Source organism: Benincasa hispida, chromosome 10 (genome assembly GCF_027475165.1).
Source record: "Benincasa hispida cultivar pf3 chromosome 10, pf3_genome.v1.1, whole genome shotgun sequence".
NCBI classification, from domain to species: domain Eukaryota; kingdom Viridiplantae; phylum Streptophyta; class Magnoliopsida; order Cucurbitales; family Cucurbitaceae; genus Benincasa; species Benincasa hispida.
In genome coordinates, this window is record NC_143487.1 from 8,058,893 (window position 1) to 8,130,981 (window position 72,089).

A 72,089-nucleotide genomic window follows, 5' to 3' on the forward strand; every position below is an offset into this window, starting at 1 on the left:
GCATAGTCACTTGCTACTCGATTACTCGATATGTAATACTTGACGCTTACTCCTCGATCGTTTAGACGATCATGCTTCATCACATAGTTGTCGTCTACTCGATCGTTTAGGCATGCGCTATACTCGGTGCGCTGCACGATCAAATGGCCTTCATGCTTCATCGCATAGTCAAAGGCACTCGGTCCATGCTACACGATCGTGGTTACTCACTCAACGTTACTCGACGATCACAAGGAGTTGCTACATGATGACCTGAAGAGGCTTCGCTCGGGCGGTTCAAGACCCTGTTTGCCTGTTTTAACCGGTTGACTTGATGATCTATGTAATAGTTAGCTTTATTTATTTATTTTTTTGTTTTGAGGCATATTATCCCGGTTCATCAATTTTTCTTAATGTGCATGAGATGTATGTTAGTTTATATGCCATAACGTATGACATATAGTTTTAAAACCCACCATATGTTATGCATTTTATTTATGCATCTTCTTTACATTATAAGTGTTATAATATAGTAGATTGCATGATTAAATTACACTAAAGCATGCTCATGCATCATATAATATAAGAGTTATATTTATGCATGCATTAAGCATATTCATGCATCATATTTATATTATAAGTGTTATAGTATAAGAGTGTATGAGAGCATGTATGCTTGGTTCATTACTTAGTTATATAAGAGTTATATAAAGTAGTAATGAATGAACATTGCATGAAGCATGACACTTAGGTTTATTTATAAGAGTTATAAATCCCTTGTGGATGTTTTGCTTCGCATTGTGGTTGATTTTGATTGTTTCATTTTCTATAAGAGTTATAATTAATGAAATAAGAATTAAAATCAATAACCAAGAGTTGCATGCAAACTTAGGTAAAATCATGTTTTAAAATTTGATTGAGATAGACCTATGTTCATGGTTCTAATGAGATTAGAAACCTAAGTTTAATCTTTTAAATCAGTTTAATAGGATCAAATTGATGTGAATAAAAGATTAAATTTTTAATAAATCTATCTACAAGGGACCTTTTATCTAAGGCGGGTTCTGGCTAGACTAGAGTATTTAAGCTGACGAAAACGGAATACCCCTACCTGGGAACCTAGCTGTAAAGGTGAATTGGATAGATTTGCTACAAGCATGCAATAGTTGATTAAAGTTCGTTAAAGTGTTTAATGAATGATCAAAAGTTATTTAACTTTCCAAAGTAAGTGTTACTTTTGGATAAACCTAAATAGTTACTTAGTAAAAACAATTAGCATGTTTTTTAAAGTACTCAGTGGGAGGAAAAGATATATATGATATGTCAATTTCACTCACGTTTCTCCCTTAATTTCACAATGTGAAATTCATGTTTGGCCTCGTGGCGCCCTGGGAGCATCCCCCTTCGGATAGTGTTTGCATGGGTCAATATCAAGGTGAACGAAGAGAGTATTTATAGTAAGTGGGAGAAGAATGTGTGTCAATATATCCTGCAGTCTCCTTCATTGGTTTGCATCCTGAGACCTTCTTGCATGGCCTCGAGGCGCCCTAGGAGCATCCCCCTTCGGTTGGTTTGTGCAGTTGGTCAATATCAAGGCGAACTCCAGAAATGGATAGGGTCGCTTTAGGTTTTGCTCCAATCAGTTTTTTCCCTTTGGATTGGCTGCTTGGGGCAAAACTCTAGGATCTAAAATAAAGGGTCACACTTACGGAAAATTGTTAAGCAAGTTAATGTTTTCTTGAACAAATCGTTGATGACTAGTCGTTATAGGAACAAGAGTTGTTTTGGTGTAATGATTGGTTGAGAATGTCTCAATTCAGAGGAGAGATAAATTGACTACCCTTCGGTGGCTTTTGTCCTAAATCACTGAAGCGTCATTGCAAATAGATGTGTTACAGAGTTTATTTAGATTTTGCTAAACCTGATTGGATTTGTTTTGAAGAGTAATTTCTAAAATCTAATGTAAATCAATATCTTTGTTTTTCAGCAACATGTCAATGTTTGATTTTCCATTAGTTGCCTTTTCTAATTTGACCGATTTCATACGTTGGAAAGAATCTATTAAAACATATTTCGTGGTAAACGACCTCGATTTTGTCATATTTGAGGAGTGTCCTCAAGTCCTGACCCCTGATGCACCGTGAATCGTTCGTAATGCATATGAGGTGTGGATTAAGGCTAATTCGATGGCCCAACTTCACATTTTGGCTAGCATACCTGATGCATTGGCCAAAAGGGTTGAGAACATGGTCATTGCACGTGAGATCATGAACTCGTTGGAAGAATTATTTGAATGTAAGTTCTCATTTTTTGAGCAAAAATTGATTGATGACAATAAAACCAATGGTGTCAATTCCCAAGATAATCTTCAATCTTTCTTGAATGTCAAGGGACTAAATGAGAAAGTAATTGTTGCTGAACATGATGAGGTTCATCGACGAGAATTGTTCTCTAAAATGGAACTTGGAGCTTATATAAGTTCTGATACAGATCCCACTACTCTTTAGAAAAGGAAAAAGTCTAAAGACGGTAAATGTGATTTATTTGTCTTGGAGATGTGTTTGGTAGAGAATGACGATTTTTCCTGGATACTTGATTCAAATGCTACTAACCACGTATGCTGTTCCCATCAAGGATTTAGTTCTTGAAAAATGTTGGAAGCTGGAGAGTTGAATCTTAGAGTCAGAACTGGTGAGGTCGTTTCAACTGTTGCTATAGGCAGGCTTAAGTTATTTTTGGACAAGAAACGTTATCTGTTACTGGATAATGGTTATGTAGTTCCTCATATCAAGAGGAACTTAATTTCAGTTTCTTGTTTGATTGAACAAAATTATTCATCTTCTTTTATGAGAATAAAGTGTTTATTTTTTAAAAATTGTATGGTGGTTGGTTTTGGTTCAATGGAAAATAACTTGTATGTACTAAGGCCGTTAGGCATAAAAGCCTTGCTTAATACTGAAATGTTCAAAACAACAACAACTACAAAAAGACCAAGGGTTTCTCCTAAGGAAAATGCCCATCTTTGGCATCTAAGATTAGGTCACATCAATCTCAATAGGATTGAAAAATTGGTGAAATGTGGACTTCTAAAGGGTTTAGAAGAAAACTCTTTGCCGGTACGTGAATCTTGCCTTGAAGGCAAAATGACCAAACGACCTTTTACTGGAAAATTTTATAGAGCCAAGGAGACCTTGGAGCTTATATATTTAGACCTCTGTGGTCCAATGAGTGTAAGGGCATGAGGTGGGTATGAATATTTCACCTCTTTCATAGATGACTATTCAAGATATGGGTATCTATACCAAATGCAACATAAGTCTAACATTCTTAAAAAGTTCAAGGAGTATAAGACTGAAGTTAAAAACTTGTTAGGTAAAAAGATAAGAACACTATGATCTGATCATGGTGGAGAGTATATGGACTTAGAATTCCAAAACTATATGATAGAAAATGGAATCACATTCCATCTCTCAGCCCCAAGTACACCTCAGTAAAATGGTGTATCAGAAAGGAGAAACAAAACCCTGTTGGACATGGTTGGGTCTATGATGAGTTATCCTCATCTTCCAGACTCGTTTTTGGGATATGCAGTCGAGAATCTTGTTTACATTTTGAACAATGCTCCCTTAAAGAATGTTTCTGAAACGCCTTTTGAGTTATGGAGAGGCTGGAAAGGTAGTTTACGCCACTTCAAGATTTGGGGATGTCCAGCCCACGTGTTTGTTACTAACCCTAAAAAGTTGGAACCTCGTTCGAAAGTTTGCCTATTTGTAGGCTACCCCAAAGAAGCGAGGGGTGGATACTTCTATGATCCAAGTGAGAATAAAGTATTTGTATAGACTCTAATAACGTTATGATTTGATAACAAGATCGTGTATTCTTGATTTGCAGAGAGATAGATGAAGATTAGAAGAAGAAGATAAAGAGAAGAAGAAGAAACATGCAAAGTTACGTGGTCTGATCAATAAGCCTACGTCCATGGGAAGATACACTTTCATTCTCACTTGAAAATTGCTTACAGTAGTTGTTGTTTATAGAAAAATAGAAAGTACAATATTTCTCTCTCTATATATTTTTTTGTGTTTTGATCAGTGGTATTTATAACACATAGCATCTGGCCATTACAAGATAAAGTTAGTTATGTAAACTAAACTAGTTGAAGTGGTATTTGAGTCACAGTTTTTACATGATTTATTTGTGGTGTTTTGGAGAACAATTATTTGGTCGATTGTTTTGGAGGAGATCCTAGTGGGTTGTTGTTATAATGTTTTTGTCCTATCAACTAACACACCATTAGTGAACCATGTAAATTTGTGTATCAATTTTCTTTCTTGATTTTTTCTTGTTGATTGTTTCTATCATAACAATTTTAAAGTAGTGGGTTTAAGGTATTAAGCCAAGTCTAGAGATGATATCCTTATTTAATATTCATACATGTATTTTCATCTATGTGAGAGCTCTTTTTCAAGTTTCATCATGCTTTGGTTTGTATAATTTTTTTTATAAATCTATGGAAATCCTTTATTCTGAAGAAGTGTAAGTTTTCATTGGGTATACAGTTCCTAGGAGAAAGAAAAAGGCCATCTTCCATTAGAACTCCTCTTTCACTATCAAGAGGGAGATGAGGCGTGAAACCTGAATTTCAATTTCCTTACTTAAGTAGGAAATTGAGGGAACGAACTAATTGTTATGTTGAAGAGAAAGAAAATCTAAGTGTTTAAATAGATTTGTTAAGTAGCTTTGAGATAAGCCTTAACTAGTGAAAATTTGGTTAAGTAGGAAGCTAAGGAAGAAATGGCCAAGTATTTGACAAATGCGTTGGCCTTGTGCTAAGCATTGGTGTTGTGTCATGCGTTGTCCATGAACATTTGAAAGGTTATTTGGGCATTGAAAGAAGCTAAGGTATGGCCAAGAGAAGTTATGCGTAGGAAAGCATGCGGTAGCCAATGTCTTGAGAGGTTAGCAAAGTATGCGGCAGCCTCAAGTTGCGCAGACATGGGCGCTGGGCGCTGGAGGTGCATATGCTGAACGATCGTGTAGTAAATGAGCAGTGCTACACGATGAGGTAGACGATTGTGTAGCAAATGAGCGGTGCTACATGATGGGGTATGGGATCGTTTAGTAAGTGAGTGGCGCTACATGATGAGATAGGCGATCATGTAGGCGGGCGCTGGACGATCGTGGAGCTGAGCGATGCAATAGGCGATCGTGCGACCCGGTGCGGCGCTAGACGATACGGAGGGTCGTGCTAAACGATAGTGCTATGTGATGGGTGATAGTTAAGCAATGGGGCGTTGGCACTACAGAATCGACATTTGCGCTAGACAATGACGCTGGGCGATTGCGCTACTCGATGGGCGTGGGCGCTAGACGATGGGCATCAGTGCTACACGATGGGCATCAGTGTGCTGTGCATTGGTTGATGAGCGGGAGCATTACTGGACGATGAGTTAGGTGATGAGCAGAAAGAACTAGACGATGAGTTAGTCAATAGGACAACCCATGGTGGAGCATGGTGAAATGTTTTTGCGTTGCTAAGGCTGGCGGTATGTAAGGCTTGTGAGGTTAGTTTCCGTTGGTCTTGAGCAAGAGACTAAGGACGTTGGTAAGCAAAAAAGACATGCTAGCGTTAGTCATAAGAGATGCATTAGCAAGAGGCTAGGCAAGGGTAAGATATACCATGAGGCGTTGAGTTGAGACCTAGCTTTATTCAAGGGTTGTTAGGCGTTGAGTTGAGACCTAGCCAAGGACATTCGTAGGCATGTGGGCGCATAGGGCAAGGTATGAGTAAATAGCATGCATGCTTAACTGCGGAGTTCTGATGGGATCTGGTACATTAGTGCTGGTATGATTGCACCGGACCTGGAATGCGCACAAATTCCATTTAAGCCATGCGGGACACGTCACGTAGGCACGCTGAACCGATCAGAACGGCCATCGGGGCCCGCACGACACGAGCACGAACATACGAGCAGGGGCGGTTGCATGTCGTGGAGGCAGGAAGGGAAAAGGATAAAATGGAAAAATTGAAATGATTTTAGAAAAAAGAAGAAGAAGAAATAATGACAAAAAGGGGTGCAACATGAGGACTTCCCAAGTGGTCACCCAACTTAGTACTACTCTCGCCCAAGCACGCTTAACTGCGGAGTTCTGATGGAATTCGATGCATTAGTGCTGGTATGATCACAGCCGACATGGAATGCGCACAACTTCCATTTAAGCCATGTGAGACATGTCACGCAGGCACGCTGAACTGGTTGGAACGGCCATCAGGGCCCGCGCAGGCGCAAGCACGAGCATACGAACGAAAGAGTGTTGGTCATAATCCTATTTGAGCACATAAGCCAAAGGTGAGCCATGCGTGAGAGGGAGGATATGCGGCCAAGGATGCGATGTCTTGAGTTTAGTATAGCTCAAGTGATGCATTGATAAGGAAGCCATGGGCTGATGATGGTTAACCGAGAAAGGGTTAAGTTAAGATTAGTAGGAGGTGGACTTCATGCAAAAGAAGTGTGCTTGAGAAGGATAATTCAAAGTAGGAGGTGGATGCACGAAAGAGCTTACAAACCGATTAGGTTGCGCTGGTTGAAGGAGAAGCTAACACTCAAGCTGGATGTGGAGAGGAGCTGCGTTGGCAAAAGGAAGAAGGGACACTCGGACATGCAGCCAAGTAGAATGTGTCGTCCTTGGAGAGATTTTAGACGCTTATAAATAGAGCCAAGGACTTCTCTTGAGATCATAACTTGAATTCTCTTCAAAAGACATTTGCAAGAGTGTATGAGGGCCAGGTGGGAGGAAACTATGCGTTGATGAAGGAATGCATGCGTTGGTCAAGAGGTTCCTAGAGGAGGAGATATTGTCGGACAGGAAGATCTGGAAGTAGCATCAACTTGGGACGAGAAGTTCTCTCAAACTACTCGTGCGTTTGGAGTGATTCCAAATTCACCTGAAATCTATGAGAGTCTAGTTTTCATGGTAGAGATGCCAGAGAAGAAGCTTCAAGGAATCGGGCTGAGAGTAAGGAAAAGATAGAATGGTCGAGCTGTCGGGTAAGCTTGGGCCAGTCTTGATGATTTGAGGATTCCGGCAAAACCAAAAAAAGTTTTTAGCTAAGATTTTAGAGTAAGCTGTCTGAGACAATTTAGAACATTTCTACAGAAGGAAGTATCTTTAAATAAGGTCTGGAACTATAAGTAATCTAAGCTGATAATTGAATCTTGAATTTAGGGTTCAAAAGGGAAACCAAGGAAACCTAAGGAACTTCAGAGAGGAAAGTTCCTAACCAACCAAGGTGAGTGGTTATATTGTTTTATTGATTGTATGTTGATTTCTATATATATAGGTAAATATATATATAGGTAATGTATGGAAATTGGCATGATCGAGAAATGTGTTTATTTGGATTTAATTGTTATTATGCGCTTTGAGATATTGCTTGTGTAATTGTGCTAGAAACTAAAATTGTACCTGGGATTTAGTTAGCATGCTTGAAAAGGTACTTGGCGGGATTAGTCAGTATAACTGGCGGGATTAGTTAGCTTCACCAGCAGGAAAATATAGCCAGGATACCTAAGCTAAAGTGAATGTCTGCCACAAGCCATAGCCACACTTCCGACCTTTAGAATTGTTGATATAAACTTTGTAGCTAATCTTAAGAGTTGTTTAAACGATGTGCTGTTGATAATCGCTGTGTTATCGATAATAAAATGAGTTAGTCAAATAATTGTTGATTACATCTTTGGCTTAAATTTTACTGAGTGTGGTAAAGAGGTTCAGATGGGCGGTAGGTTTCAAAAAAGGGTGGTATCTATAGTCCCTCATGTCTCTCCTCGGGCTCTGGAAGCGGGCTCGGAGCAGGGTGTGACATGAGGGGGGCACAAAATAATGGAGTATCCTCTATCACAAAAAAAATGACACCTTGGACCATCTCTCTCTACATTGTGAGATTTCAAAAGACATGTGGGATAAATTCTACAATTTGATGGGTGTTCCTCCCAACGTTTTGTTACTTATGTTGCTTCTCCTTTTGCAAAGACTTATAATTTGTGAATTTATCTTAAACAATAATTTTCAATACATTAATTACCATTTGTTGGTTACTATGGAATGAAAGGAATAACCACATATTCAAGAACACACCAAGTAGCAATATAGAGATAGGGAAGCTCATAGAAATCTTGTTGGTGTTTGGTATTTCATAGATCAAAGTTTTTTAGCTAATTATAGCCCTTCTACTATTCCACGAAACATATCTACCTTTTTGTAACTTTTTTTTACATGTTTCTTTCACATATTGGTTATTATTGAAGTATCCATTTTTCTAAAAAAAAAAAAAAAAAAAAGAAGTTTGATAAATGTGTCTATCATTGACAAATATAGTGTATAAATTAGTGATAAACATGCATGCATGTGTCTAAACATATTAGCAATACAATATTCATTGGAAATAAAACAAAACATCACTTACGTTCATCTTTTATTCGATTGATATATTATATCATTGATAAACCAGGTAGAAAATATGTAGCCACCCAAATTTTTAAGGACATTTTATTTAATTTTCTTGAATTATTTTTGTGAAGTTGAGACAAAATTGAGTCAGTGTATTTAAATGATTCAATTTTAAATTAGTATGATAAGGAACTAGGGGTTCATTTGAATTTTATTTGGATTTAATTCAATTAGCGGGTTTATATTTGGGATAGAAGTATTAGAGAAGATATGAAGACTTTGGATTAATTGATAAAAGGTTTATGAATTTAGGGGATTTGGAGGTTGGAATTTTATTTGAGATTTATTTTTGGCGGATTTAATTTGGTGAAAGAAAATTGTAATTTAAAATTTGAAAGTTAATTTTTTTAAGTTGGGTTTGGAAAGAGTTATGGAATATATATAAGTATCTATATTTGAAATTGGAATCCAAATAGATTTGGATATTAAGGAAAAGAAAAGGAATTTCTTTTTGTATATATTTGGTGTTTCGGAAATTAATAAAGAAAAGGGAAAGTTGTATATATATAACTTGTTTATTTTGAACAGTTTGCACGATTTCCATTTCATCATTTTCTAGGTCTTCAATTTCTGGAATGTCCTATATCTATTTATTTTGGACAATTTGCACGATTTTCCAGTTATAACAAAGTTTAGGGTCGTTAATGTAGAAAACTTGTTTACCATGAGTAGCAAAAATGTAGGGGTCATCTGTATACCAAAAATGGGATGTGTTGATTGACCTAAACCATAAATCCACTTGTAATTTATTCTTCTTAGCATCTGTGTCGAACCATTTACATTTGAAAAGAATCACACGTCTTCTTTTGGTATATTTCAAGCTTAGAACTTCATGAAATACACCATAGTAATTCAGTTCATCTCATTCAGTTTCTCCAAGCGACATGATTCTACACTTTTGAGTAACCCGACTATTATTCCACTCTACACAGTGAAAACGTATGCCATTGACAAAGCAACCACTATAAGTGCGAATTTGGTTATTAGGCCCTAGCGCTATCGAGTAAATATCATCAGGGTCTTCTCCTTTTTCACGTATTGAGTACATATGTCCTTTAAGCCAATAAGAAATTTGCGATTTGTGTCTTTCTTGTAAGATTGATGTGGTATCTCCTCTAGCAATTTTCAATCCGAAATGTTTCCTATTCAGTTGTAATAAAAACATAGGGAAAGAAAATTGGTCTTAGACTTATAAACTTTGAGATTGAGCAGAGAGAACGTGAAGTAAATTGATAATATTAAAAAAAAGTATCATACACTAAATTTGACTTTGATAGTCTGGGACATGAAAATTTTAGTGTTATATTAGGCACGGATTACTTGGTTCCAACCATGCCAATATAGACTATTCTTGTAAGGAGGTGATCTTTAACTCTCATTTGGGAGCTAGCTTTAAGTTTAAAGGGGTCAGGACCGTGGTCTTGCCCAAAGTGATATCAGCTATGAAAGACAACAAGTTGCTTAATCAAAGAACTTGAAGTATTTTAGCCAGTGTGGTTGACACCAGAGAATCTGAGGTCGCCTGAACTTCAGAGCCAGTGATAAGAGATTTCCTAGATGTCTTTCCAGAGGATTTCTCGGGTTTGCACCACATTAGGAGATAGAATTCCCTATTGAGTTGAAGCCAGGTACGACTCCCATCTCGAAGGCTACGTATAGAATGACCCCAACAGAGTTGAAGAAGCTCAAGATTCAGTTACAAGAATTGATCAATAAGGGTCTCATTCGACCAAGTATGTCACCTTGGGGAGCACCAACGTTGTTTGTGAGGAAGAAGGATGTGGCATTACGCTTATGCATTGATTATAGAGAGTTGAACAAGGTAATCATCTAGAACAAATACCCTCTCCCAGGATTCATGACTTGTTTGACCAGTTATAGGAGCTACAATTTTCTCCAAGATTAACATTCGTTCAGGCTATCATCAGTTGAGGATAAAAGATAACAATATTCCTAAGACAACATTCCGATCTAGATATGGACATTAAGTTCATCGTAATAACGTTTGGCTTGACCAATGCTCCTGTAGTATTCTTAGATTTTGATGAACAAAGTGTTCAAGGATTTTCTTGACACTTTTGTGATAGTTTTTATTGATGATATCTTGGTTTACTCTAAGATAGAGGCAGAGCATGAGAGGCATCTACGAAAAGTGTTGGATACTCTGAGGTCGAATAAATTGTATGTCAAATTCCCCAAGTGTGAATTCTGGCTATGCCAAGTGTCATTTCTAGGACATGTGGTGTCGAAGGGAGGAGTATCTCTTGACCCGAAAAAGATTGAGGCAGTTACGAGTTGGCCTTGTCCCACCACCGTCAGTGAGGTGCGTAGTTTTCTAGGTTTACCAGGTTACTATCATTGGTTTGTAAAGAATTTCTCTCGCATAGCCATTTTTTTTACTTAACTGACCAGGAAAAGAGTTTCTTTTTTTTTTAGAATAAGACTTGTAAAGACCGTTTTTAGGATTTTAAAAAGAAGTTGGTTTCTGTACTAGTTCTTGAAATACCATATGGATTAGGGAGTTTTTTTTTTTTTTTTTTTATTTATTTACAGTGATGCCTTCAAGAAAGGATTGGGGTGTATGTTGATGCAACAAGAAAAAATGGTCGCTTATGCCTCTCATTAGTTGAAGAATCATGAATGAAACTACTTTACACATGATTTCGAGTTGGCAGCAGTCGTTTTCATTTTAAAGATCTGGAGACACTATTTGTACAGAGAGAAGATACAGATTTTCATATACTGTAAGATGTCGAAATACTTCTTCACTCAGAAGGAGTTAAATATGAGACAACGCAGGTGAATGAAGCTAGTAAAAGATTATGAATGTGAAATTTTGTATCATCCAAATAGGATGAATGTTGTGGCAGATGCTCTAAGTAGAAAAATAGTCCATGAGTAGCTCTAATCACTAGAAAAACTCATTTATTCAAGGATTTTGAACAGGCTAAAATTACAGTAGTAGTGGGAGAAGTCACTTCACAGTTGGCATAACTAACAGTACCACCGACCTTGAGATGAAAAATTATTGATGCTCAATAGGGTGATCCTTACCTTGTTGGGAAATTTTGCCAAGTAGAGAAAGGATGAGACAGTAAGTTCTCAGTATCCCCAAGTAATGGTCTCCATTACTAGGCACGCTTATATGTACTTGCAGTCAGTGATCTTAAGAATGAAGTATTGATAGAAGCTCATAGTTCCCCATTCTCGAATGCATCCTGGCAGCACCAAGATATATCAGGACCTGAAACAATATTATTGGTGGTATGATATGAAAAAGAAGGTAACAAAGTTTGTTAGTAAATGTTTGGTGCGTTAGTAAGTGAGAGCCCCGAGGTAGAAACCAACAGGCTTGTTGCAACCCCAAAGTATGCTAGAATGGAAGTGGAAAAATGTGACAATGGATTTAATTCGGGCTTACCAAGAACAACAAAATGCTATACAATGATATCGTTTGTAGTGGACAAACTCACTAAGCTAGCGCACTTTATTCGAGGAAGGTCTACGTTTTTATTGAATAAGTGGGTACAGTTGTATATGAAAGATGTGGTGAGGTTGCATAAGTGCCAATGTCTATCGTATCTGATAGAGTCCCTTGTTTTGCATGTAACTTTTGAAAAAGCCTCCAAACAACATTGGGTACTTGATTAGATTTTAGCACGACTTTTCACCCTGAAACTAATGGTTAAATGGAGCGTATGAACCAAACATTGGAGGATATGTTGCGCGCCTGTGCATTGGAATTTTCAGGGAGTTGGGACTTTCACCTGCATTTGATGGAGTTATTTTATAATAATGGTTATCAGGTTACTGTTGGTGTGTTGCCATTTGAAGCCCTATATGGGAAGAGTTGCAGGTCTCCCGTTTGTTCGGGTGAGGTTAATGAACGAAAATTATTGAGACCGAAGCTAGTGCATACTACAAGTGAAGCAATACAGAAGATTAGAGCACAAATGTAGACAACTCAGAGTAGACAGAAAAGTTACGGTGATGATAGGCATAAAGACTTGGAGTTTGAAATGAGTGATAAGGTATTTCTGAAAGTCACACCTATAAAATGTGTTATAAGATTTGGTAGGAAGGGGAAACTTAGTCCATGTTTTATTGGGCCTTTTAAGGTTTTGGAGTGAATTGGCCCTGTGGCTTATCGATTATCATTGTCACAGTCTCTTTCTGCAGTTTAAAATATTTTTCATGTCTCAATGTTGGGTAAGTATGTGAAAGATCCATTCCATGTGGTAGATTTCGAGCTCTTACAGTTGAATGAGATAACACTGATACGAATCTTTGCAAGGGTAGCGAAAATTTTATACAACAGGGAGATAACACTGGTGAAAGTGTTATGGCAGAATCACCAGTTCAAAGAGGTAACATGGGAACGAGAGGATGAGAGGCGAGCATAATACTAAGAGCTCTTTCAAGATCAAAATTTTCAAGAAGAGTTCTTCAAAGGTATGTCTCTCATTCCTTTTGTATTTATTTTCTAAAGCATGTCGTAATTTGTTAAAAGATGGATAACTGGTTTGTATATTTGTGATTGCCTGTAATTCTGTCACAATGAACTTGGATCAATCGTGTTTCTGCTCATGGATTCTCTTTAATAAGAGTTCCTTCACTCACATCCCTAAGATTTCACACTGTGATATCCATGCTCGGTTTTGTGTCACTCTGAGCGCGCCCTCCATTCGATAAGTGTTTGCATAGGTTAATACCAAGGTGAATAGGGAAATTATTTATAGTAAGTGGGAAAAGGACATGTGTTAACATATCTTATTATCTCTTCCATTAGGTAGCACCCTGAGAGTCTTATAGTCCGCCTGCGTGTCATCCTGGAGTGGCCATCCCTTCGGAGGGCCTAATAATAGGATTTGGAACAATGCAAACTCCAATAATGGATAAGGTTTTCTTAGGTTAATCTTTAACAGTTGACTTTTCTTATGGTAGCCTGTTGAAGCATACTTCTGAGATCCGAAAATGGTAAGGTCACACTTACCGGATGAATTAAGATAGTTAATGAATTCTCGACCAAAAAACGGTAGGTAAGAACTATAGGAATATGAGTTATTTTGGTATAAGTAATTAGCTAAGCTTGTCTCAATTTAGTGGAGGGGTAGCTGATCACCCTTCGGTGGCTGTTGCTCTAAATCTCTGAAATCTTGTTGCAAAAACTAAATTAATAGTTTAATTAGGGTTATTTGATTACTTTTTTTTTTTTGCTAAATTTATTGGATACTTATTTTTGTAATGGGTTAAGACAAATATAACTAATACGGTCAATTATGTATTTCAGCATGTCTTCCTTAATAATTTCCTTGCTTAAGAACAAAAAACTAATCGGTGAAAACTACGCAACGATCAAATCTAACTTGAATACGATTCTAGTTATAGATGATCTACGGTTCGTCTTAATGGAGGAATTTCTTCCAATCCCTGCTCGTAGTGCATCCCAAGCATTAAAGGATGCTTATGACTGCTGGAGAAGGCCAATGACAAGGCCCAAGTCTATATCTTGTCAAGTTTGTCTGACATTCTTACCAAGAAACACGATGTCATGATCACTGCACATCAGATCATGGAGCCCCTCCATGAGATATTTAGACAATTGTCCATTCAGATCTGGCACGAGGCCCTCAAGTACGTTTATAACACATGCATGAAGGAAGGCCAATCAGTTAGAGAACATGTTCTCCATTTGATGGTTCACTTCATTGTTGCCAAGACGAACAACACGATCATGGATAGTCAAAGTTGGGTGTTCTTTATTTCAAAATCTCTTTCGAAGAGTTCTCTTCAATTTCGTAGAAATACAGTTATGAATAAAATAGGTTACACCATTACTACCCTCTTGAATGAGTTATAGACTTATCATTCTCTTATGAAAAGTAAGGGACTTATAGAAGGAAAGGCAAATGCTATCCATTCTAAGAAGTTCCACAAGGGTTCATCCTCTGGAACTAAGTCTGTTCCCTTATTTTCTGGTTCTAAGAAGATCTAGAAAAAAAAAAAAGGTAATGGGATGGCTCTTGCTGTTGGGAGGCCAACAAGGGCAAATGCGTTCACTACAATGTGGATGATCATTGGAAATACAATTTCCCCAAGTACCTCGTCGAGAAAAAGAAAGAGAATGAAAGTAAATATGATTTAATGGTCCTGGAAACTTATTTAGTGGAAAATGACCATAACGCATGGACACTTGATTCGGGAGCCACTAATCACGTTTGTTCATCTTTATAGGGAATTAGTTCCTTCTAACATCTTAGGGAGAGTGAAATAATGCTCAAGGTTGGAACGAGAGATGCCATTTTAGCTCGTGCAGTAGGAGATTAGAAGTTTGGGAATCTACGAAGATATGAATCATCCATCCCTTTTTTTCCCTTTGTAATGCATGTGAAGTATGAAGTTTATTGTATTCTGTTCTGTTTAAGCTTGCTATCTTTTGTTTCTTTAAAATAGAGAAACCGAATGCAAGGTGTACTCACGCTTTTGCTCGGGATTCAATTCCCTTCAACATATATATATATATATATATATAACTTTTCCTTTTCCTTGTTAATTTTCAAAACCCTAAATATATATATAAAAAGAAATTCCTTTTCTTTTCCTTAATATCAAAATCTATTTGGATTCCAATTTCAAACATATATACTTATATATATCCATAACTCTTTCTAAACCCAACTTAAAAAAATTAACTCCCAAATTTTAAATTGCAGTTATCTCTCAACAAATTAAATCCACCTACAATAAATCTCAAATAAAATTCCAACCTCCAAATCCCCTATATTCATATACCTTTTATCAATTAACCCAAAATCTTCAAATCTTCTCCAATATAAATCCGCCAATTGAATTAAATCCAAATAAAATTCAAATAAAATCCAACCTTTCAAAATCCTTCAATTAATTTAAAATAAACCCCCAAATCCTTGTCATACTGATTTAAAATTGAATCATTTAAACACATTTCACAATATAATTCAAGAAAATTGAACAAAAAATCCCTGAAAATGTTGGTTGTTACATTCTACCCTCCTTAAGGAACTTCCATGCTATATTAGATGAATGCATGTTTCATTAAGCATGTTCATGCATCATACAATGTTATAAATGTTACAATGTATGGTGATTGATGAATATGAATGTTTTATTTTCATGGATGATTAATATAAGTGTTATATTTTAAATGAAAATGAACTTTGCATTGAGCATGACATTACTTAGATTAATATAATTGTTATATTTAATCAATATCACATAATGAAACTTATAGATTTTACATTATTTTATAACGGTTATAAGTATAATGAAATTAGAATCAAAATCTATAATCAAGAGTTGCATGCAAACATAGGTCCAAATGAATTTAAAAATAGTTTAAAATTAGTTCACCTAGACTTATTTCAAACGCATTCCTATTGATATTAGAAATAGGTTAATCTTTTAATACCTTTTAATAGGATTAAAATGATTTCTACCAAAAAGATTAAATTTATAAAATAATTGCACATAGGAGACCTTTGTCTTAGGAACGTCTATCTAGGAGGGAGTATTTAAGCTGACAAAAACGAAACGCCTCCACCTGGGAACCGACCTGGAAAGTGAATTTGGCAAATATTTTATAAGCATACAATAAGTGATTAATTTCATTAAAGAGTTTAATGAATGAAATCACATATTGTTAAACTATTCAATATAAGCATTATCTTGAGAAAATTTAACAAGATGTATATGATATGTCAGATTTTACTAAGTTAATAAACCCATGTTTTGCAAAATACTCAGTGGGAGGAAAAAGATGTATATGATATGTCAACTTTCTACTCACGTTCTCCCTAAAAGTTCATGCTTGGCCTCGTGGTACCCTAGGAGCGTCCTTCTTCGAATGGTTTTTACATGGATCAATATCAAGGTTAATGGAGAGAGTATTTATAGTAAATGGGAAAGGGATGTATGTCAATATGTCCTACGATCTCCTTCATTAGTTTGCATCATGGGACCTTCTTGCAAGGCCTCATGGCGCCCTAGGAGCATCTTCCTTTGGATGATTTGTGCATTAGGTCAATATCAGGGCGAAGTCTAGAAATGGTTTCTGGATTGGATAGCTTTAGTGTTTGCCCCAATTGGCTTTTCCCTTCGGTTGGCTCATTGGGATGAAACTGTAGGGTGTAAAATGAAGGGTCGCACTTACAAGAAATTGTTAACCAAGTTAATGATTTCTTGACCAAACCAATGGTGACTAATCGTTATAACAATAAGAATTATTCCGGTGTGATAATTGGTTGAGAAGTGTCTCAATTTAATGGAGGGGCGACCACCCTTTGGTAACTTTTGTCTTAAACCACTGAAGCATCATTGCAAAATAGAATAATGATTGGGGTTCATTATTAAGGTTTTGCTAAAATTGATCGAATTAAAATGAATTTTTGCATAAGTGTCTAAAATGGGTAATTTTTTTTTTATATCAGCAACTATGTTCACCGCTTCAACGAACCTTCTTAAAATGAAAATGTTGACCGAATTTAACTACGCATCTTAGAAAGAATCAATTAAAACTGTATTCATGGTTAACGACCTTAACTTCGTCTTGGCTGAAGAATATCCTCCAGTTTCAACCCCTAATGCAACATGAAGTATTCATGATGCATACGAAAGGTGGATGAAGGCTAATCTTGAGGCACAAGTTCACATTTTGGCAAGCATACCTGATGTCTTGGCCAAAAGATTTAATAGCATGATCTCTACACTTTAGATAATGCAATCCATGTGAGAATTGTTTGAGTGATTGTCCTCATAATTAGAATAGGATGGGATTGATATAAATGAAACCAGTAATGTCAACTCTTTACTTGAACTCCAGTTCGTATTGAATACCAAAGGACTAATAGAGGAGACAAAAAAGTTGCTAATTCTAGCAAAGAATACCGAGTGGGGAGCTAGGAATATAATGATACAAGATGAAATTCACTCCTTCTCGTGAGGGGCTTATGTTTATTGGTTGGGCCATAAACAGATTGTTCATTAGAGAAGCACTGATACTTAAGGATTCAAAAGTAATCCACAAGTAAAACGGTAATTTGACAAGTTGGTATTATGAACACTTGTGAATAATTAACTTGTTGGTATTGGTCTATATTCGTGGACACAGAAATATATCTATAATGAGAATAGTGCAGTTGTGGGTATTTAGTAGAGTATACCCACGAGTCCCCTTGTTAGCTCACTAGAGGATACTTAAAAGGGTTCATTTGAATTGTTCAAATTAATTTGAGGAAACTTTATATTAATGTGATGAAAGTAATATTTGAATAAGATTTAAATTAATTAATTCAAGTGAATTAGATTCACAAAGAATAAATTAATGAGAGTTATTGCATATATACATGTGATGTATATAACAATTAAATATATACATTAAATTGGGTTTAATGAATAGATAGTTATTTAATTATTGTGCAAATAAAATTAAATAAGTGTTATTTAATTATGCTAATTAATTAAATAAGTGTTATTTTATTAATTACAGAAAAGAAAAATATACATTAGGAAAAAGAAAATATATTAGAGAAAGGCCTTGGCCCTTCCCTATATAAATACCTCCCTATGACCCTTTGCAAAACATACAATGCAGTCTCATTGTAGAGGAACTCTGACAATACACAACCCCCTAGTGTTATTATGCAGAATTTTCTCTGAGCCTCTCTACTCTCGCTATAGTTGGATATCACCAATCCTCTATTGGAATCCTAAGAAAATAAGGAGGTTTCTCTTGTGGTAGTATTCGGGATCGTATAAGGAGTTGTTCGGGATCAAGACTGTTTTGGAGATTTGTTTATCGGAACTATGGATGGACTTATTCATGGCATTAGGGAATCTACAAAGGTAAGAATCGTTCTAATCTTTTCCCTAATGCATGCTAATTTACATGTTTATATTATGTCTAGAATAAAACGATTTTGTAATTGTAAAAAAAATCGAATTATCGGATGCAAGGCGATCTTCTGTCGAGATGCTTCCACTGCACGGGGATCCGATCTTCCCTTCATAACCTATGGTGGCATTTTCTTTATATGACATACATTATGACATATATTATAAAATAAACCATAAAACCAATGCATAATTTAAAAATAAACACATTTTGGACTAAGATTGGCTTCCTGACAATTAATCAATTTAATATAACATTTATATTAATTTAATTCATTAAAAAAACTAATGATTACATTAATAATTAAAAACAGGTACAAAAACAGTTGCTAGACCGTTAGAGGAGCCAAACCGTCGGTTTAAACTGCTGGACTGCGAACTGCGACCGAAAAACCAATATGAGTCACGTCAACTCATTTTGAGCGCTGCGACACTATACCCTAGCGTCAAGGCACTATGAAAACTTTTTCCGTTGTGACGTGTCAGAGTGCCACGGTACTGTCGTATAGATAGCCTACTGTTTAGATCAATTTTTGCAATGATCTCCTCTGTTATTGGTCCTCAAACCTCCAGATCTTTGCTTGAACATTTCTAAAACAACCTAGACTATAAATTTACAAACTCGATAGCGAATTTATGCCCAAAAACAATGAGCTCTTACATACCGAATTTGTAAAATTAAAGCGGTAAACTGAAACCAATCCCGATGAAAACATCCAGAATGCACAATAATCACATCCATCATCATAAATGAAACATAGAACAGAAATCCCACCATAACTCTGGTTTAATTTAAAAAAATAATAAAATTGGGACTAAAAAACTTGCCTCCTTGAAATCAAAATTTCTTCTTGAATCCTTCTCCTTAATCACGAACACTTCGAAACCCTTGGATCACGAACTCGTCAATATAGCAACCCAAATTCAATTTGGTTGAACACTACTGCAATGGAAACCTCTGTATTCTCTAGAGATTGAAAATTAAAGAGGGAGTTTTGTGGGCTTCTCTTAATTTTGGAAAAGGAAAGAGTAAATTTAAGGGGAAGATTTTCTTCAGAGAATTGCTTGGGGAGATAGAGAGCATAGACCTTCTGTGTTAACCAGGGAAGAAGATAATCTTCTTTAGGAAACTGCCCCACTTCCATGATATTGAATGACAGAATAAGGGGGAAGGAGTTATTTTCATAACTCCCTCCTTTAATTAATTTAAACTAATTAATTAAAAAAATTAAAAAATAATTAATTTAATTTAATTAATATATAATTTTATAATTACTAACTTACTGTATAATATGCATTATACTATATGTTATATCTAGTATAACATATAACCTATAGTTTATATTATATTAAATATAATATAGCCTATACTTTGAAATTCTCTCATTAAAACTATAGACTTAATATGAATCAAATTCAAATTAAATTTAACCTATAGTATTTATATGAATTGTATTTATATAATTAATATTTGAATCATATTCAAATGTTTATTTTCTCTCAAATAATTTATATTATAATATATCAAATACATTATATTAATTATCTCAAATATAATCAATTCCCTCAATTAATTTGAAAAATTCAAATTAATCCAAAATTAATTCGATTCCCAATAATCCCAGTTGAGCTACCGAGGGGACCTTATGGATCTATAGATTGATGCTCTAGTGGTACTTGGTTAATTAATTAAACTTTTTGGTTAAATTAACCAACTTCCATTAACTGTCGGTCGCTCCATTAAAGACAGTTACACTCTTCGCACTCCAGATATATTTCTGTGTCAATTGGATATAACCAATCAACGGTGCATTGACCGACAGTTACACTCTTTACACTACAGATATATTTTTGATTCGGTCTTATATAAACTTTTTGCATAGAATACCCTCGCCCACATGTCTCCACATGAATGATCAGGATCAGATCATCTGTAGCACTTTACAACAATTGTTACAACTGAAAAATGAGTCATATTTGTAATGTCACTAGGATAAGGTACCCAACATATCTATCTCTACAAATTATTTAGGTTATCTCTTAAACATGGTCTTAAGGGAATTGAATTCCCATGGAAGCGTGAGATCGCCTTGCATTTAGTTTTTCAATTTTATGAAAACAAAATATAGTAGTCTAAACATGAAGAACATAGGATAAACATCAAAATCAGCATGCTATAGATGAAGAAGAAAAATGGATAAAAGGACCTCATCTTGTCTAATCCAATCTTTTCGTAAATACCTCTCGCTTGTCTCATGAATGCCTCGTCAAGAATCAAGGACACCACTGTAAGAAGAACTATGTTATTCTCTAGGATTCCAAGGGTTAGATGTGTGGTCTCTAACACTTGGAGGAGAAAGAGGTAGAGACAATTTATTGAGAGAGTAGAGAGGAATTTGATGGAGGCTAGGGTTCATTTTCAAAAAACGAATCCCTTTTGCCCTGAATTGGTTATAAAGATATATTTATATTGAGAAGGGTTAACTCCTTCTCCAAGTTTTTCCTTTTTTCACCCTTTTAGGCTAATTAATTAAATAACTATTATTTAATTAATTGATACATTAATTAAATAACTATATATTAAATCACATTTAATGTAAAGTTAATTAATTAACATAAATATCACACATTTATACTAGCCTCCAATCTCCATCATATTGTAATCAATTAATTGACCATTAGTTAATCAATTAAATAACTATATTAAATCATATTTAATACAGAGTTAATTAACATATAAATCACATATTTATATGTACACATCTCTTTATGAATCCAATTCATATAAATTTAATATTTGAATATCATTCAAATATATCTCTCTTAAATAATTTGGATTATAGATTACATTTATAATTAACCACATTATATATTAATCATATTAATATAAAATTCCTTTAAGTGATATGAACAATTCAAATCATTCCTCATTACTTATTCTTTAGAGAGCTAACAAGGAGACCTGATGGACCTATAGATTAGAATCTCAAATGATATGAGATTAATTAATTAAACTCTTTAATTAAATTAAATAATGTTCAATAACTACTGATCACTCCACGAAAGACCGATAACTGCACTCTTCGTGCTGGAGATATATTTCTATATCAATGGATATAATCAATCAACAGTGAGTTGACTCTCCACAAATCGCTCATAAGTACAATTGGGTCAAATTACTGTTCTACTCCGATAGTTACATCTAACTCCTTAAATACCACCGATTCCTCTAATGAACAAATAGTTTATAGTCTAACTACTGACACCTCTCAGGCCAGTGAGATGTTGAGACCCGAAATCAACTATTAAGGGAACAATTTATCTACTTTCCCTAAGGTTGGGAAGGAGTGAATTCCAACTTGTGTAGTTGTGTTCCCAACTCTCTACTTAAGAAACTCACCAAAATGGTAGGTTTGTTGAGTCAACTAACAAAGTCATTCTCACCCATACTGATCAAAGGATTGTTCTCACATGGCAATCTAGTGAAATGTAAGTCTCTTAACGATGTTATATAGAGGGACTATTCATTTCTGATTCGATCTGATACAAACTCTTTGTATAGAATACCTTCGCTCACATGTCTCCATATGAATGATCAAGACCAGATGATTTGTAGCACTTTACAACAATTGTAACAACTACAAAGCGATTGTATTTGTAGTGTCACTAGGATAAGGTACCTACTCTTATCCATCTACTGCAGATCATTTTAGTTTTACTTAAACATGATCCACCTGTATGTCAACCATATACATATTTTAAGTTACATAAAATAACCATGGATCTTAGTTTATCAGATTAAATTAATGCAGTCTAAATGTTCATAAATAGCCCTTATTTTATTAAATATATGATTTGTATTTACAACCTATAAGATATATAAGATTTAGGACACCAAATCAAACATGATCCACCTATATGTCTCCACACACATGTTTAAGTTACAGAAGATAACCTTGGATCTTAGTTTATTGGTTTTGTAGGTTAATGCTACTAAATATCAAATAAAATACTTCTTTATTTTATTAGATAAATAAATTGTTTGTACATTACAATTACAAACTGCATAACCTACGAGATTTAGGACATCAACCCCAATAATCTCCCACTAGTCCTAAAGCTAGTGGGATCTGCATCATAAAAATCAACTATTACAAAAGAACACAAAAACAAGAAACTAGGGCATACAATACGCGCCTAGTACAAAATATTCCACTTGCCCTAGACTAGATATGGCTTGTCCTATAAACTCATAATCTCCAAGTGACCCTCAAACACCTTGGCCGTGAGAGTCTTTGTAAACGAATCTGCAATGTTGTGCGTTGAAGCTATCTGTATGATGATCACGGTCCCTCGATGCACAATATCTCGTATTAAGTGATACTTTTGCTTTATTACCTTACACGCTTGTGACTTTTGAGTTCCCTGGAATTGGCCACAACACGACTATTATCACAATAATGGATGATAGGCTTTAACATGTCTAGAGCTACTTCTAGATCAGTCAAGAATTTCCTGAGCCAGACAACCTCATTGGCAGCTTTACAAGTCGCTACATATTCTGTCTCTATAGTGGAGTCAGCAATGGACCTTCGCTTGGTGCTTCTCCAGACCATAACCCCTCTATTAAAAGTAAACACTGATCTTGAAATAGATTTCTTGGAATCGCTATTAATCTAACAATTAGAATCTGTGTGTTCTGTAAGGATGAAATTCTTAGACCCATACACAAGCATGTAGTTCCTCGTTCTCTACAGATACTTGAGGATGGTTTTAATGGCAGTCCAGTTATCTAATCCTGAATTCAACGAATATTTACTGACTATCCCCACTACATAGCAGATGTCAATTCTAATTAACATTGCATACATCAAGTTACCAACAACTGATGCATATGGGATCTGTCTCCTCTTCTCAACTTCTTAAGGTGTCTTAAGATATTGTTCCTTAGACAGCAATTTCATGCCTGAAAGGTAGCAAACCTCTCTTAGATTTCTGCATCGAATACTTGACAAGCATCTTGTCAATGTATAATGCCTGATAGAAGACCAACATTTTGTTCTTTTGATCCCTAAAGATCTGAATGCTTAGAACAAACAGTGCCTTTCTTAAATCTTTCATTTGAAATTGGGTTGTTAGCAATTTTTTAATTTCAGTTAGTAGACCTACATCATTCCCAGTGAGTAGGATATCATCTACGTACAACACTAAGAAAGCTACTGAATTGATGATGATTTTCTTGTAAACACAAAGCTCATCAACATTTTGATCAAAGCCATAAGATTTTATCGTAGTATCAAATCTTATTTCCCAAGACCGAGAAGCCTGTTTCTATCCATAAATGGATCTATTAAGCTTACAAATCTTTTGCTCTTGACCTTGGGTTATGACTCCCTCAAGTTGGTGCATATAGATATGATGGAACACGAGACATACGCAATGGAAAAAGGACCTAATTACACTCTAATTACTTTTAATTAAAAGGAAAATAGCATGCACATTAAAACTAGGGTAATTTGAAACCTTACTTTTGAAGCTCCCGAAACTCGATTTTCCTCGCTGAATCACGACCCGAACTCTTCCAGACTATCACTAGAGCTAACCTACTATCCTCTAGACTTAGAACCGGGTTGTGGGACCCGATGGATGAAGAAACCCGAGAGAGAGAATGAGATGGAAAAGAAATGAAATTTCTTATAGTTTGGGTTTTCTTTTTTTTTTTTCACAGCCAAAATTTGAAAACTAATTTGGCAAAAATGGCAAAAGTTTTTCTCCAAATTAAAAGCCCAATTTTATAGAAAAAAGTCATGCAACATTTGCATGAAACAAAACCATAAAAATCCAACACCTAGAATTGATAACGGGCAGAAATACACATTATCATAGTGTGAAGTTCTTAAAAAATGTTAGATTGCGTTAATGAAATATGTTAATTTGCATCCATTAAGCATCAATTTCATAATATTATGGTCACATGCGTTCATTGCATTAGAACAGTTGATTTTTGTATTTTTGTGCAGAATATACATTGACGTAATACAAGAATTGTGATCATAGGAAATCATTAGTCGAGTGCAACTTCACCGCAAGACTTTGTGATGATTGTGCTCGCAAACATTCGCCCGAGAAGGATTGCCGCAACCTGGTCAGTGCAACTTGGTGGGCACATCTGGGGAAAAGGCTAATTAATCGCGATGGGACAGAAAGCTGATGACAGTCGAATCCGAATTAAGTTGATAGCTGATAACGATCACAAGTACATTCAACTTTTCGGTGACAAATATTCGGCGCAACAGTTAGGAATTAAAGCCGTCCGATCCATACAATCATGAGAGAGAAGCCACTGTTCACCTTAGATTTTCTATAAATACTAGAGGGATCCTTCAGAAAAAGGCTTCACGAGTTCACTATTCTTTATTCCACAAGTTCGCTCGCTCTTGTTCATAGTTTTCCTTCGTTTTAAGGCAGACGCGAGAGAGAAGGTTGTGTTGATAGATCGTTTCGGTAAGCTTAGGAGAGTACCAGAAGCTTCAAGGACAGAGAGAGGGCCGATGCCTGCGGAAGAGGGAACATCTTTAGAACCGAATAGAGATTACATTGTAAAAATCTCTGTCAGCAAGGAATTGCTACTAGGCTCTCTACCTTTAACTTCCATTGTCATTTTGTAATGCACTCATTTATCGAAATGGAATCTATTTCTCTATATCTGTTCACTCTCTGTTATTTACGCATGAATAGCTAAATTAGTTGAATGGGTTGAGAAGCATCTAGCTAGCACAGCTAGGGAATCTTCATGCTATTCGATTATCTTGGAATATGTATGCTTCATTCGTCCATTAGAGATACTCGGGAGGGTAGTTTAAGGACAAGATCTAGAGTTGGGAAGATTAGTTTAGAATCTAGGCTTGGGAGAGTCAGATTAGAAAGCATAATCAAGAGATAGGAGCTTAGGAATGAGCACTATTTATTATCAACGCATCGCATGCATCCTAGAGATAGGATATGATTGCATGCGGCCACCTTGCATTTATGCATCTTGCATCATCGCATAGGACAAGAGTAGAGACTTAGGGATAAGCTCTATGGACACTTTTGCATTCAATACATGCGTCTTAGACTTAGGAGCATCGCATTTTCGTTGGAAAATGACTTGTTGTGCATGGGAGAAGCATGATCGCATAGTTTGACGCATTCTCAAATAATGCTAGCTAAAGATCTTCTTAACCCGTTCATCGCATACTCAGTGCATCTATCACACAACTGACTTTTCTCAAATTCGTTGCGTTTTGTTTATTTTCTTCATTAACGCAATCAACAACAAACCAACAAATTATTTATTTGGCCACTGCAAAGTTTTCATAAAAATTACCAACGCAATCTATTTTCACAAGTCCCTGTGTTCGACCCTGAACTTACCAGGAAACTTAGTGGAATTTACACTTGGATTCTGCTGAGGAAACTTGAGTGCACAATGCAATTTTATCAACGCATATCATCCACATTTTCACTTCATAAAATTAAGCATCAAGTTTTTAGAGCATTTGTCGGGGACTTCGGCAAAATAAAGTGCTAATGATAATTTTTTTGATTTCTTTGCAGACTCTCAATCTCTGGCGAATTACGACCCAGAGATTGAGAGGATCTTTAGAAGGAGATTGAGAGACTGCCAACAACAACCACAATCAGATAAAGAAGAGATGGCAGAGCAGCCTGAAAACGGAGCACCAAATGATAACAATGTCATGGTGAATCCAATCCTGTTGGCAAACAATCATAATAGACCCACAGGGACTATGCATCGCCAAACCTCTATGATTTCTCTCCAAGAATCACGAGGCCTGCCCTCGACGGAAGCATATTCGAAATGAAGTTGGTGATGCAACAGATCATCCAAATTGCAGGACAATTCGGAGGAAGGCGTGGCGAGGACCCGCACGCCGACCTCCGAAGTTTTATTGAAATCTGCAATACTTTTGTGTTCACAAACATCTCTGCCGAAGAAGTCCAACTAACTTTGTTCCCATTTTCTCTTTGTGATCAGGCTAGAAAATGGGCGTATTCTCTCAAGCCGGGACAGATCACTTCTTGGGAATAGGTCGTAGAGAAGTTTATGAAGAAATACTTTCCACCTACTGAGAATGCCAGATGAAGGAAATTGAATACAAATTTTGGACAAGACATGGACGAATCGTTCAGCGATGCCTGGGCGAGGTTTAAGAGGTTGGTCCGGGACTGTCCACATAATGGGTTATAAGATTGCTTGCTGATGGAAATTTTTTATCATGGTTTGAATCCCGCTTTGCAGACAGCTACCAATGTGACAGTTGCTGGTGGTCTGCTTGATAAAACGTATGACGAGGCGAAGAATATCTTGGATCGCATCTCTAAAAACTATGAAGATTGGAGAGAGAGTGACCAGAGATTGAGACTCAAAGACAATGACACAAGTAATGGTGCTATTGCTTCACTACAAAACCAGATGACCGCAATGATGAACTTAATACAAGGAATTGCGATCAGCAGCCCAACATCGCAAAATAGGCAAATCAACGCAATCAGTTAAAACACCGCAAGGTGTGCGACTTGCGGTGATGGGCATACGATGGAAGATTGCCCCCCAAAATCCACAATCTGTTTACTTTGTAAAGAATAACCCCCTTTTCGAACACCTACAACCCAGGGTGGAGAAACCACCCCAATTTTCTCACTAACTTTACTTAAAGGGCAAAATAGTCATTTTGTCAAATTCAAACTTTGACCAAAAAGTCAACATTTTGACTTTTTATGATTTTTTCTGTGTTGACTAATTTTGACCTCCTGAGCATAAACATTCATTTTCTCGAAATTCAAACTACGTTTGAATATAAGGTCGGTCGAAGTTTAACTTTTCAAAGTCAAAAGTCAACTCTTTGACTTTTTACATCTTTAACCATTTCCATTATTTCTAAGCTTCCAAATACGAACGTATTCATATTCTTGATATTTAAATCACATTTAAACATTTAAACTGTATCTCTAAACTGAAAAATCGACCACTATATCACATATATTTGTCGGTTTCTCTCTCTTCACCTAATTCGAACAATTCGAATTATTCTATCATATTGTTCTAAGTTTATTCCATATGAGCTAGTAAGGGAATCTAATGGATCATAGATCATGGGCTCCAACGATCCGAGATTAGCTGGCTAAACTCTTTAGACGGAGCTAGTCAACATTCGTTAACTAACGGGTCATTCCACTATAGTCCCGTAATTGCACTCCCTTCACTATAGACATATTTGTATCCATTTTATATAACCATGATTAGTAAGCTAATCCTTCACACGTTTTTCGTAATCTTGGCTGGGTCATAAAAATCGTTTTACCCCCAAGACTACATCTTGTTCCTTAAGTTCCACTGATCCTCTATGAACAATTGGCTTAAGGTCCAACCTATAAACCGAACCCCTCTCAGGCCAAGGAGATGGTGGGGCCCTTTGTTCAAGACCTAGATTCAGTACTAAAGGGAACAACCTATCAATTATCCCTATAACGGGTAGGAGTGAATTCCGTCTTGCACCCTATGTTCTCAGCTATCCACTTGATCTTACCCTTGAAATGGGAGGCTTATTGGGCCAGCGATAATGAGCTGCCCTCACCTATGCCACTCTAAGGATAATTCCGAGTGAACAAGAGTTTATAGTTAGCTCAGGATTAAGATTAAGCTACCTAGGTCACCAATTAACGAAATACTCAGTTTTATACATTAAACGACATTTAGAACGTAAAAAGTGACTATTTCATGGTTTAGTCTTATACAAACTTATTGCATAGGATGCCCCCACTCACATATCTCTATCTGAACGATTTAGGATCACATCGTTTGTTCTAACTACAAAGTGGGCCGCATCCATAGTTTCCTCAGAATAAGGCGCCCAACCTCATTCATATACTGTAGACCATTTTGACTATATATTTGAACTTGATCCACATTTATGTCACTACATAAAGTTCAAACTACATTAAATAGCCTCAGGACCTTAGTTTATTGGATTAAAGATTACAATTTCAATAACAAATTTATCGAAAAACAAAACAGAATATGTTTATTAATTTACAAACTACGAGTTTTAGGACATAAAATCCAACAAACTCCCACTTGGACTAAAACTCCTAGTAGAGTATGACATTGTTGAACTTAAGTGAGAAACATATGAGTACAATAAACATATGAATATAATAAACTAGGGCATATACCCAAAAGTTCTCCCACTTGTCCTAGTTTACAAACTTCGTAGACCTAGACTCTGTAGGTGACCTTCAAACACTTTAGCCATAATATATCTGGGTTACTATTACATCTCCATGATGTACTATCTCCCGGATCAGATGGTATTTGCGCTCAATATGCTTGTCGTGCTTGTGGCTTCTTGGTTCTCTTGAATTTGCAACTACCTAGACAACATTTTGTCTATATAAGTTGCTTGAGACATGGCTAGTGTTCTGTTCTTGCAGTTTCGAATAATTTGAATCTCGAGAACCGCATTTCCTAAATCTTTCATTTGAAACTATGTTGCTAGCCATTTCTTAATGTCAGTTAGGTAACCTACTTCATTCCCAATGAGTAAAATATCGTCAACATATAAAACTAAGAACAATATAGTAGAATTGATGATCTTCTTGTAAGCACAAGGCTCGTCAACATTCTGTACAAAGCCATAAGATTTGATCCCAGTATTAAATCTTATATTCCAAGATCTAGAAGCTTGTTTCAACCCATAAATTGATTTTTGGAGCTTACAAACCTTTTGTTTATGACCCTATGCAATAAACCCCTCTGGTTAAGCCATATAGATACTCTCCTCAAGATCGCGATTTAAAAAGGTTGTCTTGACATCCATCTGCCGAATTTCATAGTCATAAAAAGTGGCAATAGATAAGAGTATTCTAATCGACTTAAGCATGGAAACGGGAGAGAAAATTTCTTAATAGTCCACTCCTTCTCTCTTGGTATAACCCTTTGCCATATATCGAGCCTTAAAAGTCTGTACTTTACTGGCTTGGTCTCATTTTCTCTTATAGATCCACTTACAACCAATTGGTTTTACATCATTTGGTTGATCTTCAAGTTTCCAGACAGAATTGAAGTACATAGACTCCATTTCAAGGTCCATAGCTTCGACCCACTGATCACAGTCCACATCTTTCATCACCTGTTTATAGGTTGATGGATCATCTATGTCATCATCAGTATGAACAACCCTATCTGTAGATGAACAACCCTCCCACTACATCGAGGCATTCTCAACTCTTAAGAAAGACGTGACTGACCAAATGTACTAGTTTTATCTACTACTTTAGTAGATGAACTAGTTCTATCTATAGCGTCTTTGGAAATTTCATTCAATACTAGTCTACTGCGAGATTGATGACTTCTTATGTGGTTTTCCTCTAAGAATGTGGCATTTATCGATACAAATACCTTATTTTCTTGAGGATCGTAAAATAGACCACCTTTTGTTTCTTTTGGATAACTTACAAATTGGCATAGTTTTGAACGACGTTCCAATTTTTTAGGATTTTGCACCAACACGTGTGTCGGGCATCCCCAAATCCTATAGCGACGTAAACTGCCTTTACGCCCTTTCCATAGCTCATAAGGTGTTTCTAAAACACTTTTAGAGGAAACTTTATTCAAAATATTGACAGTAGTCTCTAATGCATGTCCCCAAAAGGAATCAAGTAACTTAGCAAAGCTCATCATTGAGCGAACCAAGTACAACAAGGTTCTATTTCTTCTTTCAGATACACCGTTCTATTGTGGCATATTAGGTGCAGAGAGTTGTGACTTGATTCCATGTTCTATCATATAGTCCTAGAATATTAAGTCCATGTACTCCTCACCTCGATCTGATCGTAGTGTCTTAATTGTTTCACCTAACTGGTTCTCAACCTCAGCCTTATATTCTTTGAACTTTTCAAAAGAATCAGACTTGTGATGTATTAGGTAAATATGACCATACCTTGAATAATCATCAATAAAACTGATGAAATATTCGTACCCACCTTGAGCTTTAACATTCATCGATCCATAGAGGTCTGAATGTACGAGCTCTAAGGGTATTGTGTCTCTGAGACCTTTTTCCAGTAAAAGATCTCTTAGTCATTTTTCCCTCAAGATAAGACTCACATAGAGGTAAAGAATTGTCTTCTAACTGATTTAGGAGATCATTCTTAACCAATCTCTCAATCCTTTTGAGATTTATGTGGCCAAGTCTTAAGTGCCATAGATAGGCATTAAAAGAAAGTTTTTGTCTTTTATTTTGAGTTTCGGCTGTTCTAAACATCTCAATATTTAAGACAAATTTTCCTTTAGTTAGTCTTAACTTATATAGATTGTTTTCAAGTATAGCAGAACAAATTTGAATACCTTTTCTGAAAATGAATGCTTCATTAACTTTAAAAGATATTTTATACATTTTTTCCAATATACATGTGATAAATATTAAATTCCGTCTCATTTAGAAGCATACAAAACATCTTTAAGTATGATATATCTATCGTTGAAAAACAACTTCAAGTCTCCCACTGCTTCGGCCGAGACAACCTCTCCTGTTCCAACCTTGAGGGTGATCTCGCCTTCTTCAAGCTTTTTTTCAGGAACTAGTTTCCTGAAAAGAGAAACAAATATGATTATTGGCTCCTGAATCCAATATCCAGGTTGAGGTATTATACTCCCCTAAACATGTTTCAGCAACTAGTAAATCATATTTACCTTATGCTTCTTTCGAGGCAACGGCCTGAGGACATTCCTTAGTTAAGACAAATCTCAGGTCATCTATTACTAGTGTTGAATTCCGTTTTGTTTTCCATGTTGAGTAGTTGTTGCCGTTAAGTTTTTCAAAAGCTAATAGTTGAACTAAAGAGCTAGTCATGTGGACAGGGGAATCATATCCTTTTTAGTAAAAAAACATTAATCTTTTAAATCCAATCAAGTGTAGCAAAAAAACTAATAATGTACCTTTCATTATTATATTTTCAACGATATTTCAATGGTTTAGAATAACCTCCATCGAGGGGTGATCGACTATTCCTCCGTTGAACCAAGACTATCTTGACTAGGTACTATCACCAGAATAACTCAGATTCCTATAGCAGCTCAGTTATCACTACTTTGGTCAAGAATTTACTAACACTTAGTAATTCTCGTAAGTATGACCTTCCATTTTCATACCTCAAAGATCAAAATCATTATGCTCCCGAAGTTGAAAAGACAAGAATGAAAACGAACCTGAGAAACCCTATCAATTTCTAGAGTTTGCGGAGTTCCAAATCCTATAATACAGCCCTCCGATTGATAAGGTCGCTCCATAACAGACATGCAGGCGCATTATAGGAATCTCACGGTGCGACCTAATGGAAAAGACTGTAAGATGTGTTGACACACTTTTTTCTCCTACTTACTATGAACAATTTCCCCTCTTCATCTTGGTATTGACTCATGCAAACACTCTCCGAATGAAGTCCGATCCCAGGGCGGCCCAAAGCCAAGCATGAATCTCACGGTGTGAACTCTTAAGGACGCTAGAGCTAAAAGTACATTACTTCTCTCCAACTGAAGTGTTCTAGACGGTTAGGGTATAAAATACTTAGCGACACATTTCAGCGTTCTGTGAACCGGATACTTCTCTCCAGCTGAAGTCTAGGTGACTCATCCGAGTATAACTTTTATACTGGATTTTTAACCTACGATGTCTAGGTGATGAACAAATTTTATTACCTCACACTGCTCACGCATGCTCATAGAACCGGTTTAACCTAACTCAGACGCCGACTCGATCTCCAGGTAGTAGGTGTTTCATGAACCGTCAACTTAAAAACCTTCAACCTTACTCATCTTATCTTACTTTTTGCCAAAATCTTGCTGGGTGAGTTTTCTTGTAACTTCGGTTTACAAGATATCGACCTATTTTCTATGAAAATTGGGATTGCTCGATGGTTAACCCAAAACGAGCATGCATTTTATCCTTGTTATAGATTTTAGAAGTCCAGGTTATTTTATAACAATTATAAAATAAATTATAACAATTATAACCCTAGAGCATTCATCATAACATGCTTCCTTCAATCAAACATGCTTTAATATAACACTAATATTAAAACTAAGCATGCATAGTATATATTTTATAACACTTATAACATATAACAAATGCATGTCACATACTTTTCCTATGATGGGGTTCTAAAACTATATGACATACTATATGCAGACATAATCAAACAATATTATACATCACATGCATAATAGGTAAACAACACTAAAGTAGATCGATCTTGGCATTAAAAACAAACAGAGTTTAAATACATCACATGCATAATAACTAATTTATTGTACAAAATAGCAACCAGCTTCCTGAAACCGGATTCAAACACTTTGAATCATCTAGAATTGCTAAGAAACCACTCGAATCGGCCCAAAAACACCAAAAACCAAGTTGAACCGGTCAAACCGGCTCAACCAGGTCAAATAAAACGGTCCAGACCGTCTGGACCGGCTAGTCAACATGCGCAGGCGTAGTCAACGGAGGCGCGGGGCGGGTCGGGTCGACGGAAATTGCGGGTACTCGGGCACGAGCACGCGGGCGGCGAACTGGGTCGACACATAATGCGTGGGTTGTGAGAGGAGCGGGCGGGCGTGCTAGTCGAATCCGGGCAGGACAGGCTTGTGATCCAGGCACGCATGCAAGACATCCGGATCGGAGCCTTCTCTCGGGTCGGGTCTGGAGACTAATTCGGGTCTGTGAGCCAAAATCTTCAATTTTGCTGCTGTCCTCTCTCTCGGAATCAAGCAATTACAGCCTAATTTGAACTCTAATGACTAAAACAAATTTACAGACCCTTTTTCACACATTAATGCTCATAAACATGTGAGCAATTATAAATTTCCACAAGAAATTTAAAGAAAAACAATGCCAAAATCATAATAAATCCACTTTAGTCCATATTTCATTCAACCTTTGAATAGAAAGGAAAAAAACACCACCAAAAGTAATTGAGCATAATTAAAGCATGCTTTGATACCACATAATGGAACACGAGATATATGCAGTGGAAAAAGAACCTAATTACACTCTAATTGCTTTTAATTAAAAGGAAAATAGCATGCACATTAAAACTAGGGTAATTTGAAACCTTACCTTTGAAGCTCCCGAAAGTCGCTTTTCCTCGTTGAATCTTGACTCGAACTCTTCCGATCCACCACTAGAGCTGACCTACTATGCTCTGGATTCAGAATCGGGTTTTGGGACCCGATGGATGAAGAAACCCGAGAGAGAGAATGAGATGGAAAAGAAATGGAATTTCTTTTGGTTTGGGTTTTCTTTTTTTTTTTTCCACAAAATTTGAAAACTAATTTGGCAAAAAATGGCAAAAGTTTTTTCTCCAAATTGAAAGCCCAATTTTATAGAAAAAAGCGATGCAACATTTGCATGAAACAAAACCATAAAAATCCAACACCTAAAATCCACTACCTAAGTGAGCTTAATGTCTCTACTATAAGCCAACAGCTAGTCCACTCTTTTGTTAGTGGAATTATCCAACAAAAGTTTGGATTTTCCCACTAACTTTAGTCAAAGGGCAAAATAGTCATTTATTCAAAGTCAAACTTTGATCAAAAAGTCAACATTGACTTTTTATGATTTTTTCCATGTTGACTAATTTTGACCTCTCGAGCATGAATCCGCATTCATTTTCTCAAAACTCTTTGACTTTTTACATCTTTGACCATTTCCATTATTTCTAAGCTTCTAAATATGAACGTATTCATATTCTTGATATTTAAATCACATTTAAACATTAAAACTGTATCTCTAAACTGAAAAATCGACCACTATATCACATATACTTGTCGGTTTCTCTCTCTTCACCTAATTCGAACAATTCAAATTATTCTATCATACTGTTCTAAGTTTATTCCATATGAGCTAGTAGGAGAACCTAATGGACCTATAGATCATGGGCTCCAACGATCTGAGATTAACTGGCTAAACTCTTTAGACGGAGCTAATCAACATTCGTTAACTAACGGGTCATTCCACTATAGTCTTGTAGTTGCACTCCCCTCATTATAGATATATTTGTGTCCATGTGATATAACCATGATTAGTAAGCTAATCCTTCACAAGTTGTTCGTAACTCCTTCTTGTCAATTTGAACACTTCAAACTGATCCAAAAACTAATTCTCAACTTGAATCCATTGAGCTACCAAGGGGACCTTATGGACCTATGGCTTGAAGCTCCAACGGTACGTGAATAGCTGACTAAACTCTTTAGCCACGAGATCCACCATCCATTAACTGCCAGACATTCCACTAAAGACCAACACTTGTACTCTTCTCACCACAGATATATTTCTGTGTCCATCGGATAAAACCAATCAACAGTACGATAACTCTTCACAGATGCTCGTAAGTACAACTCGACCAATTTACCATTTTGCCCCGGTAGTTATATCTAATTCCTTAAGTACCACTGATCCCTCTAATGAATAATACAACATAGTCCTACTATGTATTGACACCTCCTTGGCCATGAGAAGGTGTGTGGTGCCACATCGTTCAAGCCCCAGAATCAGCCCTTAAAGGAGCAATCTATCTACTTACCCCTGCCTCGAGGAAGGAATGAATTCCATCTTGTGTAGTTGAGTTCCCAGCTCCCAAATCAGATGAATCCCCAAAGTGGTAGGTTTGAATCAACGATCTGGCTACTCACACCCATGCAAATCAAAGGATCGCCCTCAAAGGCAGGAGTTCCTAACTCACTCAAGATTGAGGTCATGTTACCTATGGTCATCCTAGTGAAATGAAGTCTTTGTCATGAATGACGTTACATAATGAGACTATAACACTTCATGGTTCGATCTTATACAAACGTTTTTGTATAGGACACCCCTGCTCGCATATCTCCACATGAATGATCAGGATCAGGCCATCTATAGTAAGCCACAACACTTGTAACTATTCTACAAAGCGGGCCGCATACGTAGCATTACCAAGATAAGGCTTCCCTCATATTTCTATATACTATAGACCATTTTGGTTATCACTTAAGACATAGTCCACCTGTATGTCTGTACATATATGCTTAAGTTACAACGACAATAAGGGATCTTAGTTTATTGGTTTGTGGTAAAGCAATTAAAACATCCAATGTTCTATAGACAATAGTGAAGAAAAATATCATATATTATTACATCACAATCGTTTGTTCAATACAATGTTTACAAACTACAGAACCCAACGAGAGTTAGGGCATCAACCCCAACACCAACACGCATTGTCATCTCACCAGTGAAGGAACCATTGAAGGTACCATTGAAGGTCCTTGAGTGGAAGCATAAATTTGAAATACGAATGACTTGTGAAGGAAGCATAGAAGGTCCTTGAGCAGAAGCATGTGATCAGACCAAATACCCAAAATTTACAGATCATAAATTTTATAGCAAGAACATACAGATTATGCATTTAAAAGAAAGTTGCAGCATGCTTTAAAACATGGATTACAAAACAGTAATTAAGTTTAAGAGATCCTACCATTAAAGAACTCTTCTTCATGAGATTCTTTCTAAAAAAATTTGTCACGAACAATCTCGAACCCTCCAACCATTTATAAGAACACCACCACGAAAGATTCCTCTATATTGTCTGGATGAGAATCCAGGAGTTTTGTGGGCTCTAACTATTTTGGAAAAGAGGGATTTTGAGAGTGTTGAGAGGAAGAGATGGTTTTCAAATTTTTCTTACAAAACTTTTTTGTGTATCACTCACTTGTTAAAACCACACTAGAAAGAAGAAGAACTTCTCTTTTCTTCCCTACTACTACGTTTTTAGAGAGGAAATAGGGGCAGGGAGTTACAACTCCCTCCCAAAATAATTTTTTTTTAAAAAAAATAAAATAAAATAAATTATTTCATAAATCAATTTAATATATATTTATATGATAACTACCTTATCATATATATATATATTAAACTATATGTTATATCAAATATAACACATAACCTATAAATTCTATATTGTATCAAATCCAATATAACTTATAGTTTCTATTTTCTCACCAATGACATTTAATATAAATCTTATTTATATTAAATTAAATTATATGAATCAAATTCATATGACTAATATTTGAATCATATTCAAATATTTATTTCCTCTGAAATAAACTTTATATTATAATGTATTAAAATACATTATAGTAATTGTATCATATATAGTTAATTCCCTCAATTAATTTGAACAATTCATATTAATCCAAAAATTGATTCTCATTAATTTCCGTTGAGCTACAGAGGGGACCCCATGGACCTATAGCTTGAAGCTCCAAGAGTACGTAAATAATTAATTAAACTTCTTTAATTAAATTATTCACCATCCGTTAACTATTGGGCACTCCACTAAGGACCGATAACTGCACTCTTCACACTACATATATATTTCTATGTCCATTGAATATAACCAATCAACAGTATGATGACCCTTCACAAATTGCTCGTAAGTACAACTGGGCCAAATTATTGTTTTTCCCCTATAGTTACATTTAACTCCTTAAGTACCACTGATCTCTCTATTTAAAAATAAATCATAGTCCAACTATGACTAAACCCCTCTCGGGCCAAGAGAGGGTGTGGCGCCACATTGTTCAAGCCCTGAAATCAGTCTTTAAGGGAGCAATTTATCTACTTGCCCCAATATTAGAGGAATGAGTGAATTCCTTCTTGTGTAGTTGTGTTTCTAGCTCCTCAATTAGACGAATCCCCAAAATAGTAGGCTTGTTGAGTCAGCGATCTGACCACTTTCATCCATATAAATCAAAGGACTGGCTTCATAGGCAGGAGTTCATAACTCACTCAGGATTCAATAATTGTAACGTCTACAAAGTGAGCCATACTCGTAGTGTCACCAAAATAAGGTATCCAACCTTATCCATCTACTACAAACCATTTAAGTTATCACTTAAACATGATCCACCTGTATGTCTCTACACATGTTCTAGCTACAAAGATAACCTTTGGATGTTAGTTTATTGGTTTGTGGTTAATGCAACTAATTTTTGAAACAAAACATCACATATTTTATTACATAAATAAAATGTTTATACATTACAGTTATAAACTATAGGACCATACGAGATTTAGGTTATCAACCCAAACAACGTTGACCCTTCACAAATTGCTCATAAGTATAAGTGGGCCAAAATTACTATTTTGCCTCTATAGTTACATTTAACTCCTTAAGTACCATTGATCCTTCTAATAAACAATAAGTCATAGTCTAACTATGACTAAACATCTCTCGGGCCAAGAGAGGCTGTGGCGGTATATTTTCAAGCCTTGAAATCAGCCCTTGAGGGAGAAATTTCTCTACCTTCTTTAACTATAGAGAATGAGTGAATTCCTTTTTGTGAAGCTGCGTTCCCAGCTCTTGAATTAGACGAATCCCCAAAATGAAAGGCATATTGAGTTAGGTATACAAGCCACTCTCACTTATGCAAATTAAAGGACCGCCTTCATATGTAGAAGTTCATAACTCACATAGGATTCAAGTTAAACCAGTTATGATCATCTTGATGAAATGTAAATCTCTTCTATCAACGGTGTTATATAGCGAGACTATTCATTTCGTGGTCCGAACTTATACAAACTCTTTGTATATAACACCCCCGCTCATATATTTCTACATGAATGATCAGGATCAGATCATTTATATCACTTTACAATAATTGTCACAACTATAAAGCAGGTCATGTTCGTAGTGTCACCAGGATAAGGTACCCAGTCTTATCCATCTACTACATACCATTTAGGTTATCTCTTAAACATGATCCACCTATATGTCTCCAAATACATGTTTAAGATACAAAAGATAACCTTGGATCTTAGTTTATTTGTTTTGTGGGTTAATGCTACTAATATAAAATAAAATACCTTTTTATTTTATTAGGTAAATAAATTGTCTGTACATTATAATTACAAACTATAGGATCCACGAGATTTTAGGCATCAACCCCAACACCTTTCTACTACACTATTCTGTTGAGCGGTTATAGGGGAAGAGAACTCATGTTGAATACCTTTTAAATTACACAGGTTTTCAAATTGAGCATTTTTTAATTCTTTACCAGATCAATTTTGATCCTCACAATTTGTGCCTCTTGCTCTCTCTGAAGTTGGAGATATAACGTCCAATACACATGAAAGGTGTCTGATTTTTCTCTTATAAAGCGCACCCACGTAAATTGAGAAAAGTCATCAACGTACACAAAAACATATAGTTTTTTCCTATGCTTTCCACCTACATTGGCCCCATTAGATCCATGTGTAGTAATTCCAAACACTCGGTTGGTAGTACGAGCAAGAACTTTCTTATGAGCTACTCTGACTTGTCTTCCAGCCTGACGGTCACAACACACTACAACACCGTCTCCAGATAAGAAGGGTATTCTATGGATAGCATTTTCTGATACAACCCTCTTGATAGGGTGGGGACTAACATGTCCTACCACTTAAAGAGGAGCTTCACTGTTTCAAGTCGTGTAACAAACATCAAAGAAAATATTAAGAGACCAGAGATAACAATTATCAGAGGAGCGCATATCTATTATCATAGCCACGTTTCTTGCATTGGTCACAAGGCATTTTTCTTTGTAGAAATTTACTAAATGACCCAGATCATATAGTTAACTTATGCTGATGAAATTCACAGTCACGCCTTCAACAAGAATAACATTTTGAGATGATAGAAACGTGAACGTGTGTGGTGGATCCTACTAGATGATAGATGTGTCATTTCTTCTATCGTCAATTGGTAATTTTGAGATGGAAAACTACATGTTTATGGATGTCTAATATGGTATTAGAGCCTATGAGACTCAAACAAGCATCCAATAAAAAAATCTGACCCCCAAAAATGTTGAGCCTATATAGAGGTACCATTCTTGGAGGGGCAAATATACGAGAATACCATGTTGGGAAGATAATGAAATCTCAAACTCTTTATAAAGATAAATGAGTTACTCCCCTAAATGTCAATTGGTTAAAAGATAGAACCACATGTTTATCTAATAATGTGTCACTCTAAATTATTCTCGGACAAAAGTAACCATTACATGACAAATAAGTGATGTATTTTTTTTTATATTGCGTGGGTTAAACCATACTATATGAAACATCAAGTTGAATAGTGGATACTATAATATTTTGAATTTTTTATATGTAGTAAAATAAAACTATAAATTTTACATGAACGTAGTATAGACTATTCATTTCAAATACTGTTAATGGTAGATATCTTAATTTGTAATTGTTGAACTAAAACGAAGAAAGGGGGACGTGCTTGTGTATATAATTCAAGTCAAGCCGTCCAATTTTATAGTTTAGAAAATAAAAGAAAAATAGCATGTCTCCCACGAGCCTTATTGGATGGAGAATGGACATTGATTAATCAAAAGGTTCCAAGCTTGTTTTTGCCGATAATGCTTAATTGAGAAAATCTGAATTACTCATGGTTAAAGTTCTTCATTTTCCTAATGTTTCAAAAAAAAAAAGTTCATTTTCCTAAAATAATAATAATAATTCAGAAAGAGGGAACAAATGTTTCACTTTTATCTAATTTACCGAAAAATTAAAATTTCAAATGGAACTAAATAGCCAAATATCATGAAGGAAAGTTGAGAAGTACTTTTCAGTTAATTTAAAGTAGACTCCATTCGTCAATTGAATGCAAAAGAAAACAACAAAACAAGGAGAAGAGAGAGTGAAAACAAGAAAAAATAAATATATTGAATGGAGTATTAAATGCTTCAATTGTGTTATATTTTATTTAAGTGAAGACATTACAAGTAGTTATAGGTAAATAAAACATTAACTATACCACCAACGCACACTAACTCCTATCAACTCAAATATATATAGTAAAAAAAAAAAAAAGAAAGTTATTTTGATAGTTAAGGAAACTTTTTTCCATTTTGCTATATTTATGAATAAATTGATCATTTTATTATATATGAAAACAGTCTTTTATTATGCTAAATAAATAGTGTTAGGTGCTAATCAGATTTTGATTGTGCTAAATAAAAAGTTTTATCCTCCAAAATTGAATCATTCCTTCCCCATGTTCTGTGCAGTGTTCTTATAATTCCCAATAATTAAATGAAATGAAAGCTCATAGGGAAGAAAATTCAAATTAGGGGAAAATCCATGCAAATCTGAAATTCAAAGTGGCTTATTTTCAACGCTTAATTTGTTTTGTGGCACGTAACGAACTCAGCCTTCACCCCTTCACCGCCTTCCTCATGTCTATAAAAGGATGTGCCTCTATACTTTCCTTTGATATTGTGTGTTTGTTTGATAGTTGGGTCTGTGAGTTCTCAGCTTAGCCATACGTTCTATGATATCACATGTCCCAATGTATCAGGTATTGTTCGTGGTGTTGTGGAGCAAGCTCTTCAAAGTGACGATAGAGCTAGTGCCAAGCTCATCCGCCTCCATTTCCTTGATTGTTTCGTCGACGTAAGTTGCTCCATGCTCAATTTCTTTAGAACTTAAATTGATGAGTTATGATAATATGTTTGATTATCTAAGATAATTATATTACGTATATTTGAAGGGTTATGATGGGTCAGTGTTGTTAGAGGACCAAGATGGTATAGTGAGCGAGATCAGTGCACCTGCTAATGTAGGCATTACCGGTTTCAATTATTGTTGATGATATCAAAACTGCACTTGAGAATGTTTGTTTAGGCGTCGTCTCCTGTACTGATATTCTAGCCCTTTCTTCTCGAGAAGTTGTCACCTTGGTACCTAGCTACTCCAAATTAAAATATTAAAATTTTCATATATTATACACAAATTGAATTTAGCGTCAATACTACATATATCATCACAATTTTAAGTTGAAGTTATTAATAAATTAAATGAGAACACAAGCTAATTAAGCATGTATTATAGTATGATCTGTTGAATAATAATTGTACAAGCGAGAGGACCGGGTTGGACGGTTCAATTAGGTAGAAGAGGTAGTAGAACAGCAAATCTGGACGGAGACAAGGCAAGGCTCCCAAATCCTTTTAAGAGTCTCTCCCAACTTCAACAAAAGTTTAGGGAAATTGGTCTTGAGGATAATACTGATCTTGTTGCTCTATCAGGTGATCATATTCATACTATCTATGGTATGAAAATAAAACATCTGTCATGTGGTAAATTATGAATTAGACGATACTAAGATAAAACTTAATATTTTTCAGATGTGTATCACCTTTCTGTTTCAATTATTAACCTTCTTGTTTCTTAAATAATATAGTTTAAACACATATTATTTTATTTCTATCTTGAGTTAAATAAAAACGTGTCTGATGCATCTTAAGATGCACATCTTTGAGTTTGCCACTTGTCAAATTATGAATAGATAATTTGGTGGGATGTACAAAAATTTTAATTTAGCTTACAATTGATATATATTATGGTACACTTTGCAGGTGCACACACAATCAAGCGCTCAATATGCAGATTTTTTTTATGGATGACTAGACACTTCGAACCCGGACCCGACCCTAGACTCAAGGTATGCGGATCAACTACGGCAAAGTTTTCAACCAGCGCGAGACACATTTGTGAATCTGGGCCCGAGACGCCAAACACGTTTGACAGAAATTACTTCACAAATTTGCAGAACAACCAAGGGCTTTTAGGAAGTGACCAAGTTCCGTTCTCTACTAGCGGAGCTCCAACTATCAGTATTGTCAACAATTTCCCCAATAGTGAGAGTGTGTTCTTCAATGCCTTCATTCAGTCTATGATTAATAAGGGAAATCTCGACCATTTGATTGGGAGCGGTGGAGAAATCAGAAACAATTGTACAAGGCTCAATTAAATTGACCGCGTCATCATAATTATATAATGTATTCATTTCCTATGACTGTTACAACCCCGTTTGGTAACCATTTCATTTTTTTTGTTTTTAGTTTTTGAAAATTAAACCTATAAATACTATTTTTACCTTTAAATTTCTTCATTTGTTATCTATTTTTTACTAATGGTTTGAAAAATCAAGCAAAATTTTGTAACTAAAAATGTGGTTTTTAAAAACTTGTTTTTGTTTTTGGAATTTGGTTGAGAATCCAACCATTATACTTAAGAAAGATGCAAATCATTATATGAAATGGGGAGAAAGTGTGCTTAATTTTAAAAACTAAAAGCAGAAAATGAAATGGTTACCAAATGGGACATAAGTATATTATATATGTATATGTCGGGATTATATTATATTATATTATGTGGTCAAAGTTAGAATACTAAATAATTGTAAAATATGTGCCTATGAAGCATAGACATGGATATAGATATGAGATACAGATACGATTCGATACTGCGATAAGCCAATTTCTAAAAAACTAGGATATTGATACGTTGAAAATACGTTTTCTTTTCCTTAAAAAAAAAAATCTAGGATATAGATAAATTTAGCATAGAAGTTAATAACAATAGTACAAAATACAATTCAAACAGTGAAATATAATACAAATAATAACATCTAAGATGTTGAAGTAAAATAGTCAATAAAATGCAATAAAAAAGTGACTCGTATTGATCAGAGAAGAAAAAGAAAATTAAAGGTGGAAGTATGAAGATAAATGAAGGTCTTATTCGTTGAATTGTTGAAGATATTTAATTGGGTTATATTTTAGAGGACTTTGTGAGGAATCAAATATAAAGATGAAGATTAAGTGATAGGCTAGGGTTTGGTTTTTCATTTTGTTTTTCTTTTTCCTTTTCCTTTTAGTTTTAGATTCGGGTAGTGGGCTTTCTAAATAGGTTGCCTAATTTTAGTTGGGAATGATTAGATGAGTTGTTTATTTTTTTCTTTAAAAAACATAAACGTAAAAATAGATACATCAAATTGCGTGTCAATTACTTATCGATATTTGATATGTGTTTAATATGGATTTTGCGTGCGGGAGCCTAACTAGCTTGCACAAGCTACCATGGAGTATCGTTGTTTAGTTTTTGGAGAAGATAAATGTGATTTTATTGTGTTTCTATTTTCCTTTTTCATAATGTCTAATTATTATCACAAATCTCACCAAATTACTTTCGTATTTTAGCTTCTTGTTGCCTTCACTCAATTCCCTTTTTTAATTCATTCAAAATCGCAACATCTATCTCATAATTAACGTCTTTGGATAACAATTGTGTCTCAAAATCTTTTTGTTGGTTGGATGATTAACTGTCTCTTTTTTAGTTGAGGCAAAATTGGCCTCAAAGCTTGTGTAATTGTGTGATGGCTGGCATGTTCTTCTCAAACAAAAATTAATTAATCAATTAAATTAAATTAACATCTTATTTATATATACACATACATACAAATTTAATTTATTAGTTAGATATAAAATTGAGTAAATCTTGTTGGACACGAAATTCATAAATAGACTTATTATTACAAACAATTAAAAATTTAAGTACTTATCAACACCTGGAAGTAGAGACAAAATGAAAAAAAAAAAAAAAAAAGACTTCTTAAACATTTTTTTTAAGTTAATAGATCTAATTAACAAAACCATAAAAATTCATGGACTAAAACTTAAAAGCTAACACGGTTAATAAATATATAAAGGATATTTGTAATAGATAGAAGAATAAGAAAAAAAATCTAAAAATATAGTACCTCTTTAAAGTATTTACAAATATTTAAGTGTTGATAAGTTAGTTTTTAAATTTTTTCTAATTTCCAATTTTGTTCTCCCTTGTCTATTTCATGCCTTCTTCCCTCTCTCCGTTTTTTTCCTTTCCTTTTTGCCTTTTTTATTTTATTTTCTTTCTTTTATTTTTATTCATTTCTCCGATTTTTTTATTTTTTATTTCTCTGATTTTTTTTTAATTTTCTTTCATTTCTCAGTTTTTTTAATTTTCTTTCCTTTTTCTATTTTTTTTTTTATTATTTTCCTTCTTTTCTCAAGTTTTTGCTTCCATCTCCCCAATCTCCTCATCTCTCCAAACATTTCCCTCTCTCCCAAAGAATAACGAGATTGAGTTTCAAACCTAAGACTTAAAAGTGTCTAACTCATAAGTGACTTGACACCAACAAGATAATCATTAAGTTTGATTATTATACGAAACGTTAAATATAAATAGCAAACGAAAATGAATTTGAAAGAAACTACTTCTTTTAGTCCTTAAGTTTGCACCATTTTTAGAAACATTTATTAAAAGTTTGAAATAAGAAGCGATAATAGTTATTAAATTTCTAAAAAAAAAAAAAGAGAGAGAAATGAGAACGTTATCAAACAAGCCAATAGTTTTTTTTTCTTTTTATAGGACTTTAAGAGTATGAAGTCTATCAGTAGTATTATTGATAACATGTTATGAGTGATACTATGATGTCATGCTATCAATGAAAACTTTTATGCACAATCAAACAATCTTGATGAGTCATTTCATCTCAAATACTATATTACATGATACATAAATACTATCAATAATATCCTTTACATTGATAGCAATAGAAAGATTTCACTGATAGTAGCTATCAATGATATCCTTTATGACTATCAACGTAAAAGGATATCATTCTATACCTATATGCATCAATAACAACATACAAACATACTACATGTATCAACAATTAATCAAAAGACCCCGATTATTTACAAACAAGTATAACATGATATCAAATTCAAACAACAAAAAGCATCAAAACATTGCCATTGATAGAAACATATAAGCAACAGGCACTATTTGGCTATCATTGATAGAAACATATCAGTGATAGCAATGGATAGCCCATTTCTCAAATTGAAAGTTATAACTAATAGCAGCATCACAAATAACAGTTATCAATGATAGTAACTAATAGCACATTTCTCGAAATGAAAGTTATCACTGATAGTAGCTATCAGTGATATTCATCGATAGTAGCATCACTGCTAGCAATTGAAAAAAGGTATTAGTCATAGCAACAGATAGCACATCTCTTAAATTGAAAGTTATCATTGGTAGCAGTATCATTGATTATAGTTATTAGCGATAACAACTAATAGCACCATTCTGAAATTGAAAGTTATCAGTGATAGCAACTAATAGCACACTTCTCAAATCGAAAAGCTACCACTGATAGTAGCTATCAGTGATAGCCACTGATAGCACACTTCTCAAATTGAAAGCTATAGCCGATAGCAGCTATCAGTGAAGACCTTCAATTTGAAAAAAAATCGGGAAGCAGCATACAAAATAGTGGTTGGGTGTGGGTTTTTTGGTCTTTTACCATTTTTGTTCTGTATATACAATTATTTTATCCTTGTACTACATATTCTATTATTTTAGGCTTGAATTCCATTTATACAACTAGTCCATATATAAATCTAGTCCTTAAAATGACTTTTTGAGATATAAGTATTATGTATGCGGTTGGATATTTGAGCTACTAATTAATTCTACCTAGAGCTTTCTACACTAATAACTTAATTAAATAGGCCCAATTTCACTAATAGCCTAAAATTACTATTTTTTTTCCTCATGAATAGTCTAATGTGCTAGGATATTTCATAAAAATCTAGCCGAAATGTCATATCACCCCTGCATAATTCTAACAGTATTAAAAATATATGTATATATATATATATATATATATATGAAACGTTATATATGAAAATATTAGAAAACCGCGGCATATGAAAATATTAGAAAAACACCGCATATGGAAAATAAGGACATTCGAACTACTTGTAGTAAAATAATATAAATTTATAAAAATATGGCAAATTATAAAATACAGCATATAACGAAACAGCCAAAGTCATTATGCAATATAATAAATATACATTTTTTTTTTAATAATCATTAATTGCAATATATATATCATAATTAATGTTGCGTTTTTCATCTAATGGTTCTTATTTATTCGTGGACTAATATGGAATATATCCCTTCAATTTAGGAATATGTTATGGCAGTTAAATTTAGATATATATATATCCCTTAAACAGGTAATTTGATTTCTCATCGATATCTAATTATGTAAAATACAAAAAATTTAATAAGAGAGAATGTGCATAAGGTTCAACTTATCCCAAATTTATGTAAAAGTCTTATAGAATATAATTTAAGTTTAAGACATTTGTGAAATATTATTTGTGAATTAGGTTAAATCTCTAAAGTCTCGTTTGATAACCATTTTGTTTTCTTAAAATTAAGCTTATGGACACTACTTTCACATCCAAATTTCTTCCTTTGTTATTTATTTTTCACCCATGGTTTAAAAAACCAAGCCAAATTTTGAGAACTAAAAAAAAGTAGTTTTCAAAAGATTGTTTTGTTTTTAGAATTTGGCTAAGAATTTAACCATTATATTTAAGAAATATATAAATCATTATACGAAATGTGGATGAAATACATTTAATTTTCAAAAACAAAAATAAAAAATCAGGTGATTACCCAATGAAGCCTAAACCTTTCATCATTCTATTAGTATTAGCTTACCCATTTTTATATTATTTTAGAAATATAATAAATCAACATGCTATATGATCTAATACCCTGTTAGCATGTTATGTAAAAGTTTTTTTTAATTAATTTTTTTTTACAACATATCCCGTAAAAGTTAAAAGAATAATAAGTATATAACTCTAGAACTCAAAACTAGAAAATTCAAGCTCAATTTGATAATTATTTAAGTCCGATTTGGTAATTATTTTGGTTCTGTTTGGTAACCATTTAGTTTTATGTTTTGTTTTTTAAAATTAAATCTATGGACACTACTTCTACCTCCAAATTTCTTACTTTGTTATCTACTTTTCATAAATGGTTTAAAAAACCAAACCAGATTTTGAGAACGAAAAAAAAATAGTTTTCAAAAAGTTGTTTTGTTTTTAGAATTTGGTTAAGAATTCAATCAATGTACTTAAGAAATATGCAAATCATTATAAGAAAAGGGGATGAAAGACTTAATTTTCAAAAAAAAAAAAAAAAAAAAAAAAAAAAAAAAAAAAAAAAAAAAAACCAAATGGTTATTATACTTGTTTTTTGTTTTTGTTTTTGAAAATTAAGTCTATGGACACTACTTCCACCTCCAAATTTTTCTTTTATTATCTATTTTTCACTAGTGGTTTAAAAAATCAAACCAAATGTTGAGAACAAAAAAAGTAGTTTTCAAAAAGTTGTCTTTGTTTTTGGAATTTTGCTAAGAATTCAACCATTGTACTTAAAAAGATGCAAATTATTGTAAGAAATGTGGATGAAATAGACATAATTTTTAAAAATAAAAATTAAAAAAAAAAAAACAAATGGTTATCAAACAAGGCTTTCGTTTTCTATTTTTTTAAATTAAGTCTATTTTTTCTTAATTTTTTATCATGATTTTCATGTTTATTACCTAAAAGAGTTGAATTCTAGTCTAATTTCCAAAAACGAACCACATATTTTTTTAAACTATTTTTTTAGTTTTCAAAACTTGGTTTAGATTTTTTAAACATTAGTAGAAAATATACATAACAAAGCAATAAATTTAGAGGGAGGAAGAGATGTTTATAAGCTTATTTTTTAAACACAAAAAATTAAGTCAATAAACACTACTTCTACCTTCATATTTATTTCTTTATTATCTATATTGAAATGTCTTGAATTTGTTTGTTGGCACTTCGAATAACCAAGTACGAGGGTCTCGCTGCCCGGTCAACGAGCTGGGGTTTGTCCTCGAAACCTATCCAAAATTTGTATTTAGCATATTTATTTATTTATAATTATTTATGATTATGACCCTAGGGTTTAGAGTGTAGTGTGCTATATAAACTCTCTAACCCTAAAGACGTCGTTTGTGTATTCAGAAAACATTCTCTAATGATATTGTTCTTATTTGCTTTGTGGATGTAGCTAACACACCGTTAATGAATGTGTGTCGATTCTTTTACCTTCTTTTATATTCTTTAATTGTCATTTTCATAACAATCTAATTTTTACTGGCGGTTTAAAAAACCAACCCAAAATTTGAAAATTAAAAAAATAGCTTTAAAATTTATTTTTGTTTTTAAAGTTTGGCTAAACTCAACCATTGTATTTAAGAAAAATACAAATTATTTTAAGAAATAGAAGAACATGGATTTAATTTTCAAAAGTTAAAAATAAAAAACGAAAAACAAAATAGTTATCAAACATGACATAAATGGTTATCAAACATGACTTTGAATCGAATTGCTTAACTAAAAAGAGACCATTTAATAATAATTTTTAAAAAAGACTAAAAATTTTGTATACTAATTAAATAGAGACGGTGTGGTTATTTGGAAAAAAAAAAATTAATGCATAACAGACGACCAAAAACGTGGATGTTTTCGTATTCACATAATTATAAAACTCAAGTGTTCCTTTTTTTCTTTGTTGTAATCATTGTTTGACTTAGTCACAATATTTTAAATTTGGTTTAAAAAAATACATAAATGTTGAATAAGAAAAAGAATAATAAAAATGAATCATCAGGATAAACTGGTTATTTGAAAGAAGAATAAGTAAAAAGGATAAAATCATCTTAAAATAAGTGACGAGAACAGAGCATATATATGATTTTAAAAAAGAAGCAAAAATGAAGAAATCATAATAAATTTGAGGAACAAAATAAAGAATTGACCACATTATATGAATATATATATATATATATATATATATATATATATATGTAAATGGGATAATTGAAAACAAAGTAGCATTCCCACGTCATGTTGTGCTTAATTAATTAGCAAAATTGACAAAGCTAAGATGGTGAAGAGTCATATTCTGAATATAGACGGGTAGATCCAGAATTAAATGATGAATAAGTTGAGGTTTTAATTACATGTACCCAACTGTAATAAGATCCTAAGCAAATATGATGAATATATGGAATTTTATGTAGGTAACAAAGTTGGTAATGGCTTTGTCTTTGTCATTTTGAGAAGATGAGATAAATCACTTCCTTACAGCCATACACATATTCCCTTCCTATCTTCATAATCTTTTATCTAAAGTTTTGAACGATCAAATATGAAAATATAGATATCTAGTTTAAGATATATAAACATTTTTATTCTATTTATCTTTTGGACTTTATTTTTGGTTTAATCTATTTAGGATTTAAAAGAATGACTATTTATGAGCTTTTAACTTTTACTTGCATACATATTTATATATTTTATACTTTGTTGCTCTTCAAGATAATGAAATAATTTCTCTCCCTACTTCCAAGGATGAATATGATTCACAGTATAAGTGAACCACGTGAATTTGTGTGTCGATTTTCTTGTTTGATTTTTTGTTTGTCGATTATTTCTATCATAATAATTTCGATGTGGTATTTTGAAGGTTCTTAAAGATAAAAGCCTTTATTTGTTGTCAAAAAGGGAACCACATGTAAGCTATACCTTCAACCACAAAATAGTCTTCTTTCTTAAGAACGATTTACACAGATCTTTAGCTCATTTCTTTCACCTTCTTTTGCATGCGATCGAGAAAAAGGAGAAGAGAGATTTCTAGGGTTTAACTTTTGATGATGAAGATTGAATAAGTAGACATGTAAAATCAATAAAGTAGATGAAGAAGGAAAGAATGCAACCAGAATTAAAGTGGTTCAGCTTAATGCTTACATCCACCGTAAAATCTCTAAGGATTTCATTAGCTAGTTCTTCCAAACAAGATCATTATACAAAGATAAGTCTCTCTCCCTCTTGATATTTTTATTTTTAGTAAAAACTTCTTATTAATACACAGAAGAAAAATGAATCAGTTGTATCGATTGAAGTAACTAACTGTTTATTGTTGGTTTCAATCTTGTTAACTGTCTTCTTGTATCTTTAACAGATTTTGGTAAGAAGATGAGTTGGGAGTAGGAGGACATCTGACAAGTGAATTTGTCTTCACTTTGAGGTATAACAAAAGTATTAAGCCAAGTCTAGAGATGAAATCCTTATTTAATATTCATATATGTATTTCTAATATATGCGAGAGTTATCTTTCTTATTGAAAGATATCTTTCAATATAATTATTGGAATACCCTAAATTTGATATATGACACTCCGAATGACCAAGCATGAGGATAGATAATGTTTATAATAACAAGGATACAATCAAGACAATCAATGTTGTAAATATGCAGATTTCAACATTTCTTCTCTATGTTCTTTACAAGCTATCATATTCAATATATACATAGGAAAAACGAAGCCTTAGGGGAAAATAAGATAAATTACATACAAGTGAGAGAAAGAGCCCCAATACACATAGCCTAATCTGATTGGCTAAAGTATAACAGAAAGAATATTCAAAACATTTGAATTTGATAAATAATAGAATTATCATCCAAATGACTTGTCCCTTGTGCTTAAACGGTGCGTTTGGTTTACTTCCTTTACATTCCCTTTCAAACGAGAGGTTAAGTCTGTTATTGAGTTTGGAACGTAAGTAGGCGAATTGGGAGTAAGATAGGGACTTTGTAAGACAGTCACCAGTTTGGTTTGTGGAGGGAACGTATCAAACCTCAAGAACACCTTGAAGCATCTGATCACAAACAAAATGGACATATACCTCAATATTTTTGGTGCGGCCGTGGAAGACGGGATTTGTTGCAAGAGAAACAACACTCAGATTATTGCATAAGATCATAGGTTTGGAGCGATCAAGCACCCCAAGTTCAGTCAATAATTGTGTTAACCATTTAATTTCAGTTGAAGTATGTGTTAAGGCCTTATATTCTGACTCAGTGTTGGACCGTGCGACTGTCACTTGTTTCTTAGATGACCAAGAGACAAGAGTGTTCCCTAAGAAGACACAGTAACCAACAATAGATTGTCGATCATCTCAATTTGATGCCTAATCAGCATCTAAGAAGGCAGTGATCTTAAAATCATTCAAGGGGATGATAAGCAGGCCTATAGTTTTTGTACCGTTGAAATATCGAAGAATCCTCTTTATTTCTTGCCAGTGAACATTAGAAGGTTGCTTTAGGAATTGACTGAGATGATTGACAATATATGCAATATCAAGGCGTTTATTGGTCAAGTACTGAAGAGCACCAACGGTAGTTCGATAGACAAAAGGTTCATCCATTGGAGAACCATCATGAATGGAAAAATGTTTTTCGAGAACTGATGGTGTAAGAGTTGATTTCAAAGTCGTGAGATTAAGCTTGTGTAGTAGGTCATCAATGTATTTTGATTAATTGAGAAGAATTCCATTAGAGTAGAATGTAATTTGAATTCTAGGAAGTAGTTAAGTGGACTGAGATCCTTCAAAGCAAAACATTTAACAAGAGAAGTGATGAAGTTTTCAATTAGAATCTTATCGTTCCCTGTGATAATAACATCATCGACGTATATAAGAAGTAGAATAATCGACACCCTTTGTCTGAAGATAAATAAGGAAGTATCTGACTTGCTATTCACAAAGCCCCAATCAGTCAGCACAGACTTTATCATGTTGTTCCAAGCACTTGAGGCCTATTTTAAGCCATACAGAGCTTTCTTTAATTTACAGACATGATTGAAAAAATTACTATCGACGTACTTGGGGGGTCAAACCATGTAAACATCTTCATCAAGGTTCTGTTGACAAAGCCATTATTGAAATCAAGTTGTCGAGTTTGACATCGCTAATGATAATACAATACGAATCATGGAGGCTTTGACAACTGAGCTAAATGTTTCAAAATAGTCGATTCCAGGATGCTGATGGAACCCCTTGGCCATAAGTCAAGCTTTGTACCGTTGGATCAATCCGTCAAAATTGCATTTAATCCGAAGCACCCACTTACATCTAACTATGCTGAGATGAGGAATAGAGGGAACTAACACCCATCTCTAATTTCGAAGTAAAGCTTGGTATTTCAGATCCATCGTGGTCTTTCATTTGGGTACAAACAGAGCATCAATGACTCAAGTCGGTTCAGTTTGTGACCAATCAATAGAGGAAGTCATTGCCCAAGCTTTGGGTTTGAAAATAACCATTTTTGTGCGGGTGATCATAGGATGGCCTAGAGGATTGGTTACCAACGAGGGTGGGTTGATAGGCAGTGAGAGAGAGGATTCACAGAGAGGTGAGTCGGTGGTAGCCATAGGAGGTAGGAACATTATGTGGAGAGAAGGACAACATGTGGGTAGGTATGAAATATATAGTGGAAAACGTGGGTGAAAACGTTAGAGTGAGAGAACTGGACCCCGTGATAGGTCTGACTGTTAAAGATGATGGAGTTTGCAATGGGCTTGGTCTAGTAGTGGGAGAATTTTGTTGGCCTAGTTGTGAAAAGGCAAGTAATGGACTTGGCTCACAAATAGGGCTTAGGACAGAGAATGGACTTGATCTGAGACTTGATTGGGATATAAGCAGATTAATGGATTGATCCCTTAATGGACTAGGTAGCCAACTAATGATCTTGGGCTAGTTTTAGTGACGACTTTCATTTGTGCCTAAAAGGTGTTAAGGCAACACTCTTGGAGGGAACACAGTTTAGGATGTATGCTGCAGTCCCCACTGCATAACCTCAAAACGAGTTAGGTAAGGAAGCGTAACTCATCATAGACCGAACCATGTCCAACAGGATTCGATTTCTCCTTTTTGTTACACCATTTTGTTTAGGTGTACCATGTGATGAGAGTTGGGATACAATTCCATGATCTATCATATAGTTCTAGAATGTTAAATCCATAAACTCTCCACCTTGAGCAGATCAAAAGTTTTAATCATTCAATTTAATGCATTTTCAACTTCAGCCTTGAATTCTTTGAACTTTTCAAAAGATTCAGACTTATGTTGCATTAAATAAATATACCTATATCTTGAATAATCACCAGTAAAAGTGATGAAATATTCATAACCTCTTTTAGCTCTTACATTTATCGAACCACAGAGTTTTGAATGTACTAGCTCTAGAGGTTCTTTGGCCTTATGACCTTTTTCAAGTAAAAGGTCTCTTAGTCATCTTGCCTTCAAGACATGACTCACATATAGGTAAGGAATTTTTTTCTAATTCACTTAGAAGTCCATTCTTGATCGCCAACCTCTTAATCCTATTGAGATTGATGTGTCCTAGTCTTAGGTGTCAAAGTTGGGCATTTTTCTTAGGAAAAATTCTAAGTCTTTTATTACTGAAATTTTAAACATCTCTATGTTATAGAGGGCATTTGTTGCTAACGGCCTTAGCACATACAAATTATTTTGCAGTTTTGCAGAACAAATATCAACTCCATTCTTTGTAATAAACACTTTATTAAAAGAAAATTTGATATTATAAGATTGTTCTAATAAGCACTTTACAGAAACTAAGTTCCTTTTTAAACTAGAAACTACAAATACATCTTTTAAAACAAGAAATATGTTTTATAAAGTCAACTGGAAACCTCCCACTGCCATAGTTGAGACGACGTGCCCGGTTCCTACTCGCATCGTCTTCTCACCAGAATCTAGTTGCTGCCAGGAACTAATTTCCTGAAATGAAGAACAAACATAGTTAGTGGCCCCAGAGTCAATAATCCAAGTAGAATCATCATTCTCCACTAAATAAGTTTTCAACACAAGCAAATCATATTTACCTTATTTGGCCTTCTTCTTTTCTGCCAAATATTTGGGGCAGTTCCTCTTCCAGTTCCCATCTTGGTTGCAATGAAAACATTTTTCCTTTGTTAACCTTGACAAGTTGTCTACCCCTATTCACAGCAACCTTCCCCTTTCCACCCTTCTTCTTCTTACACTTTTTGGTGTCGCAGGAAGAAGGTATAGACTTAGTTCCAGAGGTTGAACCCTTGTGGAACATTTTATAAGATAAAACAATATTTGCTTTAGCCTTTTTCTCCTTGCTTTTCAACAAGGATTGGAAGGTCTGTAGTTCGTTGAGCAGGGTAATCAGGTTGTAGTCAATCTTGTTCAAAACAACATTGCTACGGAAGTGCAGAAAACTTTCAGGTAAAGATTTTAGTATTATGCTAACCTGGTTGGCCTCATCAATGCTTGACCCATTCATCTCTACCACATTGAATTGGATCATCATGTCGAGAACGTGTTCTTGAACAGATGCCCCCTTTTGGATATGGGCATTAAAGATGTACCTGAGAGCGTAATGATTAAGTTGTGCAGACAGTTGTCCAAACATTCCCCTCAAGGACTCCATGATCTCATGGGCTATGAGCATGGGCTCATGCTTATTGGCCAAGACTTCATTAAGAATTGCCAAGATATATGCTCGGGCCTTTATATTTGCCCTTGTCCAATGCTCATATGCTTCATAAACATTTCAAGGAGCATTGGCAGGTGGAATGAAATGACACTCTTCAATCAAGACAAAGCGAAGGTCATCGATGATTAGAATAATATTGATTTTGTTTTTCCAACTAGCATAGTTTTAACCCATTAATTTATCTGTGGCTAGTAAACTTAGAGTTGCGTTAGCCATTTTAATGATATTGCTAAAAAAGAACAAACTTATGTTAGTCTACTTGCATTAAACTATTTTTAAGAAAACCAATCAATTTTTAGCAAAATAGTCTAGTGTACCCTAAGTGATATCTATTTTGCAATGATGTTTCAGTGAGGTAGGATAAAAGTCACCGTATGGTGATCAAGTGCCCCTTCACTAAAATGAGACATTCTCAACTATTAGACAGAAACAACTCCTTGTCGTTGTAACTAATAGTCACCATTGTTCAATCCAGAATTTGTTAACATCCTTAACAATTCTATATAAGTGTAGTCTCTCATTTTAGGGTCTAGAGTTCTGCCCCAATGAGCCAACCGTAGGGAAAAGCCAATTGAAACATGAAACTAAAGCAACCTTATCCATTTCTGGAGATCAAATAAAGCTTCATGTAATACAACCATTCTTATAGGGGACACCCACGATGCCTCAAGGCGATGCATGAAATTTTTTCAACCTAATGAGGGAGATCGAGGGATGTGTTGTCACACGTTCTGCTCCTACTTACTATAAACACTCTCTCCATTCACCTTGTTATTGACCTACTCAAATGCTACCCATAGTGTCTCGAGGTCGAGTGTAGATCTCACGATGTGAATTTATAGTGAGAAACATGTGGAGGATAAAATGATGTACCCCATTTTCTTCCCACTGAGTGTTTACCTAGGGTTAATTAAATTAGAAAAAATTCGGCTACTGATTTTATCTAAGTGTGTGTTTAATTTGTTAAAAAACAACGTTTGTCAGTGATGATTAAACAATTTTGATTGAAGTCTCATTAAACTCTTTAATAGACTTTCATCAAACTTGCATGCATGTAACAAATCTATCTAATTCATCTTTCCAGGTAGGTTTCCAGGAAGGGGTGCGGCGTTTCCATCGATTTAAGTACCTCAGCCTAGCCAGAACCCACCTTGGATAAAAGGTCTCTTATAGATACATTTGTTACATATTTAATCTTTTATTAGGAATCAATTTAATCCTATTAAACTGATTTAAAAGATTAAACTTAGATTTCTAATCTCATTAGAAATATGATCTTATGTCTATCTCAATCATATTTTAAAACAGTTTTAAAAAATGATTATAGTCTATGGTCTACATGCAACTCTTTATTATTGATTCTAATTCTAATTTCCTCTAGTTATAACAATTATAAATAAATGAAACAATTTAAAATCAATCATTGCATGTTAGACATACTTTAGCTAATTATAACATTTAGAAATTAACCTAAGGTAATGTCATGCTTCATCCAATCTTCATTCATTACTAATATATAACTTTTATATAACTAAGTAATGAATCAAGCTATAGCATACATTCCATATATCCATTCAATAAATTATAATATAAATGATGCATGGATATGCTATAATGCATGCATCATATACTATAAAATTTATACTATATGATGCATGAGCATGTTTTGTGTAATTTAAAACATGCATATTCATATATTATAACACTTATAATATAAAATGATGCATGAATATAAATGCATAACCTATTGGTGGGTTTTAAAACTATATGACATACATTATGAAATATAATATAAAACATACATTGCATGTATATTTACTCTAATAGTTGATAGACCGGGATAGAATTTCTCAAAAGAAAAAAATAAAGGCTAACTATTACAATAATTTGAGTCAACCGGTCAGAACAGGTAAACTGAGTCTTGAACTGCTCGAACCGAACCACCCTTCAAGGAACCACCTTGTAGTTGATCTTGTAGCAAACATACTATGCGACGAGCATCTATGCAATGAGCATGAAAGACTACATGATCACGTAGTTAGCAACTATGCGATGAGCATGAAAGTCTACGTGATCACGTAGCAAGCAACCATGCGTCGAGCAACTAAAGACCGCACGATCGTTCAGCAAGCATCTAAGCGATGATGTAGCAAATGCCACACGATCGGGTAGCAAACTCTACACGATCGGGTAGCAAACTCGCGTATCATTAGCTATGCAGTCATTTAGCAAATGTTACACGATCGTGTAGCAAAAGCTATTTGAATGCATAACAATAGCTACCCGATCTTTTAGCAGTAGCTACACAATCTGGAACCTCTATTTCGTCTTCTCCATCGAAACAACGCTCTTTGAAGCAACCCGGAACATCACGAGCGACTCAAACTAACAAATTACAGACTCGATTGCAGCAGTAAATGCCAAAACACGCAGGGGCTTTTACAAACCAAAATTTGTAAAATAAAGAAATCCTTAAACAGAGAGTTCTATCCCGAAACATCCATCAAAATATCCATCCACAACCATTTATCGCATAAATAGAATGTAGATTATAAAATCCACCATTACAGTAAAACAATACAATATAAGAATAGAATTTGGAATCAGAAACCTACAACCTGCCTTTGATTCCAACTGAAGGAACTCTAATAGGAGAATCTTGAGCGGAAACGGATCGACCAAATTCCATAATTTATTGAATACAAAGTTTTACAGTAAACAAGTAATAAGATATGCATATAAATCTAAATTACAGCATGCTTTAAAAGAAAAGGGTTTCAAGAAACCTCACCTTTGAAGACATTTTTCTTCATGTTTTTGCTCGAACGGATCACTAAATTCTTGAAGACCTTCTTCAAGATAAATCTCAAATAGAATCGGACAGTACCACAAACGTTTCCTTGGTATTCTCAGGGTGAGAACCCAGGAATGGTGACTCTGACTATTTTGGTTAAGAGGAAATGATTAATGTGGAAAAAGAAATTTGAGAGTGTTCACCAAACCAAGACAAAAAAACTACAGAAAACTTCTGTATTTTCTTTCTCTCAATCGTGCAACAACAACAGCGTAGTAGAAGAAGAACAACAACATTTTTTCTTTTTATTCTCTTTGCCATAAAAAATAACCACTACCCACTAATGTGGGTAGAGAGAAAAGATGGGGAAGGGAGTTGTAACTCTCTTCCTTATTATCAAAATAATAATATAAATATAAATATGATAACTAACTTATCATATTATATATATATTATATTATATGTTATATCAAATATAACATATAAACTATAGTTTTAATATTATATCACATATAATATAAACTATAGTTTCTTTTCTCTATTATATGACATTTAATATAAATCATATTTGTATTAAATTTAACAACTATGAATCCCATTCATAGAAAATATATTTGAATCTAATTCAAATATTTATTTCCTCCTATTAAGCTATAATGTATCAAATATGTTGTGACAATTATATCACATATAATCAAAACAACTTAATTATATCATATATGATTAAATCCCTCTATTAATTTGAACAATTCAAATTAATCCAAAATTGATTCTCAACTAAATCCTATTGAGCTACCAATGGGACCTCATGGACCTGTAGCTTGAAGCTTTAACAGTACATGAATAATTAATTAAACTCTTTAATTACATTATTCACCATTTGATAACTGTCGGGCACTCCACTAAAGACTGACAGCTACACTCTTCGCACTACAGATATATTTCTGTATCCATTGGATATAACCAATCAATAGTACGATGACCCTTCACAAATTGCTCAAAAGTACAGCTAGCCAAATTACCGCTTTACCCCTGTAGTTACATCTAACTCTTAAGTGCCACTAATCCCTATAATGAACAATAGATCATAGTCTAACTTTGACTAAACCCCTCTAGGGCCAGGAGAGGGTGTGGCGCCACATTATTCAAGACTCGGAATTAATCCTTAAGGGAACAATTTATCTACTTACCCCTACTTCAGGGAAGGAATGAATTCCATCTTGTGTAGTTGTGTTCCCAACTCCCCAATCAGACGAATCCCTTGGTAGGCTTGTTGAGGCGGCAATCTGGCCACTCTCATTCATACAAATCAAGGGACTGCCCTCATAGGCAGGAGTTCACAACTCACTCAAAATTCAGGTCATATTACCTATGGTCATCCTGGTGAAATGTAAGTCTCTATTATAAACGACGTCATATAATGAGACTAAACATTTCGTGGTCCAGTCGTATACAAACATGTCTAGAACAACTTCCAGATCAGTCAAGAATTTCTGAGCCAAACAGCTTCCTTAGTAGCTTCAAAAGTCGCTACATACTCAGCTTCCATAGTGGAGTCAGTAATGCATCCTTGCTTGGTGTTCTCCATACTACTACCCCTCCGTTAAGAGTGAACACTAATCCTGATGTGGATTTCCTAAAATTCTTATCAGTCTGAAAATCAGAGTTTGTGTATCCCGTAAGGATTAAATCCTTAGAACCATACACGAGCATGTAGTCCCTCGTTCTTCATAGATAATTGAGGATGTTTTGAACGGCGGTCCAGTGATCTAATCTGGATTAGATAAATATGCTATCCCCACTGCATAGCAGATCGGGTCTAGTACATAACATTGCATACATCAAGCTGTCTGCATAGGGGATCCATCTCATCTCCTCAACCACTTGAAGTGTCTTAGGACATTGTTCCTTAGAAAATATCACTCCATGCCTGAAAGATAGTAATAAACCCCTCTTGGATTTCTGCATCAAATATTTGACAAGTATTTTATCAATATACGATGCTTGAGACAAAGATAGTATTTTATTCTTTTGATCTCTAAATATCTGAAAACCCAGAACAAACTGAGCCTTCTTAAATCTTTCATTTGGAATTGGGTCACTAGCCAGTTCTTAACTTTAGTCAGTAAACCTACATCATTCCCGATGAGTAGGATGTCATCTACCTATAACATTAGAAAAACTACTGAACTGTTGATGATCTCCTTGTATACACAAGGCTCATCAACATTTTGATCAAAGCCATAAGATTTGATCGCAGTATCAAACCTTATGTTCCAAGATCGAAAAGTTTTCTTCAGTCCATAAATGGATCGATTAAGCTTTCAAACCTTTTGCTTTTGACCTTGGGTTATGAATCCCTCGGGCTGCTCCATGTAAATGGTCTCTTTAAGATTGTCATTCAGAAAAGCAGTCTTGACATCTATTTGCCAAATTTCATAGTCATAATATGAGGCAATGGATAGGAGGATCTGGATAGATTTAAGCATGGCAACAAGTGAGAAAGTCTCTTTTAGTCAACTCCCTCTACATGGGTATAACTCTTTGCCACTAATCTAGCCTTGAAGATTTGCACCTTCTCATCAGCATCTCGTTTTCTCTTGTAGATCCATTTACAACCTATAGGTTTACCCCATCAAGTTAATCTACAAGATCCCATACGGAATTGAAGTACATAGACTCATTTCAAGATCCATCACTTTGATTCATTCATCTTTGTCAATATCCTCCATTGCCTTCTTGTAAGACAATGGATCCTCAACTTCACCATCAGCTACCATAGCAAGGATTTCTATTAAACCCATATTGCGAATAGGTGGGTTCGTAACCCTCTCACTACATCGAGGTTGTTGGATGGACACCATCACGCAGCGGAAGAAATCAGGATCCATAAGCATTCTAATTCATTAATTTTGGTTGAAAAGAAACATGCTAAAAAAAGAGTATAATATGTTTCATGAATATACCTTGGCCGAACCAACGAAATCTCCATTTCCAGCTGTAAAATCCTCTGAATCCTTGTGTAGACCATCACAAGATCTTCCCTACTATCCTCTTGGTGCTCTAGATTGAGTTGTGATACTCAAAATAAGCTAGAATCAAAGGGAATATGGAGAAAACTCACTGAACAGAACCCATTGAAGAACACCTTCTTCATCCACATTTTTCAACAAAAATTCAGTCGGTTCTCTTCCTTTCTTCACTCTAATCTCTTCAATATTGTGCAGACTATCATGCAAAGAGATGTTATGCATGGGATACAGCTCAAGCTTGGAGTAAATCAAAGGAGAAAGTGGGTTCCAAGTAAGCTAGTTGAAGATGAAAAAACCATTTTTTTCAAGTTTGTGTAATTTTTCCATTTTCCAAAAATCCAAAATTGATTTTTAAATAATATTTTATTTCTAAAATCAAAATTTATTAATTTTACAAATTAATTTCAAAAATTAATTTTCTAATAAAATTAATAAATAATTATTTAAACAATTTAAATAATTCTAATTAATTTAATATCTAATATTAAATTAATTTTTACACAAATTTATCTTCATATATTTAAATTATATTTAAATATATTTTCTCCAATTCCGTTTGATTCTAATTTGAACATTTCAAATTAACTTATCACGCTACTCTAGAGCTATCCATTTCTGAGCTAGTAGGGGGACCTCATGGACCTACAGATCATGGGCTCCAACGATCCGAGATTAATCGGCTAAACTCATTAGACCGATCTAACCCCCATTCGTTAACTAATGGATCACTACACTAAAGCCCATAGTTGAACTCTTCTCACTGTAGATATATTATGTCCACTCGATATAACCATGATTAGTAAGTTAACCCTTCACAGGTTGTTCGCAATAACGACTGGGTTAAATCTCTATTTTACCCCCGAAATTACCTCTTGTTCCTTAAGTCCCCACTGATCCCCTAATGAACTTGTTTTGTGATACAATCACAAAACCAAGTCCCTCTCATACCAAATGAGAGGGCGAGACCTTGTTCAAGCCCCAAAATCAGTACTTAAAGAAACAACCTCTCTACTATCCCTAAGGTGGGTAGGAGTGAATTCCTTCTTGCACCCTATGTCCCCAGCTATCTATCCAGTCTTACCCCTGAAATGACAGTCATATTAGGCTGGTGCTGTTGAGCCAACCCTCACCTATGCAAATCTAAGGGCAATCCCAGATAAACAAGAGTTCATAGTTAGCTCAAGATTAAGGTCAAGTTACCTAGGTCATCGCTTTGAAATAGTCAGTCTTAAACAGTAAACAACGTTATAAAGTAAGAGTGACTCCTTTCGTGGTCCGATCTTGTACAAACTCTTTTGCACAAGGACACCCCCACTCCTCATGTTCAAATGAACGAATTAGGATCACTTCGTTTGTAGCACTTTACAACTCCTTGTAATAACTACAGAGCAGACCGTATCCAATAGTGTTACCAGAATAAAGTAACCAATCTTATTCATGTACTATAGATCATTTTGACTATTTACTCGAACCTGATCCACCTTTATGTCTCCACATAAAGTTCAAGTACTAATCCAATAGTCAAGGGACTTTTAAGTTTATTGGATTTCTATTCAAGCAATAGATCTATTCAATAACACCTCTATTGAATTTTCAGAATAAGCTCCATTGTTTACATACCATGAGTTTTAGGACATAAAACCCAACAGAGGTTCCCTCAATACTTGAGGTGGATTTAACCTAATGGATGATCCTACTTCAACAACTCTTGTTGAGGTACTAAGTTCTTTAACAACTCTTGTTGAGGATTCAGTGGTTTCTTTGAAAATTTCATTAAACACAATCTTACTTTTGGGTCTGTGCTCCCTTATGTGGTCTTCTCCAAGAAAAGTAGTGTTTGTCGATACAAACACTTTGTTTTCTTTAGGATCAAAGAAGTAACCACATGTGGTTCCTTTGGGGTAGCCTACAAATAGGCACAATCTTGAACGTGGTTCCAATTTTTTAAGATTAGCCTCAAGCACATGTGTTGGGCAATCCTAGATTCTGATGTGATGTAAACTAGCTTTACGACCATTCCATAACTCCAAAGGTGTTCTAGAAACACTCTTGGATGGAACGCAGTTTAAGATGTACGCTGCAGTCTCTACTACATAACTCCAAAACAAGTTAGGTAAGAAAGTGTAACTCATAATAGAATGAACTATGTCCAACAAGGTTCGATTTCTAATACACTATTTTGTTGAGGTGTATCAGGTGTTGAGAGTTGGGATACTATTCCATGTTCTATCAAATAGTTCTGGAATGTTAAATCCATAAACTCTCCACCTTGATCAAATCGAAATATTTGAATCGTTCTGTTTAATGCATTTTCAACTTAAGCCTTGAATTCTTTGAACTTTTCAAAAGATTCAGACTTATGTTCCATTAAATAAACGTACCCATATCTTGAATAATCATCAGTAAATGTGATGAAATATTCATAACCTCTCCTAGCTTTTACATTCATCGGACCACATAGGTCTGAATGTACTAGTTCTAAAGGTTCTTTGACCCTATGACCCTTTCCAGTAAAAGGTCTCTTAGTCATCTTGCCTTCAAGGCATGACTCACACACAGGTAAATAATTCTCTTCTAACTCGCTTAGAAGTCCATTCTTCACCTACCTCTCAATCCTATTGAGATTGATGTGTCCTAGTCTTAGGTGCCAAAGTTAGGCATTTTCTTTAGGAGAAATTTTAAGTCTTTTATGTTGAGTTACTGCAGTCTTAAACATTTCTGTGTTATAGAGGGTGTTAGTTGCTAACGGTCTTAGCATATAAAAAATATTTTCCAGTTTTACAAATCAAATATCAACACCATTCTTAGAAATAAATACTTTATTAAAAAGAAAGTTGATATTATATGAATGTTCAAGCAAACACTTTATAGATACAAGGTTCCTTTTTAAATCAGGAACTACTTAAACATTTTCTAAGATAAGAAATTTGTTCTGTAATGTTAACTGGAGACCTCCTACTACCACAGTCGAGACGACATGCCCACATCGTCATCTCACCAGCATCTATTTGCCTCCAGGAACTAATTCCCTGAAATGAAGAACAAACATGGTTAGTAGCTCTATAGTCTATAATCCAGGTAGAATAATCATTCTCCACTAAGCAGGTTTCCAATACAAGTAAATCATATTTACCTTACTTGGGCTTTTTCTTTTCTACCAAGTATTTGGGGAAGTTCCTCTTCCAATGCCCATCTTGGTTGCAATGAAACAGATTCCCTTTGCAGCCTTGATGGGTTTTCTACCCCTTTGAGCAGTAACTACAGGGTTAGCTTTGCCCTTTCCACCCTTCTTCTTCTTCCACTTTTTGGGGTCAAAGGTAAAAGGTACAAACTTAGCTCCAGAGGTCGAACGTTTATGGATTTTCTTAGTAGATAAAGCAACATTTGCTTCACCCTTATGTTCCTTACTTTTCATCAAGGATTGAAAGGTCTGTAGCTCATTGAGTAGAGTGGTAAGGTTGTAGTTAATCCTATTCAAAACAGCATTCCTACGAAAATGTAGGAAACTTTCAGGTAAAGATTCCAAAATAAAGCTAACCTGACTGGCTTCACCGATGCTCGACCCATTCATCTCCGCCACGTTGAAGTGGACCATCATGTTGAGAACATGTTCTCAAACAGATGCCCCTTATTGCATAGGGGCATTGAAGATGTGTTTCAGAGTGTCATGCCTGAACTGTGCAGACTGTTGTCCAAACATTCCCCTCAGGGACTCCATGATCTCATGAGCTGTGAGTATGGGCTCATGCTTCTTGGCCGAGACTTCGTTAAGACTTGCCAAGATATACGCTCAGGCCTTATCGTTTGTGAAGGAACTCGTTTTATAGAGATCCTTGAGCGAAAGCGAATCGTCTAAATTCCATTTTTATTGAAAACTAAATTTACAGTAAACATACAAGATGCATTCATAAATAAATTACAGCAAGCATTTTACAAAGAAAAAGGATTCGAGAGATATCACCTTTGAAGAACCTTTCTTCGTGTATATCCCTCGAACGGTCACGAGCCTCGAATTCAGCAAAAACTTGAAAACCTTCATCAAGAACTTCACGAACCAAATGGAGAGGATACTACTACAGTGAGCCTTTGGTATTCTCAGGGTGAGAACCCAGGAGCTGTGGGCTTTGACTATTTTGGTTTGGAGGAATTGTTTGAGTTTGGAGGAGGAAGAAGATTGAAAAAACATAGAACATTTCTGTGAAATTCTATCATATAGACATCTCTTCTATCATGTAGGTGTTATGTTGTGTAGGATGAAGAAGAAAACTTATTTTTCTTTTGTTCATTTTTGCCACAAAACCCAATAACGACCCACTAAGGTGGTTAGAGAGAAAAATAGGAATTTATTATTCAAAATAATAAAATAATATAAATAAATATGATAACTAACTTATCATATTATATTTATATTAAACTATATGTTATATCAAATATAACATACAACCTATAGTTTTAATATTGTATCATATACAATATAAACTATAGTTTATTTTCTCTATTTTATGATATTTAATATAAATCAAATTTATATGAAATTTAACAACTAAGAATCTCATTTATAGAAAATACATTTGAATCTCATTCAAATATTTATTTCCTCTAATTAAACTATAATGTATCAAATACATTATAACAACTATATCATATATAATTGAATCAATTTAATTATGTCATATATATTTAAATTCCCTCTTATTAATTTGAAAAATTCAAATTAACCCAAAAGATGAATCTCAACTAAATTCTTTTGAGCTACCAAGGGGACCTTATGGACCTATAGCTTGAAGCTCCAATGGTACATGAATAATTAATTAAACTCTTTAATTATATTATCCACCATCCGTTAACTGTCGAGCACTCCACTAAAGACCAACAGCTACACTCTTTGCACTAAAGATATATTTCTGTGTTTATTGGATATAACCAATCAATAGTATGAGGACCCTTCACAAATTGCTCGAGTACAGTTGGGCCAAAATTACCATTTTTCCCCTATAGTTACATTTAACTCCTTAGGTACCATCTATCCCTCTAATGAACAACAGATCATAGTCGTACTATGACTAAACCCCTCTTCGGCCAGGAGAGGGTGTGGCGCCACATTGTTCAAGACCTAGAATCAGCCCTTAAGAGAGTAATTTATCTACTTACCCCTTCTTCAGGGAAGGACTGAATTCCATTTGTTGTAGTTGTGTTCCTAGCTCCACAATTAGACGAATCCCCAAAATGGTAGGCTTGTTGAATCGACGATCTGGCCACTCTCAACCATGCAAATCAAAGGACCGCTCTCATAGGTAGGAATTCACAACTCACTCAGGATTAAGATCATGTTACCTATGGTCATCCTAGTGAAATGAAAGTCTCTATTATGAATGGTGTTATATAATGAGACTAAACATTTCGTGGTCCGGTCTTATACAAACTCCTTTGTATAGAACATCCCTTCTCGCATGTCTAATACATGAATGATCAGGATCGGATCATTTATAGCACTTTATAACATTTGTAACACCTACAAAGCAGGTCATACTCGTAGTGTCACCAGGATAAGGTACCCAACCTTATCCATATATTACAAACCATTTAGGTTATCACTTAAACATGATCCACCTGTATGTCTCCACATACATGTTTAAGTTACAACGATAATCTTGGATGTTAATGAAGGAATGAAATATCATGCAACGGAAGACTACAGAATCAATAAGTACTTAAACTACATTTAATTTAAGTTTTAAGCATGTTGTTGTATGATGTTCAAAAGAGGGTTTGAAAGATATATTACCTTTGAAGATTTCTCCACGAAATCAGTTGAAAAACACCAAGATAAAGCTTGAATTGTAGGATTGTATCAGCAACAGCAGAAGCACAAGGATCATCTAAGCACTCTAATTCACTAATTTTGGCAAAATATAAAGCATGCTATTGCAGAAAATAAGTGAGTTTCAAGACATACCTCTTGTAGAACTTCTTCAAAGCTCCTTCTCTAGCTGATATCTTCTCTGAATCTTGTTGTATACCACCTCAAGATCTTCCCCACTATTCTCTTGGTGCTCTAGATTGAATTGTAGGGCTTAAAACAAGCTTGAATCAAGGGATGAAGAAGAAATGCTCACTGTAGTAATCTTGTTGAAGAACTCTTTCTTCAGCCCGAATTTTCTCTAAAATTCTCTATAGATTGCATGCCCAATTTTTACTCTAATCTCTTCATTATATTGTAGATCAACATACAAAGAAAAGAATTGCATGAGTTGCAGATCATGCTTGGAGAAGACAAGGCAAATTTGAAATTTTTTTGTGTGAGCTACTTAGGTGATGGATAATAGAAAACCCAATTTTTCTATTTTAGTGTTTTGTTTTTCTCTTTTTCAATTTTATCTCAAAAATCAAAACTTGATTTTAAAATTCATTTTGATCTTAAAACTGAAAAATTAAATTAATTTTAAATAAAACTTAATTAATTTAATATCAAATATTAAATTAATTTTAACACATATCCATCTTTATATATTTAAATCATATTTAAATATATAAATTTTCCTATTCCATTTAATTCTCAAATTAAACATGTAATTATATCTCATATAATTACTAATTCCCTTTCATTCTAGTTTGAACGTTTCAAATTAACTTATCACGCTATTCTAGAGCTAGTCCATTATGAGCTAGTAAAGGGACTTCGCGGACCTATAGATCATTGGCTCCAACGATCTGAGATTAATTGGTTAAACTCATTAGACCAGATTAATCCTCATTCGTTAACTAATGGGTCACTCCACTAAAGCCCGTAGTTGCTCTCCCCTCACTGTAGATATATTATGTCCACATGATTTAACCATAATCAGCAAGTCGACCCTTCACAGATTGTTCGTAATAACGGTTGGGTCAAATATCAATTTTACTCCCGAGATTACGTCTTATTCCTCAAGTTCCCACTGATCCTCTAATGAACAACTCGTTTGTGAACCAATCACTAAACCAAACTCTCTCAGCCCAGTGAGAGGGTGGGACCCCTTTTTCAAGACCTGGATTCAGTACTTGAGAGAACAACCTTTCTTCTATCAGTAAATCGGGTAGGCGTGAACTCCATCTTGCACCCTATGTCCCTATCTATCTATCCAATCTTACCCCTAAAATGGGAGTCTTATTGAGCCGGCGCTGTTGAGCCAACCCTCACCTATGCAAATCTAAGGGCAATCCCGAATGAACAAGAGTTCATAGTTAGCTCAGGATTAAGATTGAGTTACCTAGGTCATCTAGGTGAAATTGTCAATCTTAAACAGTAAACAACGTTATAAAATAAGAGTTACTTATTTCTTGGTCCTAATTTTATGCAAACTCATTGCTAGGACGCCCCCACTCTTGATGTCATAACGTGTACGAATTAGGATCACTCGATATGTAGCACTTTACAACTCTTTGTAACAACTACAGAGTAGACCACATCCAATGGGTGTTACCAGAATAAGGTACCCAATCTTACTCATGTACCATAAATCATTTTGACTATTTACTCGAATAAGGTCATGTACCAGAATAAGGTCTCCACATAAAGTTCAAGTACTCATACAATAGTCATGGGTCTTAGTTTATTGGATTTAGACTTTCATACAATTTATGAAATCAATAATAAGTATATTGATTATAGAAAATGTTTATCATTTTACAAACTGCGAGTTTTAGGACATAAAACCCAAGATAAATCACCGAGAGGATTACCACCGAGATCTTCTCTATTATGCTTAAGTTGGAATGTGTGGTGGAAACACTTGAACAAGTTGAATTGATGAAGAACGAGAGTAGGGTGTTCAGGTTATCAATTCAGAAAATATATTTCAACATTCTAACTGATCTTCATGCATGAAGCTTCATTATATAGGTAAAAAAACCATGTAAATGTATTGAGTTGCATGTTGGGCAGCTCCAACTTGAAGATCATCACCAAGAACAATTGGAATTTGATGATATTCCATAAAACATGTTAGTGGGGTTTTCCTAAAAATGAAAAAACCCATTAACTTAAAATGATTTTTAAAATAATTATTTTATTTAAATTCATTTTATAAAATTAATTCAAAATAATTAATTTAAATAAATCTAATTTTAATTGATTTTTTAATTATATTAATTTAATATCTAAATATTAAATTAATAAAATATTAATATCACCAATGAATCAATTTTATATTTAAATCATAATTTAAATATTAATTGATTTTCCAATTTTGTATAATTTAAATTAAACGTTTATAATTGTATCCTATACAATCAATCGAAAACCCTAAAAAATTAAATTTGAACATTTCAAATTCATAACCCTAATTTCATACATCAATACTCAATTTGTTATTCCAATTTAATGAGCTAGTAGAGGGACCTAATGGACCTAAAGATCATGAGCTCCAATGATCTGTAATTAATTCGTTAAAGCTCTTTAACCGAATTAATTACTATTCGTTAACTGTCAAGACACACCACTATAGCTCGATAGTTGCACTCTCCTCACTGTAGATATATTTCTATCCTATAAACCATAATCAGTAAGTCAATCCTTCACAGGTCGTTCATAATTACAATTGGGTCAAAATTACCGTATTATCCCTGTGAATACATCTCGTTTCTTAAGTTCCCACTAACCCTTTAATGAACAATTCGATTCATAATACTACTTATGAATCATTCCTTTCTTTATCATGAGAAAGCAGGGCCCAGATTGTTCAAGACCTAGAATCAATACTTAAGAGAATAACCTATCTGCAAACCCTAAAATGGGTAGAAGTAAATTCCATCTTGTAGGGCCCAGCTATTCATCCGGTCTTATCCCCAAAATGGAAGACTTATTGAGCAATATTGTTGGACTATTCTTACCCATGCAGATTAAAAGATAATCCCGAATAAACAGAATGTAATAGCTAGCTCAGGATTAAGATCGAGTTATCCTAGGTTACTTAAGTATGAAATAGTCAGCTTTAACAGTAAACGGTCGTTATAAAGAAAAGTTACTATTTCGTGGTCCAGTCTATATGCAAACTCATTACATAGGATGCCCCCACTCACATGTCTTTACATGAATGATCTGTGGATCACATTAGTTGTATTACCTATACAAAATGGGCCACATCCAATAGTGTTACCAGGATAAAATACCTATTTTTATTCATATACTTATAGACCATTTAGGCTATATCTATTAACTTGATCTTGTTTATGTCACCACATAAAGGTAAAGTATTCATACTATAACCATGGATATGTTTATTGGATTTTCATAATAGAATGCAAAATCAACAACTTTATTGAATAAAATACTCGATAATATTTTATTGATAAATAAAATGTTTAACACAAACTGCAAGTTCTAGGACATTCCCAACAATTAGTTTATTGGTTTGTGGTTAATGCAACTAAAATATCACATATTTTATAAACAAAGTGAATAAAAATATCATATATTATTAATCACATAAGAGTTTGTTCATACAATGTTTACAAACTATAGGACTCTACGAGATTTAGGACATCAACCCCAACAATCTCCCATTTATCCTAAAGCTAGTGAGGTGTACAATATAATAAAATACTAGTACACAAAACAATAAACTAGGGCATAATACGCCAAGTACAAGATCTTCCACTTGCCCTAGTCCAGCAATGGTCTGTCCCATAGACCCATACTCTCTAGGTGACCCTCAAACACTGTAGCCATGAGGGCCTTCGCAAACGGATCAACAACATTGTGCTCGAAGCTATCTTCGTGACAATCACCTCCCCTCGATGCACAATCTCTCGGATGAGATGATACTTCCACTCTATGTACTTGCCATGCTTATGACTCTTAGGCTGAATTAGCCACAGCACCACTATTATAACAATAAAGTGTGATGGCCTTTGACATGTCTAGAACAACTTGTAGATCAGTCAAGAATTTCCTGAGCCAAACGATTTCCTTAGCAGCTTCACAAGCCACTACATACTCAGCTTCCATGGTGGAGTTCATGATACACCCCTGCTTGGTACTTCGCCAAACTACTGCCCCGTTAAGAGCTAACACTGATCCTGATGTGGATTTCCTAGAATCCCTATCAGTGTGAAAATCAGAGTTTGTGTATCCCGTAAAGATCAAATCCTTAGAACCATACGCAAGCATTTAGTTCCTCATTCTCCTAGATATTTGAGGATGTTTTTAACGGTTGTCTAGTGATCTAATCCTGGATTAGACTAATATCACTATCCCCACTACATAGTAGATGTCAGGTCTAGTGCATAACATCGCATACATCAAACTGCCTACGACAGATGCATAGGGGATCCATCTCATATCCTCAACCTCTTGAGGTGTCTTAGGACACTAGTCCTTAGACAAAGTAACTCCGTGCTTGAAAGGCAATAAGCCCCTTTTGGAGTTCTGCATCGAATAGTTGACAAACATCTTGTCAATATACGACGTCTGAGACAGTTCTTAACTGAATAAGCTAACATTTTGTTCTATCAATCTTGAAAGATCTGAATACCCAGAACAAACTGAGTCTCTACCAAATATTTTATTTGAATTGGATCGCTAGCCAGTTCTTAACTGTAGTCAGTAAACCTACATCATTCATAATGAGTAGGATATAATTTACATACAACACTAGAAAAACTACTGAACTATTGATGATCTTCTTTTAGACACAAGGCTCATCAATGTTTTTTTATCAAAGTCATAAAATTTGATCGCAGTATCAAACCTTATATTCCAAGGTCGAGATGCCTGTTTCAGTCCATAAATGGATCGATTAAGCTTGCCAACCTTTTACTCTTGATCTTGGATTATGAATCCCTCGGGTTGCACCATATAAATAGTATTCTCAAGATTGCCATTCAGAAAAGTAGTTTTGACATCCATTTGCCACAACTCATAGTCATAATATGAGGCAATGGATAGGAGGATCCAGATAGACTTTAGCATGGCAACAGGTGAGAAAGTCTCTCATAGTCAACTTCCTCCACATGGGTATAAACATTTGCCACCAATCTAGCCTTAAAGGTTTGCACCTTCCCATCAGCACCTTGTTTCCTCTTGTAGATCCATTTACAACCTATAGATTTAACCCCATTAGGTTAATCTACAAGATCCTAAAAGAGTTGAATAATATGCAGCGGAAGTATCAAGGATCTATAAGCATTCAAATTCACTAATTTTGACAGAAACTAAAGCATGCTTTTCTAAAAAGAGGGTTTTAAAATCATACCTTTGAAGAACTCTCCAAGAAATCGAGTGTACAGCAACAATCTTCACTTGATATCACCGTGAACCACCTCAAAGTCTTCCCTACTATCCTCTTGGAGCTTTAGGCAGAGTTGTGGGCCTCAAGAATAGCTTGAAAAGGTGAAGAATAATGAAAAACTCACAGCAGTCGAACAAGGAGAACAGTCTCTTCTCATAGAAAGTTTTCTCTAAAAAATTATGCAGTAATTCTTCTCAAATGACTCCAATCTTCTTTTATATATTGTCGATGAACATGTAAATAAGTGAAGTGCATGGCTTGCAACTCATGCTTGGAGAATCAATGAAGATAACATAATGGCCTTTGTGTGAGCATGAAGATAAAGATAGTGGAAAAAATTCATTCTCCATTTTGTGCAA

At 34.6% G+C, this 72,089-nt stretch overlaps 2 pseudogenes; one reads left to right on the forward strand and one right to left on the reverse strand.

Moving 5' to 3' along the window:
* Window positions 1-6,051: 6,051 nt before the first annotated feature.
* On the reverse strand, window positions 6,052-6,170 carry LOC120089528 (5S ribosomal RNA; annotated as a pseudogene).
* Window positions 6,171-10,150: 3,980 nt separating this feature from the next.
* LOC150033087 (peroxidase 2-like) lies at window positions 10,151-42,327 on the forward strand (annotated as a pseudogene).
* The last annotated feature ends 29,762 nt before the right edge of the window (window positions 42,328-72,089 follow it).